Source organism: Amblyomma americanum, chromosome 10, assembly GCF_052857255.1.
Source record: "Amblyomma americanum isolate KBUSLIRL-KWMA chromosome 10, ASM5285725v1, whole genome shotgun sequence".
Taxonomy (NCBI): domain Eukaryota; kingdom Metazoa; phylum Arthropoda; class Arachnida; order Ixodida; family Ixodidae; genus Amblyomma; species Amblyomma americanum.
The window spans coordinates 58,584,682-58,656,770 of record NC_135506.1 but is presented as its reverse complement, the minus strand read 5'-3'; the positions used below and the strand labels follow the sequence as shown (position 1 = coordinate 58,656,770).

General features: G+C 45.1%; 1 protein-coding gene and 1 long non-coding RNA gene across 7 annotated transcripts; both read left to right on the top strand.

Annotated features, from left to right (window-relative positions):
• Positions 1-23,293: 23,293 nt before the first annotated feature.
• Positions 23,294-24,355, top strand: LOC144108337 (kelch domain-containing protein 3-like). The gene has a single exon (XM_077641595.1). The coding sequence runs from the start codon at positions 23,294-23,296 to the stop codon at positions 24,353-24,355; it is 1,062 nt and encodes a 353-aa protein (XP_077497721.1).
• Positions 24,356-28,935: 4,580 nt separating this feature from the next.
• Positions 28,936-71,497, top strand: LOC144106622 (uncharacterized). Of its 6 annotated transcripts, none has more exons than XR_013309070.1 (9): positions 28,936-29,094; positions 29,498-29,568; positions 35,095-35,198; positions 37,896-38,012; positions 41,874-41,981; positions 46,373-46,417; positions 57,309-57,379; positions 67,658-67,765; positions 71,400-71,497. It is a non-coding gene; the product is annotated as an uncharacterized LOC144106622 (long non-coding RNA). The 6 variants fall into 6 exon arrangements; XR_013309069.1 differs by adding an exon at positions 38,254-38,409 and having other exon boundaries at positions 28,936-29,568; XR_013309068.1 differs by having other exon boundaries at positions 28,936-29,568; positions 35,169-35,198.
• Positions 71,498-72,089: the final 592 nt, after the last annotated feature.

Sequence of the window (72,089 nt, the reverse complement as noted above, 5' to 3'; positions counted from 1 at the left end):
GGCCACAGTCCACGTGAGAATATTCGTGGGGGCGACTCAGCGCTTCCTTCAAGATACTCAATGAGAGGCTGTAGTTCACTGCCGTCTCTTTGGTGTTGAGCGAGGACGGACGTGCAGATGGCGCCGAGAAAGACAGAATTGGCGTCGAGATCAGCTCGGTTGTCCTCGATAGGAGCACGAGACAGACAGTCGGCATCACTGTGCTACCTACCGGACTTATAAACAGTTGTGACATCGAACTCTTGAAGGCACAGGCTCCAGCGTGCAAGCCGTCCCGAGGGATCTTTGAGGTTCGCCAGCCAACACGAGTGGTGATCACTGACGACTCTACAATGGGCGGCCATATAAATAGAGCGAAATTTGGTCACTGCCGACACAATTGCCAGGCATTCTTTTTCAGTGGTAGAATAGTTCGCCTCCGAGCGTGACAATGTGCTGCTTGCGTATGCGATGACGCGTTCGAGACCATCCTGCCACTGCACAAGCACCGAACCGAGGCCGATGTTGCTGGCGTCTGCAGCTCAGTGTCGGGTGACTCGTCGAAGTGGCCAAGAATGGGCGTACTTTGGAGACGAGTGCGGTGGTCTTCGAAGGCCTGTTGTTGCTCCTGGCCCCAGGACGGTTCGGCATCTTTCGTGAGGCGGGTGGGGCTCAGCGACTTGGGAGAAGTTTGGCACAAAACGACGATAATAGGCGCAGAGACCCAAAAAGCAGCGCACACTTCACTTATCGTTTGGCACGGGAAAAGCAGCGACGGCGGCTGTCTTATCTGTGTCAGGGCTGACTCAGCGCTCACAATGTGTCCGAGAAGCTTCAACATCTTGGAAAGCGAAGTGACACTTTTCGGACTTGACGGAAAGACCGGCAGTAAATGTTTGCCGGTGGTGTTGGTCCGGTGATTTCCAGAAACTGGACGCACCGCTTGAAGGCTTCTCGATGATATGACTTGCAGGCGAAGCGATTTAGTGAGCAACGAACTTTTATACAGGCTATTTACAGATGGGTACAAACAAAAGTCCGTATACGGCCACAACTATCCGCGACCGGCCTAGCCGACCGCCTGCACAGAGGCGAGGGACACCGCGTCCCAACAGTCAAACTGGCGCGCCTCGCACCAGCTCTCAACGGTCACTCCCTCCGCACTCGGCCAGACCGAGCGCCTGCCAGCTAGGAGTCGCTAGAGACAAAAGCACACGGGCGCGGCTCCTTTCTCGGGTACACCCCGAAGATGCCCTTGCCCCTTTCCACACGTAAAAATAAACTGCTAACTGCGGCTTATCAGTTTTGACGAATAGGAAAGCTCAGAACTGATGTCAGCGTTTTTCCTTACCCACGAGTTGCTCCCTAGGTGGTCTCGCAATCTTTCGCCAAGGGGACAGGGGTCCAAGGTCGAGGCCGGCAGATAGCCCCGCCGTCCGGAGCGGCGAAGGAAACCGCAAGGACGAATGGGTAGACTAACCAAAAAGGCATGAGTCCCCTTCTAACGGCGTGCACCAAAGCAAAACAAAACCGGACGCGCAGCCTAGGTCACTGCCCTCTCGCGGAATATTCGCAACACATGTACAAAAAGATGCGACAGCGCGCCGAACCCTACACCGGCCGAACAAATTGCTGCGAACACAAAGCGCAGGCGCCTTCGGTGCTCTTGGAACGCGGCGGAGGAGATGACTACGCCATCCAGATACACGAGGGAGGACTACCATTTTACATCGGCAAGCACGGTGTCTATCATCCGCTGGGAGGCGGCAGGATCCAAGCACAGGCCGAAATGGAGCACCCAGAATTCGTACGGACCATCCGGTGTAATAAAGGCGGTCTTTTTTCGGTCGTGTTCGGCTACCTCGATTTGCCAATAGCCACTGCGTAAATCTAGCGACGAGAAGTACGTGGCGTAGCCGGTCCAGGAAGTCATCAATGCGTGGCAGAGGATAAACCTCCTTATTGGTGACTGTTTAACATCTGCAATCAACACGGAACCGTAGGGTTCCATCTTTCATCGCCACTAGAACATCAGGCGATGCCCACGGGCTCGTCGGCGGCTGTATCACGTCGTCTTGAACTTGTCGGCGAATGGCATCATGTTCCTTCGAAATAATCCGATTAGGCGGATAGCATAACTGTCGCTGATTTGCATCAACTATAATGCGGTGCTTTGTAAGCGGAGTGTGCCTAACCTTGGAGGTCAAGGCAAAACAGTCACGGAAAGATCTGATAATGCTCTCTAGATAGCGATTCTAATTAAACGGGAGGTTCGGGTTCACATCGGTTTTTATGGGAGTGGTCGGTGCCTCCACTGATGCCGAGAATTCGTAAAATGCGTGCGTTCCCGCGAATTTGCTAAGTTCTTCGAAATACGCAATAGCTGTTTTGCCAGGCAAACACTGAGTTTCAGAACCAAAATTGGTCACCAGAAGTGCGGTTCGCCCCCTGTTCAATTCGATAATTCCGCAAGCTACACAGACTTATTGGTTTTTTGGGGAAAGGAAATGGCGCAGTATCTGTCTCATATATCGTTGGACACCTGAACCGCGCCATAAGGGAAGGATAAAGGAGGGAGTGAAAGAAGAAAGGAAGAGAGAGGTGCCGTAGTGGAGGGCTCCGGAATAATTTCGACCACCTGGATCGATCTTTAACGTGCGCTGACATCGCACAGCACACGGGCGCCTTAGCGTTTTTCCTCCATAAAAACGCAGCCGCCGCGGTCGGGTTCGAACCCGGGAACTCCGGATCAGTAGTCGAGCGCCCTAACCACTGAGCCACCGCGGCGGGGTCATTACACAGACTTGCCGACCCAGGTGCAGCGAGATATTAGTTTCAGCGATGCCATGAGTGCTGGGGCTGTTATCGCACTCTACAGTAACATGCTGGCTCTTGACGGGATCAATACGTGGTCGTCACAGACGCATAACTTAGCCCTCGCGTGGCTCGGTGTCGTCGACAGATCCTTGGATGTAAAACGACACGAATAGCTCCTGAAGGTTGATAACGACACCGTTCTCCTGAAGGAAATCAAAACCGAGTATGAGGTCTTTAGAGCACTCGTGTAAGGCCCGTTTCACATGCATGCGATTTTCGCCTGCGACACTGCGAATTCTGTCGGTATGCGACTGGGGAGGGCCGTCGGTCTAGTCGCAGACGGCTTGCGATCGAGTTCCACCCGGTTGGAATTCAGTCGCAGCGTCGGTTTGTTCGCTCTGCGACTGACCAATGGGGAACATCTTAACGTGTGGTCACGTGCCACCGCCGCCGGAAGTTCAGTACCGGAAGTTTCAAGCAGCGCAGCAACGTAATTGTTGATTAATACAAAATCATTTATTCCATTGAAAACATGTGAAAGGTTTTGTCATAACTAAAAACACGCATAAGAATAACAACGTCGACACACACCCTGCTGTTTTAATATTGCAATTAATCAACGGTTGCCTATGCATGCATCAAGCAACTCTGTGTGTCGCTCCAACCGAATTCGGTGTGTCGGTGTTGCATGTGAAAGCAGTGACCGAAAATCGCACTGCGGCTACACCGACTCACCGAATATTTTCGGTCCAGTCGCATGCATGTGAAACGGGCCTAACACAGCAAAGAAACCAGGGAAAGTAACACCGTGGGTCTGGATTCGCGAAGTGGAGACCGATCGGAGTTACCGCATGGCGACCAGCTGTGCGGAACTGCGGCCCAGACCAAGGGTTCAGAATCTTCCTCAAGGCCGTGGCTAACCGTCTGCTTATTACAGAAAACTCTGCGCCGGTATCCACGAGTGCGGTAACGTCAAGGTTGTCGGCGCATACCGGAATTTCGGCGGAAACCAGTCGGCCGCAGCGCATCGTCGAGGTCGTCGTCGGTCGGAGCGTCGCGGCGAATCGTCGGGTGGAGGCTCTTGACTCGGTCCACTAGCGGCGACCTTACCCCCTGAGAACGCCGTCTTCAGTTTTCCCGACGTGGGGACGTACCTCTGAACTGGCCAGAGGACAACGGCCGGCCGGGCGAAGGGAACCGCCTTGGGGATGGCGATCGGGACTGGCGTCGCTGCGAGGACGAGGGCTGCACGATATAAGCCAGGTACTCCTCAATTTCCCGTGGTCGTTCACAGTAGCGCGGTCGAGGTGCGTCAGGTGAGAACCCTCTTAAACCCATTCTGCGGTAGGGGCAGTGGCGGAGGGTGTGGCCGGGCTCCCGCAGTGGTAACAGAGCGGTCGATTGCTTGGCATACGCCACACGTGCGCTTTGCTCATGGTGGGCCTGGACTCCTGTGGCACGGAGAGTACTGTTGCAATCCGGTACTGCAGAGCTGGCACAAGAGCGACGGGGGAAAAGGCTCGCATCGCTGGCAAGGGACTTCGTAGCGCGTCGCTGTACGTCATAACGGAGTGCGCCGGGTGTGGAGCTGGGGGTGACTTCACAGCTCGTTAGATTTCTTCACCGACCACGTCCGTTACGGCAGCGACGCTGACCTGTGGAGCTTCAAAGCGAAGCTTCGCCAGTTCCTCGAGCACGAGGCCTCTTACAAGCTCCCGGAGCTCCTCGGCGGGCATCGACGTATGCGTGTACTGGGAAGCAGCAAACAGCTGCTCTTTTACGCCGTGCATTAAGTGGTGTACCTTCTTGGCTTCGGGCATAGCAGGGTCAGCCCGACTGAACAGTCCCGTCATGTCCTCTGTGAACATCGCGGCACTCTCGTTCGGCTGATGTGATCTCGAATGCAGGGAGAGTTCAGCTTTCTCTTTTATTTCGCTGCTGGTAAATGTGCTAGCAGCTCTCTACGAAAAGCCTCACAGGTGGTAATGGAAGCTTCGTGGTTCTGAAACCACGTTTTTGCCGAGTCCTGCAGCGCAAAGTAGTCGTTGCGCAATTCGCGATCGTCGTCCCACTCATTGAAACCCGCCACTCGCTCAAAGCTGGCCAACCAGTCTTCGACGTCCTCGAACCTGTCTCCGTGGAACGGTGGCGGTGACCAAGGTATGTGAAGGACGAAAGGCGGGACATTCCCGGAATGCTGAGTCGTCTGGCTAGCCGTTGTGGATGTCACGGCGCAGTTTAGTCTGCACCGTTTTACACCTTAATGCTAATAACTAATACCAGCTCAAATCACCTGTTTGGTGAATTAAGGCCCGAGTTGCCACTGCTCTTTCTGTTATCAGCTAATTCCACATCTATTAAACAACGTTTAGTCACGGGTCGTTTCTATTCGCTTCCAGGTCTTCCGTTACGGTGCTCCGGCTCGACGTCTGGAAGGCGAGCAGACATCGCGGCGGCCTGTCTCGGCCGTCTGGAATCAGTTTGCCACCACTTACCCGTGCAAACACGAAGACCACTCGCTTCAGAATAGCAGTGTCCATTGGGAAGCGAAAAAAGCTTACGCGCTCGTGGCAACAGCTGCCTCCTCAACCCCGGTGCTAGCCGGAAGCACCGGGCTAGTGGATGGCACCCACTGGAAGCAGCAGTCATGGTCGGGGAGGTGTTATTTTATTTGCTCAGCGACCTACCAGCATTGCTGCTGAACTGGCCGGAACGTAGCGACACAGCAAATTACGTCGTCAACGTCACGTACCGCGATGACGATGACAGTGCAAATTTTCCCGTGTCTGGCAACGAGGCTGGGGTTGACCCATAGACTTTCTTACTATTAACTAGAGGGAAGATAGCGGCGCCGCACCTCAGCCACCATAGGCGCTCAAAGCATCATGGGGCGATGAGCTACTTGGCTCGGGACAGTAGGTTTTTTCAAGGACACAGAGTGGCGTTAATGAGATGTCCCGTTCCGTCCACGGCGCAGACGATTTTGGCGCAAACGTAGTGCGTAAAAGCCATAGAAGCGAAAAGGCAACATCACACGACATCAATAAAATGAAGCGTTTAAACAACATTTTGTTTGAAAACATGTTTCTTTTTAAAAGTGCGCCTGTTAAGCACGAAGTATTGGTTTTTGTGGTGTGCAATACTTGGCCAATAGCAGAGCAAGCCACCGCTTATTTTGGGCAGATTTTACATTTACATGCTTTTCTGCTCCTTTGTTGCAATTTATAGACAGGATATTGAATGTTAGGGCATTCTTGATTATCGAACAACGTTTCTTTTTTCATTATTTGTTGGCCAAAAGTTGTGGTTCTGCAGTCGGTAGCTCTCCGCCCCATGATGCTTAGTGCTCCCATAGTGGCTCAGGTGGTCTCGAAGAAGATCGATGCAAACTCCCATACGCGGGGCGCCAGCTTTCCCTCTTGTTAATTGTAAGAAACTCTATGGGTTGAACTGTTCGTCGCAGGTAAGCATATTTTATTTATTATAAAAACCACCCTGGCCCGCTACAAACCATATCTCACTTGGCCATTACTTCACGTTCTTAATGAAACATGTATTAGTGTGATGATTTGCGCTGTTCGAATTAGAATGAACAAGTGATTTACTCTTCGAGAGGTCGTGTACAAAAACATTTGCGGTGCCGACAGCCAACGCAGCCGAATAATTGCGAGTGAACGAGTTTGCCTTACACGCCTTGCCACAGACCGCATTCAGCTGTAGATCTTTCTTTATCAGAGCAAGCCGGTATGATTTCTTAGCTGCTATGGCTTTCGGCGGCATATTTCAACGTCGTGGTTCCGCAACTTGGCATTGGCGACCGCCTTTCGGTGGAGGTCAAATGTAAAACCTCCTGTGTGCTGTTCGATATCAGTGCGCGTTCAAGGACCCCGGGTGGTAGAAATTAATGAGGAGCTCTCCACTACGGAGTCCCTCAGAGCGTAAGCGTAACTTTGCGGTGACGATTATCCCCAAGTACCGTAGCATCTCTTCATTACAAAAATAAAGCCTGATGTCCTCCGTGGCGGCAAGTGTCGTGGTGGCATGTGCATATTTTTACCGCGTACCTTTGCGCAGTGCGTTCGTTGCTCGAACGAAGCCGCAGCCAGTTGAAGCAGGTTGCATAAACTACAAGTCAAGATGACCAATTTGCCTTTCATGTTTCTATGAGTATTCAGCAGAAAGAAAAACATATAAACAGTCATTTCTTCCTCTGGTTCGTCTCAGAGTTGCCTTGCGAGCCGAATTTTCTTTCGTTAAAGATGTGCGTGCTATCCATGTAGCAAAATATCTTGAAGGTTTGCTAGGAGCGCACTGTGAACAGTTGTATGGCACAGTAAAAAGGAAACCTTTTTTCTTGTTGCAAAAGTGCGAATTTTCTTTTGTAAAAAAATATGCTTTCAATTGAACACTACTTCTTCACAATGTGGAACCCATTCATCTGAACTAAGTTTTGGAGAAAAATGGTCTTTTTTTCAGATGAGAATTTTCGTTCTTTGTTTTGCGTAACTTTTCTTTGCATTCCCCTTATATTTGGCGGCTGTCGGGAAGATGAAAGGGCTCTTGTATACAGAGTGCTAGAAAGACGAAGACGACACAACAACAAGAACTTCGAACAAACTGGCCCAAACTGCTGCTGCATGAAAGGGTCATGTTTGAAATTCAGAGCATGATGCCTGCTTACTTCCTACGAATAAAAGTGACGTCAATTTTTTAGAACCTCTCAGGAAGATAAAATTTTTTTGCTGCTATTCAAGTGAAGATTACGTTCTCAATTTCTTCCATTCCTGGCGGTATTTTTTTTGAGGGTCTTCTTTTTCAGAGGCACATGTTGAGCTGGTTATCGTTTTGTTCTTATGGGATTTAACGCCCCATAGTGACTCGGGCTACGAGGAACGCCGTAGTGGAGTTCTCCGGATTTATTTCGACCAGCTGCGGTTCTTTAGCGTGCACTGACACTGAATAGTACAAGGGCCTGTAACATTTCACCTCCATCGAGATGCGGTGACCGCGGCTGAGATCGAACCTGCCTCTTTCGGGTCAGCTGCCCAGCACCATAACCACTGAACCACAGCCGCGACTATTGAGGCGGTTACTGGGGAGGTTTTTGCTTCTAGCCTTCTCTACGTTTTACACTTTGTAGCAGATTTGGTGAAATGTTTAGAGAAAACTCCCAAGGTGGATTGTATTTGTAATAAGCGAGTAATTACTCATTGGCATCCAGCCGAGCGCAGCCATACGGCTACAAAGAAAGCTATATAGTTTTCTCAGAAACTTCGTAGTTAAAGAAATTCGTCTTGGTCCGGGGTCTTAGAAACTAAGAAGTTTCTGAGAAAGCTGTATAGCTTTCCTTTGTAGCCGTATGGCTGTGCTCGGGTGGATGCCAATGAGTAATTACTCTCTTATTACTTTGTAGCAGAGAGAAAAGTTGTGCTCTTCAAAGCGAAGAGTCGCTCCCTCTTCGAGGTGCTTAATGTGTTCGCTGTCTCGGTTCTGATATAATAAAATGCATTGTGCGTTAGGCTTTTGCTCTTTATCCGCTTTTCTGCACTCTGAAGTTTTCAGAAAAGGTATGCCGGAAACGTCCCAATTTCATCTGTATCTTTAAAGCATAAATATTTGGAATAATGTCCTCAAGAATTAAGGCTTCGGCTGGCTGCTTCGATTGGTTGCTCTGCCCGCCCTTCTGCGGCTGATATTTATGATAGCATAGACGCCAACTGACGAGCAGCTACTGCAGCCTACCGGCAGGGCACAGTTCTCGTAGTATATTGAAAGTATATTTAGAAGCGTATCCTGCGAATATGGGAACTTCATTTTATTCAAAGGCATGAAATAGGCAGTAGCCTGTGTGGTGAGAATCTTTGCTGGAGTGAAAGCAAAATTATTAAATCAATCAATAAATTCCATGCAGTATTAAAGCTTGCGCTATAGTCCCGTAAAACTAAAGATATTTCACTCAGGATCGCTATCACAAAAGCATTGTCATCAACACGTAAGCTTTTCAAGGGTGCCGCAGATCTTTAAAGCGACACAAAAATAGGGCCACAAAATGAAAGAAAAGCAAGCTCTTTCCAATTGCATACCCGCCGTGGTGCCTCAGTGGTTAGGGCGCTCGGCCACTGATCCGGAGTTCCCGGGTTCAAACCCGACCACGGCGGCTGCGTTTTTATGGAGGCAAAACGCTAAGGCGCCCGTGTGCTGTGCGATGTCAGTGCACGATAAAGATCCCCGGGTGGTCGAAATTATTCCGGAGCCCTCCACTACGGCACCTCTTACTTCCTTTCTTCTTTCACTCCCTACTTTATCCCTTCCCTTACGGCGCGGTTCGGGGGCCAACGATATATGAGGCAGATACTGCGCCATTTGCTTTCCCCAAAAACCAATTATTATTATTATTATTCTTACTAATTGCAATCTCGAAAATTCTGAACTGTCCTTGGGATATATCTAACATCCTAGTGTGTTTAATTCACTGAGACAGTGAAGCTGCGGGAATAAAAAAAAACGAATATGACGTTAGATACGTCCCCAGGACTGATGAGTTTTCAGGCATGACCTATGAAAAAAAGACTCAATCAAAGGAAGTGTCAACTTTTCCTGAATAAAAATTTCGATTACAGTAGTGACCTAATACGACAAGCGAAACATATTCCATTTCTTACCTCGATCCCCGCTAATGAGCGTGTTCATGCGCTGACCCGAGAACTCTCCTCCCGGACCCCTGACGATCAGGCACTAAACCCTGCGCAAGAGGCCCCATCGGTCCTTTATACATATCATCAAATCACCACGTTCTACAAACTCAGCCGCATGATATTACCGCCAGGCCAACAGTACCTTGTCGCCCTTATATCCAGCGCCACATGGCGACAATTACAGACGGGCTGCTTTATTTCACCTTACCGGCTCTCACGCTTTCACCCCTTCTTTCCTCCTCATTGTAACACCTGTGGCGTGCCCAGATCCACACTTTTCCACTACCTTTTGGAATGTCCTTCCCCACAGGCAGTCCCCACCACCCCTAATCCCACTCATTTTTCCGGGGAGGCTGCTTTAATGGACCGCTCAGCCTCTCGTTGCGTCCCACCTCTGCTGCCTCCTCGAGAGCCTGTTCTTCCTCGCGCCGGCTTCGGTGACCGGTCACCGCGTGTCCGGCCTGGTTGACCACCTTCTGGCCGCAGGCTTCGGCAACCATCGTGTTGTAGTCGTCCACTTCTTTGTTGCTGAAGAAGAGACGCACGGCCGTCGGGCACTTCATGGCGGCCGTTTCTAGGGTGACGAAGCGAGCGGGGCGCATGCGGAGTTCCTCGTCGACAAATATGCCATGAACATGAAAGCGACGTTGAGGTGTGCCCTGACCGAGGGAGCCAGCTGTGTACCTTTACTTTCGTGAAAATGAACGGCACTGCAACCCAATGAATGTCCGCGGTTTGCTTGTTTTGTTTGGTATTTTAGGAAAAGAAGTGGCTCATTAAGTGTCACAACTTGGTAGGCACCCGAACAGCGCCGTAAGAGACGGGATAAAAGAGGGAGGGAAAGAAGAAAGCTAGACAGAAGAAATTTAGATATAAAAATAGGTTTTTGAGAAAATGCGCGGCGCACCGGCGGAAAACCTGTGTAAGTGAGCAGCTGGTTGTCAACGTTACGGTGCATGCGCAACTGTGGCCTCGGACAGAGGAAACTAAAAGCAAAAGGTTTTTTTAAAGCTAAATCTTTACTGGCCGCGTACTTGCGATTTCGCTGTGGCGGTGCTCCGAGGAGGCACATGACGGCACAACGCGCGCCTTGCCGCGGAGCCGAACCGGTCTGGACGGGCCGGCAGCGGCTGGCGCACTCGGCGCGAAATATAGACATGCTCCAAGTCTCCGTCAGTGCGGTCAGAGTGCGCCGAAGCCGCCGAACGCGTCGGCGGTCAAGCGCAGTTGGAGTATAGAGGGTCCTGCTTTAGCCGACGTGACGTCGCCGTGCAGCGCGCGCGCACGCGTTCCGATGGAGTATAAACGCGCCTTAACAGAGCCTGCGCTTAACCGCTAACCAACGTATTCTGTGGCGGCATCTACTAGAGCCACTGAAAGCCCCCGCTCACACACTGAATAAAAAAAAACCTGTGCCGAGGCTCGGAACCAAACCAGGGCCTTTGGCGCTTGAGGCGGAGACGCTACCACTCCGCCATGACGCATCAAGCTTTAGCCACGAATAAAGGCGCATCTAGTAAAAGCACTCCTCCGATTCATAAGTCGCCGCGCTTTCGCTACGTATATCCTGGCCTAACAGAGCTGGGCCAACAGCAATTTTTTCTTCATAAAACATCAGGCGCAGGATGTCAGCATTGCACTGGTATGCCGCCTAAGCTTCGCGACGCGGCGCTTCACTGCGCAAGAGGGGGAAGAGGAGGAGGTAGGAGCGCGAGGACTCGGGCTGTGACTAGCCATCGTTTTTGACTGTGGCTGTGGAAGTGTGGCTGTGTGCACGTGAGGACGTGAAGGATCGTCAAACTTACCTTCAGCAGTTTTCCGAGGGTCGACCGACGTGGACTGCTGCCTTCCTTCTTCGGTGAAACCGTTACATGTGTGGGGTTTTGGCCAGGTTTTTTATTTTTGGTGCTGTACCGATAGTTAAGGGCAATGTCCCCTTAGGCCTAACGGCATGTCAGCTTCCCTGCGTGGGGGTCCGGCACCCTGGTTCGCCAGCCTGCCGGCCCAAAGTTTGCCCTTGAACGCTTTTGGTAGAAATGGTGTCACGGACATCCCAGTGGCGCTTGTACCCTTTGGAGACGGGGCAATTATACTGAAAAATTCAAAATTGATCCAGGAGCAGCTGAAGGCTGTAACCAACCGCCACTTATAAATCTCCGAAGTGCGTCCTTTCGGCCGTAGAGGCATATTGTGCCGATCCTCGGATGTCAGAGTTGCTGCAATGCACATCGTTCGCGTCATTGCCAGTCAAACCTTTCATACCAGAACAACTTGCACGTTCGAAAGGAATCATCCGCGAAGTGGACCCATCGGCGTCTCCTCAGGGACTACTTGATGACCTTCAGGACGCCGTTGTAATATCAGTTTACCGCTGCACCAGGGATGCTAATGGCTCACGTGTACCTACGGAATCTGTGATCGCTACATTTGCAGGATCTTTGTGCCCTTCTGAGCTAAAGGTGTGGCCTATAGTGTACCGCGTCGACCCGTTACATCCTCGTCCGTTGCAATGCAAGAATTGCTGGCGCTTTGGTCACAGCGGTAAAGCTTGCAAATCTGCGACGCGTTGCCGACTGTGCGGGGAGAACCATTCCGCAGACCACTGGGCATCTGAAAGTCCTATTTGTGCTCTATGCGGCGGCAGTCATTCGGCTGATGATGCTGGCTGTCCAAAGCGTTCAGAAGAACAGAATGTTCTGGACATCATTCAACAGAGAAGGTGTTCTAGAGCGGATGCTTATGCACAACTAGACAGAAAGAAGCATTCTTATGCGGGCATGACAAAATCAGCTGGTTCTGAGGCAGAAGCGTTGCTGACAAAGTCCGTGGTGTCAGTGGTCGAGAAGGCGCTTGCAGGTGTTGTGGACCGTATGCTGACTACATTCACTGAAGCTCTGTCCCAGGTTATTGCAACTCAGGTTGCTCATCCAACTGTTGACATTACTGTTCCATCAACCAGTTCTTCTGATTGCTTCCCTGATGTCTCCCCCATGGCTCCTATGCCTGCTGAATCCTCGTCTGTGTCTGTACGTGGTACCGGGGATACCAGCATTTCTACGGCTTGCACTACGGACGTAAAGATGGGGAATCCTTCCCAGAAGCGTCGTGCTGCGTCTTCTCCTTCGAAGTCTGCCCTCCCAAGCAAGGAAGGTTCCCCTAGAATTCCACATAAAGCTGATTTGTTACAGGAGGCTGTCACGGCCTCTCTGCTTTTACAGTAAAAATGGCGGGGTTAAAAGTACTACAGTGGAATTGCCGTTCAGTGGTATCTTCTTTTCACGATTTACACCATCTTGCCTCACAATTAGATCCCGACATAATTTTACTTCAGGAAACTTGGCTTACTTCTATTAGGTCATTCTCTCTCAAAAAATTCCGGGTATTCCGAGCCGATCGCAATTACGGTCGGGGTGGTGGCTTGTTAACACTAATTTCTTCTAAATTTGTTCATAGGGTGCAGGTAGCACACCAAATTCAAACACCTAACGGCGAATTGTTGGCTGTTGATATCGCAATTCCACAGTGTGCTCCCCTTACCGTTGCTAATGTTTTTTTTTCCTTCAGGTGTACACAACACTTATCATTTAAATGTTCTTTTGCGGTCCAACAATAGAGTGGTGATTGCTGAAGATTTCAATTCACACCACGTAATTTGAGGTTTTCGTACTGATGCATGTGGCCAGCCTCTATGGTCATGGATGTCGGCAAGGAACGTGCGTTGCTGTAACAGTCCAGGAGTAACTTTCTTGCGTTCCGACTCTCGGTCTGTCATTGACCTAACACTGTCTGTGAACGGGGCGCAGGTTTCTTCGTGATCTACAGTGGACTGCGGTACTTCCACTGACCACTTTCCGATATCTTTCACAATAGCAGCTTCTCCCCCAAGGACGACTGCGTCTCCACAAAAATTCGTAAACCACACACTTTTCAAAAAACTTGTGCAATCCTCTTTCTCCTCCATTGCATCATCGGATAACTTGGATCGCGCTAACCGAGTTCTCGGTTCTGTGTTAGGGCCTCTGAGCGTTCCGTGTTCACGGTGCAGTCTACGGTCAAGAACAGTCCTCCCTGTGGTGTAATGATGACGTGAGAGAGCATATCGCCTTGGAAAAGCTGCTTGGAAAACCCTCTCTCATAACCACTGCTCGCGGAATTGGATAAATTACAAATTTCTAGCGGCTTCATTTAAGAGGACCATTCGTAAAGCGACGGAGGAGTTCAATGAGAAATTTAGCAGTTATCTTTCCAGCCCTAATGACCGCAAAGCTCTGTACCGATTCATGGAACGTACCGATAAAACACCGACCTCTCATGTTACACAGTCCGTGGTGCGCGAGCACTTCAGTCCCTGGGCGGGCACCGACCTGGCACCTTGCAGGAATGGGTCGATCCACCATTACACATCGGATCATCGGACGCACTCCGGCTCTATCGGGCTTTTCTCCTATACTTCAAGGAAGAAGAAGGGCCTGGCCGTTTCTTCGCAGAGCCGACCACAGGACCACCCCACTTCGAAGAAGAAGTGGAGACTGGCCCTCCTCCCCCTCCCCCACCTCCACCCCCATGAAGCCCCTCATTTCTGCCGCAAGACTAGGCCTATTTTATGCAGAAATAAAGACGTGTAAAAAAAAAACACCAGAGGATGCAAAAAATTAACTTGACCAGATAGCACAAGGCCTTGCTTTGCTCTTTCAGGCGCGGTTGGTGCACGGTTCCATTCGTACTACCCCCTCCGCGCGCAGTCTTCACTGCGGTTACACCCTATGAAATATTTGCCTTTGTGAATGGCCTCAAACCTGCAGCTCCCGGATGCGATGGGATCTCTATCGGTATGTTGAAGTCGCTTGTAGAAGAATTTACCTCGGATGTATTGCATATGGTTAATGTGTCCCTGGAGAAAGCATGGCTCCCTCCTGAATGGAAAATTGCGAAAATAATCTTACTTTTCCAGGATCCAAAAAAGGGTTTAGAAATTGACAACATTCGGCCCATTTCCTTCTTGTCTAATTTAGTTAAAGTTATTGAACGAATTGTGCACAGCCGTCTTACAGATCATGTTCTAGCGGTACAAGCCTTCAGTGCTTCTCAGATAGGGTTTCGTCGGGGGTGCTCGATTTGGTCCGCACACTTGGATTTCGAAAGTAGAATTATGATGGCAATGGAGAAGAAAGAGGTCGCGGCGTTAGTCACCTTGGATATCGCTAAAGCGTATGACAGCGTAGAGCATTCGATTTTATTGCACAAGCTGGACGAAATTCGGGCGCCTTTTTATATTCTTGCATGGGTTCAGGAATTCCTGAAAGAAAGGCGGTTCTTTTGTTCGGACGGTTCCTTTACCTCCGAGTCCTTTTCACAGATAAGAGGTGTGCCGCATGGTTCCGTACTGTCTCCGTTACTTTTTAACATACTTGTGCGAGATATACCTATTCAGGGTGACGTCAAGGTGTATGTCTATGCGGACGACATCGCCTTTTTCGCTTCTTCTAGAGACATACATTCACTTTACCAGCTTTTGCAGGCCTACCTCAATGCACTGGAAGTATGGCTGGGCAAGTTGCACGTAACTCTAAACGTGAAAAAATCTTCAGTTCTCATTTTTCCTCCAGCGTCTCCTATTTATATAAGTCTACAGTATTGTGGCGCCCAAATCCCGTAAGTGGAGTCCCTAAAGTATCTAGGTGTCATTTACGACCCTCACCTCGACTGGCGACCTCATATCAAAAGGATAGTCTTAAATGGTGAGCGAGCTCTCGGTCGCCTTATGCGAATCAGCAATAAGAAGTTTGGTATGCGCAGAGACACTCTCTTATTTCTCTACAAAACTTACGTAAGACCAATTTTGGAGTTCGGTTGCGTTCTATTCTCCGGTTGCCCTAGATATAAAATTCAACCGCTGATTCTTTTGGAGAGGAGTGCTCTACGGCTATGCCTGGGTTCACCAAAATCAGTGGCGAATTGTGTCCTCTTTCTGGAAGCTCGCATACGGGACTTAAACTCTCGCTTCCAACTTCTCACAGTGCACACCTTCTTACGGGGACTTGAGGCAATGCCTGGAGTGGCTCCTCCAATCTTTTTGACAGCCCCAGAATTCTTTCTAGATAAACACTGGCCCATTTACAAACTGCCTCAATTTGTGTTTACCAAGCACCTTCTGTCTAGAATTGCAGTCTCGCTTAGGTCTGTGCAATGCGTCAGCAATTTGCAGGCTGCACCAGCTGTTTGTTTCGACCATGTGCTGCCACATTACGCAAAGCAACTACCTGCCAATGTGCTAAATGGTCTCCTGGAGGAATATCTATTGCAGTATCCGAGCCATGCTGCAATTTTCACAGATGCCTCTCAACAAGCCGAAAAGGCAGGAGCAGGTGTTTATTCACAAACACTAGATTGGCGTTATTCTCTCCGGATCCCTGATTATACACCAAATTTCACTGCTGAATTTCTCGCTATTGGTTTGGCCTTTCAAAATATTCTCAGCAATATTTATCACGTCATCATTCTCTCGGACAGCCGCTCACTCTTGGCTGCACTAAAAAGCTCGCAAACTACTCTCCTGTACCGATCCCTTCTGTACTTTGTGCCTCGTCATGTCCTAGAGGTACGTTTTCAGTTGATCCCAGGACACTGTGGCATTTCTTCAAATTCTATGGCGGATTTGTTAGCGAAATCTGCTATCAATGGCCCTGTTGCCCAGGGCGTTCCAAACTTCACACTTCTGACCACGTCCCGTTATGAACGTTTCCAAATTCACCATTACCTGAGCCATGAGCCCATCCTTGGTACAGCGGATTTCGAACATTTGAAATTCGCATGGAATATACGTTACTGCGCATGAAGACAATGTGAGGTTTCTAGGACGCTGCTGCGTTGTAGGATTCCTCGCCTTAATCTATATTTATGCCGTATGGTGTTCACGCTGTCGACTCTGTGTGCGTCATGCGGGGACGTTGAATCAATAGATCATTTCATCCTCTACTGCCGCCGGTTTGCACAGCAGAGAATTCAGTTTGTGGTAAATCCTCTCGCTCAATTAGGTCTGCCGTTTACTCTTCCCGTCCTCCTCTCATTCGGTGCAACCGTCAAAGGGCATGCCATTTGGCAGGTGTGTCAGATACTCAACAAGTATATTATTGTAACCGGGAGATTTTTGTGCTAACCTCTCGTTACCTTTTCTTCTCTCAAAATTTTTTGCTTTCTTATTAAACCTCAAAATTCAGTAATTCTACTCGCACCGCTTGTTTCCTTGATTTTCAATTCGATTTCTTCATGCTCAATCTGATTAAGGATTTCCTTTTCATTCATAATCTTCTTAATTGATAAGCCGTTTGAGATTCGCTTGGATTAGAACTTCCGTGTTTGGATCTGCACACAACCCTGGCCAATCCCCCACCGTGGGCATGTGCCATCATCTTTCAGGCAACAACAACGACTAGCCTGACGCTGGCAGTATTCTGTTCTGGAAAAGGCCCTAATGATGAAATCCTGGGGAACGCGGAACTACCAGTGTGCGGCTAGTGTCATCCAGAGTCCTCGCGCACCGTAAAAATGTAATTCACATGCTTTTTAAAGGAAAAGCATCACTGGCCTAGTCAAGCCAACGTAATCGGCGCCGCAGTTTGGCCTTGAAGTGGAGGAGCGATGGTGGTATGGCAGCCTCGTGACATTCACGTCATTCCATGCCCAGCCGGGAAAGAGAGAGAGAGAGAGAGAGAGAAAACTTTATTGTCAAGAATAAGATTGTTGCGGCGAACAAACGGCTGCCCAGCCGGGAGCTTTGGCTCTGGCCGACCGGGCGTCGAGTGAGTGAGTGAAAACTTTATTGGATCTTCCAAGGGTTTCGCGGTTATGAAGTCTCCGTCGTCCTCTCTGGCGCTGGCGACTTGAGGATTCTCGTCAGCAAGGGTGGGCCCCTATTCCAAGGCTCCACTGAGTCGTGCTGCATCATTCGCGTGCTGCACTAAGGCCCTTTGGGTCGTGAGCTCGCCGCTGGTGAGCCGACTCTCCCATTGCTCCGCACTCGGGTGTTCGTGTTGGTGGAATGCTTTGTTGCGTTCGCGCTCCCACGTGATATGGTAAAGTGTAGGTGTGTCATCGCACCAAGGGCGTCGAATCGAATTCAACCAGCGTCCCGCCGAACGCGTCAAAGTGCACCGGCGTCCTACGCAGAACCCACATTCATGCTCTGCGCATGCGACACCGCCAGACGCTTTCCCGCTCCACTCGGTCAACGTATGTGACGTCACGTCACGGAGGGAGTAGGCAGCACACCTGGGATGACTCCTTTCCTCTCTCAACGCGGCGACGGAGCACAGATCAGCCAGAGCTCTCCACGGCGGGCGTTGCATCGAACACAACCAGCGTTCCGTCGAACGCATCAAAGTGCACCTGCGTGGAATGCCGCGTCTGTAAGTCTAAACAGTCAGGAACAATCAGGTCTTGCTGCTTCAGAAAGACGCCGCGCGACGCCGCCACCATCGCTAGAACGACCGATCCTCGTTTCTGATAGTGTTGTCTGCCTGCAGGGTCCCTAGAAATACTTGCTAGTATGGCGCACGCCGGCTGCGGCGGGGTCTGCTGCAGAATGACCGCCGCGGCGGCGCTGCGAGCAATCGGTGTGCCTTGACAGCCACGGCGTCTGTGGTAGGCGCGCGCGTTTCGCCCCGCGAAACGAATTCCCTGCGTGTTTTCAGATGACTTGTGCATGCGATTGCACTGATTTTTTATTTCAGCTTAGCCGTGGTTTTTCAATGCGCAGTTCAGTCATCGGCGTAGCGACGCAAACGATTGTTTTTGCGAACAAATTTTGTGCGCGTACTCCAGAGTCGAAGGCGAAACGAACCCACTTATTTTTACACCCTATTCCCCTTTCTGAATACTGCTTCCATGCCGTATTATATACTGTCTTCTGAGGAATTTAAATAAAAATATTATTGCATCAAGAACGTTACCCACGATTCTAAATCACATGATCGTGTGTTCGCGCAACAGAGTGCTATTGACAGCGGCATTTTCATTCATACTATTGATCCGAACTCAACTTCTACGGACTCTGAAGCTGAAAAAGACTGAACACTGGAAACTTCTAGATGCACGCACAATTAAAACATGTGAGATGAGAACCTGAGTCCTGTAAATCATGTGCTTTAGGCAAACTGCAGGAACGCATTCCTTAGTGCTTAGGCAACCGAGTTACAGAAGTAATGAACACAAGCATGCATTTTAGTAATAATAATAATTGGTTTTGGGGTGAAAGGAAATGGCGCAGTATCTGTCTCATATATCGTTGGACACCTGAACCGCGCCGTAAGGCAAGGGATAAAGGAGGGAGTGAAAGAAGGAAGGAAGAAGAGGTGCCGTAGTGGAGGGCTCCGGAATAATTTCGACCACCTGGGGATCTTTAACGTGCACTGACATCGCACAGCACAGGTGCGCCTTGGCGTTTTTCTTCCATAAAAACGCAGCCGCCGCGGTCGGGTTCGAACCCGGGAACTCCGGATCAGCAGTCGAGCGCCCTAACCACTGAAGCATTTTAAGCAGTTCTTAGAATCCCGTGCTTCGTAAAATAGCATTATTAGCCCATGCTGTGTAGGTCACATGACCTGTCAGGGAAAAAGATACCAAAGTATCTGTAATGTATAGCACAAAATAAAAATAATTGTTAAACACATTTATTTCCATCACTTTGCACTCAGGCTGCCCACATTTTTGTTTGCACCACCCCCTGGCATCTTCTCATCTTTAACTGCTTCGGCTGCTCTTTTTTGGCAGCCCTCTCAACATTTATTGACTTCATGTAGAAGCGCAGGCGAAGCAGAATATAAAATTTGATTATGGCGTTAACAATTCCACGTCCATGTTTCACACAGCCCAGAGGTGGAAAATGTACATGTGTTAAAAAATCAGCGAATTCAACTATATGCTTTTCTCGTGCAACTTGTTCAGACTAAAATAAGTGGTGAAGCTGTCTTCAAGGACGGTGATAATTATGTTATTCAAGGGGTCAGACGGATACAGTAAGCCACCATTATCAAATTTTGCAGTGAAAGCTTCAACCTGATCATTTTCTGTATAGCCACTGCTTTTAAGTCATCAAGGTGGAAGCATAGTCTATGCACTGGCTTTTTTTCAGTGCTTTTATAGCCCGAGATACCATAAATTATCTCGTGGCTTTTTCCTGTCACACAGGCACTGTCGTCAGAGGTAATACTTGTACATGGCGCACAAGAAACCAATGCAGTTTTTACATCATGAGCGCTCCTTTATCAATTAGTCTGTCGAGTATAGGCAGCATATTCTCGCTGCACGGCTTTCTTCGCCACCGAAACTAAGGGAGTGACCACTTCTGGAGCACAGTTTCCCGATGGTGGTAGTTTCGCAAGATTGTAGAATGTGATTACATTAACAGTAACCAAATACTGAGCGGCATTCAGATAGTCAAAGATCCTGATTATTGCCGAACAATGCTAAATACGCTTTCAAGTCTGTCTTGGCTCAAGTTTGCAGTCATCATTTACTTAAAATGATGCGTGCTGAGATCTGCATCTGCGACTAAGTGTGCTCTGAATTGAAACACGAAGTCTTTCACTCCCTCCTTTATCCCTTTCCTTACGGCGCCGTTCAGGTGTCCAACGATATATGAGACAGATACTGCGCCATTTCCTTTCCCCAAAAAACCAATTATTAATATTATTATTAAGTCCCTCTGCTATGCTGTTGCTCAAAAACCTGCCGATTGTGGCCTTTGCATGAATTTCCGACTTTGTGAGGTGTTTAAGGAACTCCATTAAAATAAAAAGTTTATTGACTGCGGGTATATAACGCTGCTTTTGGCACACGCGCAGTCATTATCCTGATAAGCTTATTTATTCTTTTGTAAAAGATTCAGTGCCTTCTATGAAATCATAAGAGCGTCCAAACGGGGTGCAATAAATAAAAAGACCTTTAATTATATGATCACCAAATAGCTGGAATGCTCGAGCAACTCTCGTTTTCTCAAAATAATTATAATAATTGGTTTTTTTGGGGGAAAGGAAATGGCGCAGTGTCTGTCTCATATATCGTTGGACACCTGAACCGCGCCGTAAGGGAAGGGATAAAGGAGGGAGTGAAAGAAGAAAGGAAGAAGAGATGCTGTAGTGGACGGCTCCGGAATAATTTCGACCACTTTGGGATCTTTAACGTGCACAGACATCGCACAGCACATGGGCGCCTTAGCGTTTTCCTCCATAAAAACGCAGCCGCCGCGGTCGGGTTCGAACCCGGGAACTCCGGATCAGTAGTCGAGCGCCGTTTTCTCAAAAGAATTGGGATTCAGGTGCATGCTGGTGATCTTCGGCATGGCTTTAAGCGAAACACTCTGGCTGTCCATTTTCCAAGCTTATCGGATCGGTTTCAACGTGCACCCGACCCTTAGGTGCGTTAAACCATTTGCCTGCAAATGCATTTCGCACGTTTTTAACTAGATGGTGGAAATCAGAAGGAAAGTCAGATGGCGAATTGAGCTGGCAAGATGTGGCACTTGTCACGTTGTCTAGACATGACGCGATCACACATATATAAGAACACACACACCAACACACAAGAGAGTCAGCGTTCATGGATTTCGCAAAAAAAACACCAGTATTATGGGCTCGCGACCAAGAAGCAGCGCGCAACACTACCGCAGCCACGGCACGACCGCTCCAGCAGGTACGACGTGGATGGATGGATGGAAGGTAGGAGCATCCCCTTTGAAACGAGGCAGTGGTTGTTGCCACTAGGCCCAATTTTTTCCTTTATTTTTGTTTACTCTGCTGTAAGTTGTTAATACAATTCGCCATTTCCTTTAAAAAACCGTCTTCCTACACTTTAAAACTTATGTCACCTCACTGCTTTTGTACCATCAATCCTCCAATCGCTTTTTGCTAATTTCCACCACAGATTTATCTACATGACTATTGTTATATCTAAACCCTAAGACCTCAGGAAGAGTGACTGTGCCTGCATCGACATCGGGATGGATACCATCGCATTTTAGGATGAGGTGTTCTATTGTTTCTACAGATTTACCACACACAGCAGATGTGTCATCTTCTTCGTTAAATTTTTTTTTCTGTAGCTGCGCGTTCTAAGACACCCTGACCTAGCTTCAAAGAGGAGGGCGCTGCCTCTTGAGTTATCATAACACGTTTCCTTCCTGATCTGCCTTTTCCAGTATCGATATAGTTCTACACTATGCTTCTTTTCCATTGAACCTATCCAATTTTTACCTTCGACGTTTTTAAACTGTCGTTTAATGCTCTTTCTTTATCCTTCTTCGTCTCTGGCAAACTTACTGGTCAGCTTTCTTGTTCGTTTCCGCCACTGCGTGTCAACGCTCTTTCTGTACAGGTATTTAAATACCTTAGCTGCCCACCGGTTATCATCCAATTTCCTCAGGCGTTCTTCGTATAGTACTTTACTCTGAGCTTCTCGTGCTTCGAACGTTGCCCAGCCCATGTCCCCCTGTACTGCCTCGTTTGTGGTTTTCCCGTGGGCACCTAGGCTGCGTTCAAATAGTCCCAAGTAGACGGCTACTTAGACGTCTAGCCGGACAGCCGCCATCTTGGGACGCGTTCCATTTCTCGGCGAGCAGTCTCATAAGACTGCTTCGCCGAAGTCCACATCGATGCAGGCTAACTTGCTGTCTAAAGATGGCGGAGCTGATGTACGCGGATGAGCGAGTCGTGCTCTAGCAGGCGTCGGACTGTACACGAAGTATAGGAAAGGAAAAATGTGAGTAATTCCATTATGTTATTTGGTACGCAAACTAGAGGCTAATTAATCTTCGTGGACGTGCGATTCCTAGCAGTGAATCACGCAGGAAAAAATCGTGCAGTTGAGAGCTTTGCTACAGCAGCGGACGCTGTAGGTCTGTTTACGTGAGCCGGCATCGTTAGCACCTTGATTTTAGAGAATACTCGTCGCTGTCGTTGGTTTCCTCGACGGGCGTTAAGACGGCTGGCGTGACGGTTAACAAATGTGTTCTTTTGTTGTTGTATTAGTTGCATCAACTCTTTCGCGTGCATTCCATTTTATCTCTACACTCTCAGAACAAATACACCGGCATGTTGCGAATTGATTTTAGTCTTTGCAGGATTAAAGATCGCTGCTGTATTTAGGTCTCTCGCTGTCTCCGAGGCCACGTACGGCAGACAGCAGGTTTAATGTCACGTATGTGTTTTCCTGTTGAAGTGTATATTAGCCGTATCACATTTCACGCATATTGATTACAGTCTTTCGGATTCTTTCTTATGTTTACAGGACCGTCTGGACGAGCACGTTCGAAGAGCATGTACAGTTTAGCATCAATAATAAAAGAAAAATCGCATATCTCTTAAGCGTCGTCTTCGGAAAGCGGCCCCGTCTGCTACAAGTAGACTGACCGATAGGCACATCCACCAGTCCGGTTTACGCGCAAAGTCATTGCAGAAGAAATGTGTAAACTTGTTGAAAACACGTTTTTAATTATCGTTATTGCTCAGTTTGTGAAAAATAGTAGTACAACTGTTCATAAGCTTTAGTTCCATTATTATGCCGCGAGGCGGCGTGAGCAGTAGACAAGTTCCACTACATGGACATGTAGACTGCTTCCTAGACGTCACACTAGACGCCTTGTCTAGAGCATTGGAACGCAGCCCTAGTGCTAATCTTCCGACGTTCCGAATGTGTGCAGCGCCCCCTGCGCATTCATCCGAGGCGCGGCCAACCGGTTCTGTAGAGAGCTCCACGCGAACGGCAGACTAGCAAATAATTTAGGGACCCTACTGCCTGTGTTGGATAAGATGTGGACTGTGCGGCTTCACGGCGTTCCAGAGCGCGTTACCCAAAGGGTTGTCGCCATCAACGGCAAGCTCTACTCGTTCCGTAGCTCCCTCGCGACCAGGAATCACAACTTACAGAACCGCGTCGACGTGTTCATATTCGACACCGCATCATACCGGTGGCATACAGTGCAGACGCAACTCCCCGACGGCGAGCCGACTGACATTTCCAGCCACACCGTTGCAGCTTACGGCCACTGCGCGTACCTGTGGGGCGGCCGATGCATCTCGGCGCGGAGCCACGTCTACCGCTTCGACACCAACACCTTGACATGGAGCCGTCCGCAGGTGTTCGGTGAGCAGCCTCCATCGCTTTTCGGCAAAGCAGCATGCGCAGTAGGTAACCGCATGCATATCGTTGGGACCTGGAACCGCAGGTTAGACATGTGGTTCCTTGACTTAGACACAATGGAATGGCATCGTGTCCCAACCAGTGGACAGGCTCCGGCTCGTTTCTTTTTCACTGCATCTGCCATTGGAACCCGCATATATGTTTGGGGTGGTGTCCAGATTCAAGAAAACCATTCTCTCGGTGGTCGTGTCTGCGACAACTCGTTGTACTACCTGGAAACGACCACCTCGACCTGGGTGCGCCCACGCGTACAAGGCACTCCTCCCGTCGGACGGATAGGGCATGCAGCCTTCGTGTACAAAGAAGAGCTGTATATTTTCGGAGGGAGCACGTTACAGCAGGGCCCTTTTTTTGCAGACATGCACAAGTACGAACCCGAGACTTCGTGCTGGACCGAAGTGAGGCCATTTGGCTCAGGCCCGTCGGCGAGGTGCTTCCCCGGCTGCGCTACTACTGGTGAAAGAGTGTTTGTCTTTGGTGGGTGTGGTCTGATACTCAACCAGGAAAATGGAGAGGAGACCGGATGGCTGACGAATCTGCACGTATTGCACTTGGCCCCGACACTGGAGAACTTGTGCCTACTTGCAGCCATCGATGCACGGCTTGATGTCAGCAACTTACCAACAATCATAAGAAAGAAGATTAGCGACATCACTTCACACCAACCGTAGTCGATGCGAAGATGCTGCAACTCAAGCCAATGAAGTGCTTTTGACGAAGCCAGTGAGGTGAGGCGATGATAAGATTTCGACGCCGCTGCTTAGCACGAGAATAAACATTTGTCCTACTCCGATACATTTTGCTTCCCGATCAATTTTCACATGAACAACACAGTCAATAGCGTTTTCTTCACGTTCCTGTCGCAAAGGTGCTTTACTTGTTTCTTGAATAACTCGAACTAATGTGCCTAATATGTAGTCCCTCATAGACGTTTGAAGGTTCAACAACGTGATGGTTTCTTCAAACGACTCACATTGATATCACTTAAGCTTCCAGCAACTGATCTGTTGTAGGTCGTCACGTAGCACTTTCACGTGACCTTTTCACTGCAGAATGCAGATACGCTTGCTCGAGGTGGCTGTAGACATAGACTTGAGGGCGCAGCCAGGAAAATGTGCATCTGCAATAGCTTCAGAAAGCCGCATGGTTTGCACTCGTTTCTGCCTTCCTGCTCTTAGGTTGACGCTGTTTGTAAATTTTCGTACATTTATTAGACAATATTTTCTCTACTTTTTCTATATATATATATTGCAACATCAGGTGTATTTCGTACTGAAGGCAGCCGAAAGCATGCTTGCCATAACAAGAGTCACTTTATTTCTGGACATCGCATTTGCATGCACCTTATACCGCCCCAGGTGCCCTGCCCATGCCAGATACATTCTCGAGAATGCATCACACGATCGTGATAAAAGTCGGCCGTGCACTTGATGGGCAATGCGATCCGATGTAAGAAAACAGACATACGGGGCTATTTGTGTTTGGTTTAGATGCTACGGTGTGAACGTAAATAGAATGTGCGTGTATCGTGGAAACCACTTCTTCATTGTTGCTTGTCTTTACTTTATTCCTAAGGTTCGGGACTAAAACAAATTTTATTTCTGATCAAGACTAGTGTAAGAAGAGATAAATGGATCCCCTCTTTATAATCAAGGCAGTTATCACGTCACTGATTAGGTATGTCCGAGACCAATTAATATTAATCACGCATTGTAAAATGTAGCCCAGTGGTGTGAAGGAATGAGGCGGTGGCTCGTTAAAACGCCTACGCTGGAATTACTTCGAGTAGCACCTACTGCTTTCTTCTAAATTTGACAACCACCCCCACTCTGAGGGTTCACTCTGTTTGTCTAAAGCTATTTGTCCTAAAAATCATATTCGAACTAAAAAAACACGGGTATAATTATCGACGTTAGCCAGTGGTTGGGTAGCGACAGCGACTGCATCGCTCCGACGTTTGTTCCTTCTCCTCCTCATCAGTCTGACAGCCCCCACTCTACTGCAAAGGCCTCTTCCATGTTCCTCCAATTAACCCAGACCTTTGCAAGCTGCACCCACCCTATGCCTGCAAACTTCCTGATCTCATCCACCCACCTGACCTTCTGCTGCCCCATGCTACGCTTGCCTTGTCTTGGAATCTATGAGCATGTCTAATGAGATTAACACCATGTGCAAAGGTGAAGATCCGAGTAAGGGTGATAACGCATTATGTTGCTTCAAGGTTGAGTGATTGGTAAAAATTGTGAGCAACGTTAAATAACAAAGGCCTTAATTTGTTATAATGTTAAAAGTTGACATGATAAATGTTTTTGCTATGTTGCTAGCCACATGACAGAGTTATGTTTATAAAAATTTTATGGCAACATTTGCTTTCTGTGAGAAATGCTGCATAATGAGGTCAACTGTTACAAAACATTTAGACACAGACAATGGTTACACAACTTCTCCAAAGTGAAATTGAACACCAGCTGAAAGTACATTGCAAACATGATGAAAGTACACAATTTGAAGGCCGAATTTCCATCTGCCATTTGGTAAGGAAACGAACCACTGAGAAGACAAAAAACACGGGCAAACAAATCTGTGAATGCAGTGCAATGTAGCAGTTGCATCTTTGCTACACAACCACTAATCAATACCGCTAACTCCTTCATGGAAAATAAAAGCACAGACACAAAATATTGTTCACTGCAATGTTTAATTTAGTAGGTACATATTGCCACGAATTCATGCCTGCTCTTCCTGCAGATAAATGAAACACTGCCAAAAAGCAGCGAGCAGCCATAATTGCTGCAGTGACAACGAGGATGTGCACCATCAATGCTGTTCTTCCATCCTGAGTAGGAAATAAAAGCTGTTTTTTCTGGAAATACTCTGAAAGTATGAATTTTCTATCCATCTTTTACTTAGCTTGCACTGACACGACCCATTGTGTACTTGGCAGCTTTGACAAACAAGTGGGCCAGCCAATAGGCATAGAAGACTGTAGAACCTTGCTAACTTGCAAAAGATCAATGCTCAAAAAGAAAAAGCTGACAAAAAAATGAGGAATTCCTTATTTTCGCTACATTGTATAAGGTACTAAGAATATGGCTCAGATATAGCATGAACATTTTTTTTTGTTCACTTACAAACTTTCTAGCCAGTGCTAGCATATTACTGCGATGTAAATAATGAAACATGCCAGCACTGTACAATATGCTGTAACATTTATGAAATACTCCCCCTACAAGTGTACCACATGCCTCTTGCATGTGGTAAAGTTTATATCTGCCAAACTAGATAGTCTGTAGGATGAGGCACCAAGCCTCTGACATCTGGAGAAGTGTACCTCCCATGCAATTAGTGACTGGAGATGCTCCTTTTTGATGGCATTTTAGTTGCTGGGTGTGGAAGGACCAGATAAGAAGGGGAACCACTAGACATCAACTTTTTAGGCAACATCACAATAAGCAATGTGCCAGAGCTTTCCTTCTGTCCAAAAAGGTGTTTCTTTTTCCATGTTCTTTGTTCACATAACTGCTTGCATGTGCTCATTTCCGCTTGCAGGGAAGTTTTAACTCTGGCCTCAGTCCTCTGCGCCTTCTTAACTTTTTGCTAGTGTTCACATTAAGTCGTGTACAAACTCATGCAGATCTCTACTTTTCTACGTTTCCAACTGTGACATCTCTGCTTTCATCGTGTCCATCTCTGCATCCGATGCCTTCAAGTCAGCTGCGTATAATCATCTTAATTAATCAGCGTACACATGTATTTATTTTAGTAACCCACTCCTCAGTTAGATGCCGATCGGCCCTGAGAGTAAATAAGTGAAATGTAGTCTTAAGCCAGCTCTGAGCAAGCACGCATTATGTTCAGTTTATTTTACCATGTTGACCAGAAGAGAGTGGAGGGAAAAAAGCTGCTAAGTGGAGCTTGACATGCCTCTCGCCCCTACACTGGAAAGCAGCACGTGCCCCCCCCCCCCCCCCCCCCAAAGGCATACGTAACCACAACAGAACAGGCCAAGTGTGAAGTAATTCAGTAACATTCCTCACATTTACCACAGTGCATATTTGCTGCTCAGTAATTTATTACCCCATTAGACATTCTGCAAGGAAGTGTACAATCATGTGTTTTATTTGAACATGGCACCACAGTACGACAATCAATAACCTTGTGCCAACACAACAGCAAATAAACTTCTGCCCAATAAATGCATTGCTTACAGTGCAACCAAGAGGTGAGAATGTGCCACCACGGCAGAAATTTAGAAAATAAGCTCAAAATAATAGTGACATTAAATTTGAGCAGACGGTAATTCCACCCCACCCCTCCCTAAAAAAAAAACGAAAAAGGGTGCTCTTCAGACGGTACGTTTAAACGATGCGGCTGTAATATTTGCGATAGTTCAACTACGTGTGACATTCAGATATAATTAACGCCACAGCATGCGGTTGAATGCGAGGCGCCAGGGCGCGCACAATCAGTAATCGTTGTCAGGTATCCACTGGTGCCACGCCCTGTGGGCCGCTGCTCGACGAATACCACTCATGGCAACGTTCACACCCAACAAGCTTGTAACAAACATCGCACAGGTGCTTATCATGATGCAGCAGCAGCTCATCAGTGCTGAATTCTTTGGCGTGATAAACGGAATCATCCACCGAAACGCGCGTCGACTGTTACTCGTCAGATTCTTGCAGTCCTACGAGGGAGAGCAGCTTTTCCGTCGGCTTCAAGTCTCCTCTTTCGTGCAGGGCCACTGGCATTGTAACGCACATTCTGCATGATCGTTTTACTACGCACCGATGCTGTATGGGACAGCAAGCGGTTGTACACTCCAATGCAGCGTTCGGGCCACACAAACACACACACTAACGACATACAACACGCAAGACGCACGCAGCGAACACAGAAGAACAAAAACCATTCCAGAGCACCTGTTCGTTCATTTCCACACTGCGCTAACTACGCACATGGTTCCGACTTCGGGCTTGGCTAGCGCTTCGACTTCGCCAGGCTAGTCATGGCCAAGCTGCGCTGCAGCTGGTGGTAATAACGTTCATGCAACGAAAAGAAAAAAAAAACTTAATATATCAAATCATTCAGGGTGTCAGCTAAAAAAGCTACCGTAACATTAAATACATCTTATATGTTTTTGCCGTTGTGCGCCTTTTCGACGTGGGTGACGTGAGCATAAACGCGAATACGCGAATGGCACTATGAATTTCCCGTGCCACTCTGTAAAATGCAAATAGCGTAGATGCGCGCTTAACTTGTTGACATGCTTGCAGAGGCGAATAATTGTAAGTTTAATCGACTGAATTTTGCTCAACGAAAGTCAGCGGCACTGCATTTTTATTGTTTCTGTGCATTGCGAGTGACATTGGCGGCAGCCACTCGGCAACGTCTCCGGTTTGGCGAACTTGTGAGAATGTCAGCCTTTCTCAAATTTTGAAAGCGGTTTTTTGTTTGTTTTGTAACTCGGCGTCTCGTCGGATGTAATGTGCACGATAACATCAGTACAACGTGCATGCGCTTTCTTTCTCTATTTGAAGTAACATTGGTCGATCAGCGTAAACTTTTGGATTCAATTAAGCACAAACTGGCCATGTTGGTACTGCGTGTCGAATGTGTTTTGAGATGATTCTGCGCACGAGATGGTCCTTTGATAATTTGTTTACTACCAGATATTGTCTACAGATTTGAAACCATCTCACTGAAACAACGTTGGCAAACTGTTGTGTTCATGCATCTGCTGCCTAAACTTAGCTTTTCGGCAATCATTTGCATGGTTCCTTTGGATCTGGACAATGGGCTACTGTTGCTAGGGGCGCCTGGAAGCAGAGCCCCTGGGGACGCCCAGTGGGTCTGCTGTTTGTCCAAGTGCCGAGTACCAAAGGTACCATTCCTTACTTTTTTTCACAGTCCATTAACCTCATATTCCTTGCAAAGATTACAGTATGTAATCAGGTAGTAAAAAAAATTTGTAACTTCCGCATATTTCAGAACAGTTCAGAGAAATGTACATGCAGCATCAGTATTCTCTCGGTAGATTTTCTGAGACCTGGATTCATTTCTTCTAGGACAGTGGCAAGCAGTAGGTCAACTGTACACAAATATTTTCTCCTCTGGTGCAAAGAAAAGAGTGCAAACATAAGACAAGTCTCTAGTCTTGTTTCATTCTCACTGCATTTGGCCAAAGCGTAATATGAAATGCTGTATTTTTTATACCCTAGTTTCCTTTACCTTGAGCAGTAGATATTGACAATGAACAGCAAGGCAACTCCACTCGCTGACGTTTTTGCCTTCGGCAGCAAAACAGGGAATACCTTACCCTATGTGTTATCTCGCAGACTCAAAACTGCGATGGACATGTGTCCACAGCTGCTATCACCTCTCAAGTACATGCACTCGTAAGACACATAATAGTCATTCAGTCTATAAATTCCTATTCTTTGTCCAGTGAATCCTCTTACCTCGTTTTCAAGCCACTGAGTCATGGCTCCTTTCCCTCGGCCGCCCCAGACCAAGACTACAGTGTTTGTCATCATCAGCAACAGCGGCCTGGCTACTTTCACTGCAGGACAAAGGCCTCTCCCATACCTCTCCAGTTAATCATGTCCTGTGCCAGCTGTGGCCACCTTATCCGGACAAACATCTTCATCTTATCCACTTAGTTATCATGCTTTCTTTCATGATGTAGATATTGATTGATATTTAATGTGTTCAGGTACCGCGAAGTGTCAGGGGATAGATTAATGGCAAACAAGTGCCACATCGTCCTGGATGCTGTGAGTTACTTCTTAGTACTTTGACATGGAAGTGCTTTGAGGGCTGATCACAGTTTAGAGTGAAGCCACCAGTCATTCTAATGCCAGGGACAAGGGAGCTAGAATAACTTCCTCCCTTTCAGTTACTCATAAAACTTTAAGCTATAGCTAGTTTAAGCAGCATTGACTATAACTGCCTGTTCTTTTGATAGAAAAAATGAAAAATAGTGATTTTTTTTCTGTGGCCGCACATGATACTCTTCATGATGATATTTCGAGCATTCATCTCAGCATGAAGGAATTCTGTAGAGCTTCTGCGATGGCTTAGAGGTTATGGCACTTGGCTGCTGACCCAAAAGACTTGGGCTCAATCCCAGCTGCAGTGGTCGAATTTCAATAGAGGCGAAATTCTAGAGGCCCTTGTACTGTGAGATGTCAGTGCAAGTTAAAGAGCCCCAGGTGGTCGAAATTTCTGGAGCCCTTCCCTACGGCGTCCCTCATATTCTTAGTCGCTTTGTGATGTTAAATACCCATAAACCATAAACGAATTCTGTAGCCTTCTGAGAACAAAAAAACCTAGTGGTTTTTAAAATTTTCGTTATGTTCTCAATCAGTCTTTAACACCCATCTTTGTTCGTTACTGATGCCTTGATGTTTGTGCACAGGCAGTGGCCAGAAAAGGTCACTGTACAAATAATATCGGGTGAATGGAATGAGCAAGAAGCATGAACTCTCAGGAATATTGAAAATCACTGAAGTGACCCAGTATCACAGCATGGCAAATAAAATTTGATTGATAACCTGATGCCTTATCATAGGGTGCTGAAAGGACTATAGACACTTAATTTTATTGAGCATTTTTTTCTGTCAAATGATTTGTTGGACATAATACATGGATTACTGTGTGGTAGTTTCATACAATTGCTAAATAATTTATAATTGAATTTCTTCGCTTATGCTGTTTTGATTTCGTCAAGTGAAGGACGACTGTGACATCAGGTTGATATTTTGGTCGCGTGATGCACTAGAAAACTAATATAAGTGCCAATATGTTGTTTTAATTCACTACGACATTTAAACCATCCTCTTCCAGTACCTGGAATGGCGAAAACTGAGGTGTCAGCAATTATATAGCCCGTTTTTTATGCCCCATGTGACCTAAACACCAACTACGTGTCACAGTAATTGTTCGACTGATTAAACCGAAACAGCGTTCAGAAGAAATTCAATTATAAATGATTTAGTGGTCATACACGAATACCACAGGGTACTCCATGTATACGAATTCCTAACGCATCGTTTGTAAGAAGAAAACGCGCAAGGAAAAATTTGGTGTCTATAGCCCCTTAAGAAGTGAAACAATGTAACCATCAAATTTGTCCTCTTTTACTTCACGTGCTTACTGTTGGTTGAAAGATTCAGGCTACTTTTAGCACTACCTTGGTACTGGGCATAGTGCTGGACTTGCAAGGGGTAAAGCTATTCTGCTTCAGGTATGATTGGTACAGTATCATTTTGTTGCTAAAGTAATGACGGCCATTCCACTCAGATCCCAGACTAGGTCTCAATTGAATTGCGCTTCTGATTTTCTGCAACTCTGGATTGCAATTTACATAGCGTTGCTCATTGCAGTTACCGATAAACACCTCATGAGTGGTACTGTCAGGCACTCTTTTCTTTGGCACTATGTATGAGCTTCTGTTCTCGCGCTTTCTAGAAATAATGCATGCAATTTTTAAGTGCGAAAAGGGAATTTACGTTTAACTAGATTGTCATGTTAGGGCTTGTATGTTGCAGCTTGTATGTTGCAGCCAAATTGTACATTGATGTCAATGCTGGTGGTTTCTTTTCATTATTTTACGAGAATGTTATAATTTTTCCTTTAGCAAATAATAGGCCTCACTAACTAGCTGTTTTTGTCATGTCCAGTATTTTGATATACTAAGCCACCAAAGCATGATTCAGAATGTGGTCAGTACTAAAGGCAATGAGTCTTTCGTGTCACATAGAAATGTGCTTTATACCCCTGGCGCACGGCATTCCTTGAAGGCTTTTCCAGCATAGGCACCATTTTTCACCAAAGGAGTGAAAGCTTAAAGGAGCAGTGACGCAGCTGCACGGTACAGCCTAAGGGGGAAACAGTCGTTCAGGCTTCGTACCTGCTGCTGTGCTCGAGGTGGCTGAAGTGAGTGTTTTAAAATTAAAGTGCCGTATTCTGTTCATTCATTGAGGTTAGACAATTTTTTAATTCTGATTGCTTCTTTAAATCTACTGCAACAGCTACTCTCATCAGCAGCAGCAGGTTTTGTACGTGTATTGCATGGGCCACTAAGGTTGCTCGATTTTGCTGCACTTTCACTGTCTTGAAATCTGAACATATAACATAAACACCCATACAAAAACCAAAGCCAGACACACCTTTCATATTTAAAAAAATTATTTTCAAACATTATTAGCTGTATCTATTTTTTTATTGCTTTTACATTTCGACGTTGGATGGCACTGCAATCACAGGTTCTCGAAGGCGCCTTTCCGCTCGAAAGGTCTTTGACGAGCGCCTTCGCCTCCAAAGCCCTTAGGGGCAAAGGCGCAACATTTGTGCCATGTAGCTGCACTCCTTAATCCTTTGGATATAAGGACCTGTTTCTCAAAGGCCTTTGCAGTGCCCGTGTGACGGGTATTAGTGTGGTATGGCTGCTTGAACACCTATTCCTGGTATCTCACAAACTGAATAAGGGAGGGAAAAGCCTCGGTGCTTGCTGACGTTTCGACAAGAGGACTTGTCTTTGTCTGGAAAAGCGTTCATCATTGGTGGAGTTCAAATAAGGTTTTCACTTCAAGGAGAAAGGCCTGGTGTGTGTGACGAGGGTGCGATATGGGAAGGGCGTTAGGATGGGGAGTGTGAACCTAGTCCAGGCATGATGGCTGCTAAAGAAGATTAACCGGCTGACCTGCAAAACTGTGAAAAGAAAAGGCCAGCTCAGTAGAAAGGAATTCCGGGGTGTTGAGCGTGGAGATAGTGGGCTTGAAAGGATTTGTGTCCAGCCGCTACAGGTGGCTTGGTATGGCTGGCTGCCTTTACCTGAAAAACTAGGATAAAGGAATTAAGCAGCATGGCAGAATAAAATACCATGGGGGGGGGGGGCAAAATAATTTCAAGGAAACAGAGAAAATGAGGGCAGGTTCGCAGAAAAGGCAAAAAAAAGGGGGGGGGGGGGGGAGTGGGGAAGCCAAGTTTTGGAGAAGTGGCATCAGGAGGTGCAGGGCGTAAGGTTAAAGTATAACAATAAATTAAAAAAAGCAGGATTGTAGGGGGAAATTATGGGTTGGGAAACCTGTGACCATGTGCAAGGCCTTTTTAAATAATTACGCCAATTCCGGAATGTGCAGCGCTGGCCACATTTAGTGCAAACATGCGAGCACATGGCTGCACTCTTTAGAGGTCCACTGCGTGCGACACAGCCACTCGTCGCTGCAGAATGGCGCAGGAGGAGATGCACCTGGATGTGGTGCTTCGTGTCATCTGTTACTTCACTTCGATGTGCGGCAATGTCAGACGCAGTTGCCCTGCAAAGAGTTCAGCCATGTGCTCGCATGTTTGCACTAAGAGTGGGCAACCCTGTACTTGAGGGATTCTAAGTTTTCTCTGGATATGTTGATCCCAGACAAAAATAATTCGGCTTGTCAAAACGTCGGCAAGCAAGCACCCTGAGATTTTTCCTTCCCTTGTTCACTTTGTGAGTGTCAAGAAACCATGAGCCTACTGTCTACCATGCACTCCACATCTTGTACGGTTATCTTTGTATGTATACACCAGTGATAAATCATGAAGGAAATCAAAGGAATTGTATTTGTATTGCTTAACACTTACTTTAAAGGTACATCATTAGCGTATAGTTGAAAAAGTGCTATGGGGGCTTGGTTGTGCGTCGTGACTGGTTTCTGTTTATCAGGGCTCCTTGACAGCAGCCATGAAACGCAGGCTTTTGAAAAGTCGTTCCTCAAATAAGAGATCGTTTCCGTTGTTACAATGGAAATGTTATTTCCTGAAACTTCAATCATTGCAGGTTGGGGATTGATATTTTTCAAATAACTAGCCTGAAGTTCAAAACCTCAGAACATACTTTGTAAATTCTTTCCCACCTTAAAAACCCAGTATTTATTTGTTGGTTTCTGCAAGCAGAGGTGTGTTTTATGGCAGATACTTTTCACTACCTTTCGTAAAAATTGTGCAATACAGACCTACCACAAAACTTGGGGTATAGTATACAAATTGCTTGTATGCAACTACTTTTGTGTTAGAGCATGCATAGCGTGGTCTTAAAGTCAGATTCTTTACATTTGCAACTGGTTCATAAAAGGCCTATTCTGGCAAATGGCATTTAACACAGTTGTCTTCCTCTGAATGCTCCTAAGGATAACTTTAGTTCATTCAGGAGAATGTGTATTGAAAATATCTCTTAAAGGCATGATTGTTCATATTAGCTCTTGTTACGTCACAATATTTAGTTTTGTGCCTGCAGCATCACTGACCTCCATGATATGTTAGAGTAGTAAAATGCTCGCTATTAGTTTAAACCACAACTCATCATGGGGCTGTGCACTTTTTGTTGTGTTGCATGAAATATACTTATGTATGAAACAATTTCTTTCAGCTGCACTTCACATGATTCAAATTCCTCCAGAAAAAAGGCTGCAATACATTGCTCACCAACTGTTTCTTTCACAGCACATAACAGTCCATGACAGCACATAGCAGGTAAGGTATGAACAAAAACAGGGCATGCATCTGTTCTGCACATGCATTTCGTGTACTACCAACACTATGATACGATTGACTGATGTCATGTAAGAGAGAGCACAAAAATAATTTTGTGTATATATTGGAGCATGTTTATTTCAAGTTTTAAACTGGCCATTTAAACGACCCATTTCTCAAGCATTTCACCCTAAATAAGCCGAGCACCAGATAAGGGGAAAGCTTGTACCCACTCTATCACCGCTGGTTACCCGGTGGCACTGGGGATCGAACCCCACACCTCCCGCTTGCGAGGCGGATGCTGATACCACTAGGCCACTGCTGCGGTCCCACTACTGATGTTGCTTACACCAGGTGCTGTTAAAGCCCCTGTATGTATGTTAAATGCATTTTAGAAAGCCATTCACTTCCCAAGTATCATTTCATCTTTATTGCAAAACCACAATTCACCTACCTAGACAAACCTGCTGCATACAAGCCAGCAGAAGGGTTGCAGGTATATGCTACATTTGGAAAACAAAAATCAAGCAGAGCCTACCCTTCATGGTGCATTATACTCTGATTTCGAGCAATGATCAAGATGGGCAGATGGTCATTTCATTGAACACTTGCGTGTTACATTCGTAGAGTCGAAAAGACAAGTATTATTTCAAAACCCTCTAGCAGTGTTTATTCTTAGAGAAAACACGAAAAAAGTGTTGGATTAGTTATGGTGTACCTTGTATGGTGAAAGGGGCTCCCACTTTTTGAAAGGCTTAATTTTGGAATAACGGCAGTGTTTACGCTAGTTGGGTAACCATGTTTAGATCGTGGACGAGCTCAAAAAGACACTGGAAATAAGCGCACTGTGTGGCCATCTCTTTCTGTATGCTTGTCTTTTTGAGCGCTTTCACGATCTAAACATAATTTTGCAAGGGAGCAAGGAAAACAAACATATTTAAATTCTGATAAGGATAAAAGGTCATGTTTTACTGTGTTGCTTAAAGTACATTCTGTTGCTGTTGCTGTATTGCAGCACTTTTGTCGTGACATTGCATTGCAGCCTCTTGACTGTTGTTTATAAAATAGGCAGCCGTTTTTTTGCATTCGATTGCAACACTTTAGGAGTTATCTCAGAGTTGCGTGCTAGCAAACTCTCAGGTTAACGGTTTGCATTATTAAGCCAGCATAATTGCTAAGTGCTTCCCTGCAGTCTTGTTACTAGAAGAGCCTCTTGAAAGCATTCAGCATCGTGGTCATTGAGGGTTACTGTTCACATATCAAAATGCCGGATCAACTGTATACTCTTTACAGCTACCAGAAATAAGGTACATTTCATGACATGCTGGCTGACAAGTGCTGGAGCACCAGACTGGGGATTTGGGTGAAACAATTTTGAAATGTGTGCTCGGTATCACCTCGTTTGCTTCCAGTTGTGGAAAGGTTTTCTTTTCATTTTTGTTCTGTCAAACATTCAAGTTTTTGGCAATATGTGATTACATTTTTCTTGTGTTCTCTTTGTTGTTGAGGATTAGTTTTAGTGACACAAACACTCCACTCTATTACTTTTCAGTATAATTAAAAACTTGTAGGGCACACCATGAACAATAAAACTTCTACTTGAGTAGCCTGCATTTGTGATTAAGTTCTTCATGGTTGCTATAGAAACTAAGTTGAGGCAGCTTGTAGTTTAGCTCTGGCTAGAATGTTTAGGAGAGCCTCACTAACGTAATCACATGACCAACACAAACTGGGTATAATTGTTTGTGCAATGAAAAATAGTTTTAAAATATTTAAGAGCTGTCAGTGTAGGATTGGCCTAAAATGCTTTGTGCTCTATGTAGCTCTCCTCTGAGGCAGGGTTAATTCATCTGCACCTGCAGCCTGATACCGCAAGATACCAGTTCTTCGGTGAACTTATATTTTTTTTTCTCACACTAAGCAAACTTGCCTCTTTTTGAAGCACGAAACATGAGCTGATTCTGAACAGCTCGAGCAGGAGTGTAGCGAATTTCATTATCCTCATCCCTTAGTTTACATTCACCTCATGACAATGGCCTCTTCCAGCTTAGTGTCTGTGTCTTGCACCAGCTGCATGCCACACTATCCTAAGAAATCTCCTAATCTTATCTAGGGAGCGTATAATCAGCTAGATCCTGCTATACTTTTTTCGGGTGAAATTCATTTTGTTGCGATAAAATGTGTGCAAGCTGTTTCCAGGCCTGGTGCTCGGCTTACCTGGATTGAAATGCTTGGGAAATGGGTCTCTGATCTCACATTGAGTTGACGAAATTAACTTGTGCTGGGGCACTCCTTGGCCACAGATGCCCTTTTGCCATTAAAATCCATTGAAGTCATTCTGTTGCCCTATGATACCATTGGTGATTGATTCTCTGCATCGTATGCCCTGGAAAGTTCATTTTCTTCTTTTAATTTCTATATTGACTTCCCTGTTCATCCCTATTTTGGTTTCGCTCGGTCAGTTATGCTATTAATAATTATAATCACTTTATCGCACAACTATATTGAAAACATATTTTGGGCTAAATGACGTCAAGTTTTCTACTCTGCACAATGATATATATGGTTTGTCCTGTGTGTCTTTACTTGTGTGGTAATGTTTATTTTGTGCTTACTGTCTAAACAACCTTATTTGCCTCTCATATCTTAAGTCCTTCTATACCTATCTTCCTTCCCCCTGGCTCTTTCTCTTTTCAGTCATTCGTCCTCTTTCCTTTACACTGGCCATTGGTCACAAGCCTGCTGTGGGAATGACACGGAGCAATGGGGCCCCTTTTTGTCATGGAACCTGCACTGCTACTATTAACACTAATAGTACTGTATCAGTATTTTTGTGATACTGAATTTTTGTTATTTATGAAGTAGTTGGCTAAGGCAATGGTAGCAGTGTTAAATATCACAATATATCATGCATATATCTTGCATGCAATATATCAGTGTGTTCACAATTACACTACCCTCTATTTCTTTCAGTTCAGTTATTTTGCTATATATATTTTGTGCTTCTTTCCTAGTTTAGTTCACTCAGACTGAAACATTGCTTTCTGTGTCGGAGGTAGAATCTACAATGAATGCTGCTCTGTGTCTTGTAAGCAGGATGCAGTGTTAAATGGAGCCATGAACTTTTCTTGGAATTGGCAAGCCTTTGCTGTATTATGCGCTGAACCTCGACTGTGAAGAGGAAAATGTCATGTCTTGGATTTCTGCAGATGTGAGTCATCGCGGTGAATCTACCAGTGCGAAAGACAGGGACGAGAAAGGAGACAAGACAGGCATTGACCCACGACTAAAGTTTATTGATGTGAACACAGAATATATATAAAGCCAAGCAACACCACAAAACCACACAGTTACAGATAAGCATACAGGACTACATGAGTCAAAAATCGCCCTCAACATTTTCCTGATTGAGATAGTCCAACTCATTGCATGTTTACACGATAGACAACACACTCACACATTCGTCATGGAGTCATAAGATGTGTCTAGCCTTGATAATCTCCCATTTTATCTCTCCAAATTTACTTCCAAAATGTGTGTTGCCAAAAGGAAAGGGTAGCAGCCTTCACATCCCTTACAATGTACAGGCAAGTTAGAACCCCTACCCTCTTGTGCTCCTGTAGTCTTACATTCATACACCTTCCAGTTTCACCTACGTAAACCTGACCACAAGATGATAGTATGATACCACATTCATTTTACAAGGTACATATACATTTCACTCTACACGTGTACTTTTATTTAGCCACATTGACTGAATTATTCTTAAAATTTTACATATTTTAGACAACATAATCGGGGCGGTGAAAGCCACTTTTACATTGTACGTCCTCGCCACATTTTTCAAATTGTGCGACAATCTATGTACACAGGTAACACAACCGGTCTTTTGGCATCTCGCTGGCTGGGCCCAGCCTGATTGTGCCGGTCATTGCAAAATTGTTTCAGCTTTTTAACAATTTATCATATGCTCTTGCAGTAACATGGTTGGGAAATCCTGCGTTCGTTAACTTTAAATTCTGCTCTTGGAAACTTGTTGTCATGCTGTGAAAGGATAACTTAATCAATTCTGAGCCCAGGCTAGAAAGTGCAATGCTATCTTTCACTAGCTTGGAATGCTCGACCTGTAGCCAAGTAGCAACTTAACACTCCTAGGTGAATATGCAAGTTCTTGACGATTATTCTATCCACCTTGCTTAAGAACATATCGCTTAGCACAAGGCCAACATTCCAACCACTACATATAGCAGATTTTAGAACACGTGCCGCACTGCGATACTCTACAGATATGCTCTTCAAATAAATGCTATTCAATAACATGCTCTTCAGAAAAATTTCAGAAAAGGGTTCATGCAAAGTTGTTTCCGCTTATTAGCAAAAGCATCTCTCTATTTCGCGTCTTGAAGATCCATTTCATGTACTTAATTCGCAGTGTGGTTGAGTATCTTAAGAATGAGAATCCAGCGGATTGTCTTGCGATTAGTGTCGGTGTAGAACTGTTTTACTCTATCCCGTATGAAGACCTTGTGAAAGCTTATGAATGTGTATATCGGAGGACAACAATAAGCTTGTCTTTAGGAACGGGTGTCTAATATTTTTTATTTGAAGTTAAGAGCATGTTTGTGGAGTATGGCTGTGCGGCATATGTTCAAAAGTCTGCTAAATGTATCGATTCGAAGGTTGCCCCTGTGCTAAGCAATATTCTCTTAAGCAGGGTGGATGGAATGATTGCCAAGAAAATCTTTCGCTACACCTATGATTTTCTGGTCTTTTACAAAGGTTGCGATAGTGTGGGACCTGTACATATTGTGAAGTTGTTTAAGGAGCAAGGCCTTTGTCTTAGGTTTACCTTGGAGAAAATGTCCCAACAAAAAAAGCTGCGGTTTCTGAACCTTAACTTGATGTTCTGCACATGCCATTTGTGCTGGCGATATTCACCCAGGAGTGTTTATTAGCTACTTGACTTGGTCGAACCATTCTAAGCTAGTGAAAGATAGCATTGTGTTGTCAAGTCTAGGCTCGGTATTGGTGAAGCCATGCTTTCACAGCATGACAACTGATTTTCAAGTTAAAATTTTAAGCTTAACGAAAGCATGATTTCCCAACCATGCTGTTGCAGGAGCATTCAATAAATTGTAAAAGCTGAGCTTATAAGATTGGGCAAGTTGGTCAGACATGCTAAAGGTAAGAATGGCACTGCATCAAGTAACGAGGGCAACAGGAGAGCACACCCATGCACAAGTGCCAACCTTGGAGCGGATACAGAATCCAAGAGCGCGTGCTTGACATCCAGCGTTGGCAGCCAAGGATCAGGCTCGTTCAATCTTGAGTGTTCAAATCCGTGTTTCCTCGTTTCCTTGACTATCAACGCTGAATGTCAAGCACGTACTCTTGGATTCTGTATCTGCTTCATGGTTGGCACTTGTGTGTGTGCGTGCTGTCCTTGTTACTTGATGCTGCGCCATTATTTCCTTTAGCATGTTAAAACTGAAAAACCCCTTCGCAGAGACTGGCAGAATCAGGCTGGGGCCAGCCAGTGAGATGCCAAAAGACTGACTGTGTTACTGTACCTATATAGACTGTCGCAAAATTTGAAAAATGTGGCCAGAAGCTATGACAAAAAAAAATGGTGTTCTCGGCGCCTAATAAGTTGTCTAGAATGTGTAAAATTGTTAATAACGTTTTTAATTTAATTCGGGAAAAGCACGTGTAGAGTGAAACATGGCAACATATATGTGCCTTGCTAAATGTATGTGGTGTGTTGGATACCATTATCATGTGGTTGGGTTTATGTTGTTGGAACTTGAAGGTGTATCAATGTGAGACTACAGGAGTACAAGAGGTATTTGGATATTAGTAGCTTTTCTACCTTATCTGTATATTGCAAAGGGGATGTGAAAGCTGCTAGCCATTCCTTTCGTCAACATGCATATTGGCGATACGTTCAGAGCAAATTAACCGGAAATTCATTGAGGCTAGACACGTCTTATGACTCGGTTTAAAATGTGTGAGTGTGCTGTCATCCATAGCGTTAACACGTAGCGAGTTGGACTATCTAAGTGAGAGGAATATTCAGTGCAATCTTTTACTTACGTTGTGATGTAGCTTATGAGTGATTGTGTGGTTTGTGGTGTTGTTTGGCTTTTCTGTATACTCCCTGTTCACTTCAATAAACTTCAGTTGCGAGTCAGTGCCTGTTCTGTTTCTTTTCTCGTCCCTGTCTCGTGCTGATAGATTCACGTACTTGTAGAGTAGATTCACTGAGCTGTGCACTTGCAGAAGCTTGTGAAAAAAACCAGAGGAATTTTATTTCCTTTATACATGATTGAAGGTTGAAATTTTTTTCACCTAGATGTTTGCAGCATGAAATTCCGTTCGTAAAAGTGAAACCCGCTAGATTGTACATTTTGTGCAACTGAAAGTATTTGTCCAGGTTATCTGGCTAGGGTCTTTCGTTATGCCAGATTTTCTGAAATAATATTTTGTCACGTTTATGTCAATCAGAATTTCTAAGAACATAATAATTACACCAAATTTTCTGATCATATAAGAATATTATCAAAGCGTGATGATCATTGGTATTGTTTTGTCTGTGGCAGTACAATGATAAGTACGTAGTGTATAGTAAAATTAAATATGACCAGTCTAACGTAAACAAAACTACTCTTTTTTTAGAGGAAAATTGCTACCAAAGTGCTGGAGTGGCATGGCATGATGAAGACGTGGGTAGTGTGCTCTATTCATGATGGCACGAGAACTTGTGCACAGTTCTTCAGGCAATTGGTGAGTACCTTGATGCTGTGCTTCTGCTTATGTAGGCAAATTATGTTTTAATCTAAGGGTGTATCTTAAAAATTTAAGCAAAATGTGAGTAGCATTTAGATATTGCACGAGATACCGCTGTGAGAATTGGTTATTAATGACGTGTCTCACATGTACACTTATCTACTGAATATAGTAAGCAATGCTTTCGAGCTGAGTGCCTCCGATGAATGAAAAAAATGGCCAGGTTACTGCACGACGCGTGGAGCTGCCCAGTGTAGCACATTCAGGCTTCATGAAGTGGAGAATGACGGTAATAAATATTTTAATAGTAGAAAACACAGCAGGAATTACGGGAGCAGGAAGCTAACAGAACATACTGACCCTGATGACACTCTGTGCCTGAAGGGTATTATAAATTTGCCTGTCATGTAATGCAAGACGGTCGTACAGGTTGGGTGTTTAACATGAGTTGATGCAGACACCTTCTGTCATTACGTAGTACTCACTGTAGAACTCGAGCTAGAAGCAAAGGCAACGGCTAAGCATGGCCAGACTTGTTCTTTTCTTTGCAAGAAATCTGGAAGTGCACTTAGATAACCTTTGAAAGCGCTGCGACAGGGGACACTAAGAGAAAGACACGAAGGACAAGCGCCTTCGTGTCTTCCTCTTTGTGTCCCCTGTTGCAGCGCTTTTGAAAGTTTGCAAAGAAGTACCGACTAGCTCAATTGTCCGTGTTGCATTTATTAGAAGTTTTTTATGCTTTCGCTTGACATATACATCATTACTGCATGTAGCGAGGAAAAGTACATACCCTTGATGTCAAATGACAGTGCACTCACAGGGCCCGGCAACAGCTCACTGAGGTGTTGTGATATATCTACAGGGCACCTAATCAGAAATTGTTAGGCTTCAACTTCATAGCACGGAGCCCTTGCAGAAATTCTCTCAAAGTTTGTTGCCTCATGGACCTCTTCGTAATCGATGACCATAAAAGGCGAGCCTTCCTTTAGTGTCACAAAAAAAGGCGTAGGATATGGGTCTTTTTTGCTTCTCCATTACTGTCAAAATGTTTGCTAGCGAGATATTTCTCCAATATAACAATTTTTTACAATATGTTTGTAGGAGGATACTGAAACTGCGGCAAGCAGTACCCGTAAAAAACGTATCACAGCTGTTCAAGAAGCAGAAAGACTCATGCCTCCATCCTTCTTTTGTGTCAGACACATGAGGAAACTTCGTCTTTCTGGGTAATCATTTTGAAAAGGTTCACATGGCAACAGCCTTCGGTTAAATTTCTGCAAAGAGCCCTTTCTGGAAACAGCATCCATTCCTCGTGAGGCACACTGCAGAGATATTGGAATGCCTTAGTGAGCTGCAACTGGTACGAGCGACTGCATTTTCACTGACATCAGATATTAGTACATTTCCTTGGACGTTCTGAGATAATAGAAGCTATGAGTGAAAACAAGGTTGAGGGAAGTGCACTTCCTGGGGCCGTATTCCAAGTTTGTGTCATAATAAAAAGCCTCATAATCTGCCCCAGCAGTCACACCTGATTGGTCAGAAAACCAGAAGCGAATGTTGGTGCAGTTGTGACTGAGCAGTGGAAGGATGTCACTGCGTTGCGGTTGCCGCAGCGAAACGTCCAGTGGCGGTTTTGCTCTTTTCCGAGAAAAAGAATGCGACAGAAGAAACATTCAGCCACAAGCTTGGTTGCACATCGGATTCCACTGTAAAGGAGTAATATCAAAGCTGCTTTATTTGCCTAATTGAATTCAGCAAATACAAACATTATTGTTCAGGCACTCTTTTCGGCACCGTAAAGGCCGGAGGTGCACGTAAAGAAGAAAATATTGTACGCAACCACGCATGGCTTTTCAGTGACAGAAGTTGGCATCTACAACCATCGATCGCCGATGGTTAATAAAAGGCAGCTAGGTTGTTCGCACAGCACGGCGTTTTACATTTATCTTGAGGAAAAGGAAACGGAGAGGAAAATGTTGTAGCATGCACTTACTCGCTGCATAACGTGCGCTTCGTGCTGGGCTGAAACAAGACTCCCTGACGACTTGCCGTCTGCAACACTGCTGAATGTAAATTGGTGCTGTGATCGGACGATTGTACAGACAGTAATGTTTTCTCATTAGTTTTATGCAGTCCCTGCAAATAAAAAGGATGAGCTGAAAAACTTACTGTGTTTCTATTGATATATGCATTGGGAGACTTCGGAGATTAACTTTTCAGGGGTCTCATAGTTTTCATGGTACGAAGCGCACGCATGCCCATTGACGCCTTAAATCTAACTTGCAATCTAACTCGCGAGCTCAGTGATGCAGAGCCACACCATCGCAGCTATCGAGAACCGTAAGGGACACCAAAAAACCACCTCTGGCATGTCAAACGCTTCGGTGTAGCAGCGCATCTTTGACGACTGAACATCCGTGCACGTTAGTGGTTTCACACTGGTAGACATTATACACGAACATTATGCAGGGCGCTTCAACAACTAATAGAGAGCTCTAGAATAGCAAATGCATATTTGTGCACAGTAAACACAAGTATAGAGGGTCATTCTGCTTTATGTTACATCATTCAACATGCTGTTGTGATCGGAGGCCCCGACAGTGGGAACAGACGAGCCCGGCAGGCGCCATCGAACTATGTTTGACCAAAGGTGCTGTCGTCCTGAGAAGAGGATTAGGAACGGCTCCTGGCGATGGTGAGCTGTGACGAAAGGCCTCTCATCCCTTCGTCAGGAGTATGGAATGCGGCGTTTCTCCCGAACTGCGCCCTCACATGGACCGGCAGAAAGACCCGAACAAAGACGCCGGACCCGCCTCGCTCGCTTGCACCTGCGCGGCCAGACAAAGCGAGGGCGGACACGGCTGATTTATCTTACCCTCCGGAATTCCCGGAGCCGTCAGGACGCCTTTCCCACGGAGGGGATCACCGCCTGCAAAGCCAACGACCTTATGCACCTGGTCAACCTGTCGGAAACAGCATTCCAGGACCTCAAGGCACCAGGATTCCTTATCGCATGTGCACGTGTTTGTGAGGGCGGAGCGGTCATGGGGTTAGGGAAGAGACTATGAAGAGTGTGTCTGCCCATTGGACGCTTGATCAGCCACTGGTTTCCCTAGCTAGGTACCTAGGAAATATCCACTGTATATAAGCCGTGATTTGGCTGGTTTCATGGCACTTCATCTCTGACTTTTGGTCTCGCAGCTTCTGTTGTAAATATGTAAATAAACCTTCAAGTTTACCAACCCTCCTGAAGGCTTCCCTCCGTCGTCTGCAGAGTTCGTCATGCGGTGAAGACCTCGGTCCCAATACCCAAGCATATCAACGCGCAGACGAGATAACTGAGGCATAACTAGTGGGGCTATCGAGTTTAAATGAAGAGAACAATTTCTGCGACAAACCGGTGCTCGTTATGCCTAGGAGCTACTGAATCGTCCAACGAAATAAGAAACAGGCTGAATTTTTTGTCCATCCAATTTGTTATAGGCAAGACAAGACGATGCGAAAGTCCCGTATACAGTTTATATCCAGTTCACGGGCCGAAAAGCACAGTAACATCGACGAGTTCACTTCGAAGTGAAAGGCTCCACTTCAGAGTGCGCCTCCATGTTGGCTGACGAGCATCTGCTGCGTACGCTGTGTTTGACGTCACTGTTCAGTTTCTTCGACCCTTTTCGATGCATCCGAACCACCACTTGCACTTCCAGCATTACCAACCAATCGGGTGTGCCCGTTGCGGCAGATTATGACGCTTTTATTATGACACAAACTCAGAACACGGACCTTGATTGCTTGTGGACAAGTGCCGGGTACCCACCGCTGATACAATGGGTACCAGCTTTCCCCTGGCCTGGTTCTCAGCTTCTTTAGGGCGAGATGCTTGGGGAATGGGTGTTTGTCCCCACCTTGAGATGAAGAAAATACCTTGTGCCATGGTGCTCTTTGGCCTCAGATGCCCTTGCGCCATAATATATCACAATCATCATCATGCTTGTGGGCACGAGTCTGACCTTTTTCAGATGTTACCAATGTTCCTTGCTCGCTAAGTTGTGCATTGAGTGCTATGTACTGAAAGGCATCTGCATTGAAATGGTATTTGGCACCCATTCTCAGCTACTTTCTATTTGCTCAAAATGATAGATAACCGTAAAGACTTTTATGCACACAGTGCCGCCTGGGTAAGCGCATTTTGTCTGCTTCTTTCTGGACCTGTGGTTTTTAGTGTTTACTGCTATGAGAAATTAATTTCGGGCAATGAATCATAACGGTTTGGTTCTCAGTGAATGGCTTTTGCAAGCTTCTACGAAAGCCGATGGTTCAAATGTATTTGTGAAATTTATAACTGGTGTTGTGTGACTACTGAATCAGGATTTTTTTATGCTTTTCAGATGGATCTGACAGCAATGTGCAGAGCTATGTCATAAAAATAAAACGTATGTACTTGTACTCACCCAAACACTTACCGCTCTCATTCTAAGCTGCATTCTTTGTACGTATGCAATACATAATATGCGTAAAGTCTTGTACATAATACTTATTTCTTTGGCACCTGGACAGTCATATCTGCAGTGAACATTGTGGGCAGAAGCTATACGAAGACTCATGATCATGTACTACAGAAAGTACATAATTACAGTACAGATAATTTCCGCTCTAGATGCAATGGCTGCCGAGTGAATGGAGAAAGTATGTATACACGTTGCAGAACCTTTAATAAGAACAAAGCAGCAGCATTCATAGTGAAAAAATCATTTCGTTCTAGTGCATAGCATGGCGTAACTTTCTGTTACCAAGAATGTGATAATCGTCATACGGAGTCTGTTTCTGACATTTAGTCCGTACCTCATGTTGCGGAAAACCCTCCGGCAATGCATTACCAGCGAGTTTGTACAGCGGAGCATTTTTGTTAGTGATACAGCTCGAGGTGTGCTCCTTATAGAAGCTTATACCATATAACTTATTCATTACGTAACACAGGTCCGTACTCTAAAATGAGTATTTCAAAACACCAACCCTCTCGCCGATACCCAGAAAGCCGAAACGGCGGAAACTGCAACGGCTGCGAAAAGCGCCGGAAAAACTTAGCTGTGAAGCGCGCAGTTCACCTGCGCTCCAGTAGCAGATGCTCAAAGAAGTATTGCAGCAAGCATGTTAATGCATTTCGCAGTCCTCGCTTTTGCAGTGACCCTGGCGGTTTCACTGCTTTTTTTCAGTCAGTCAGCTGGTGATGATGACGTCCAATGCCTTCTCTTTGTCTTAACTGGCCTTATAAAACATTGATGGGCTGTAAATTGGTGCTACTCATCGTATTTTGCTAGATTTGGAATGCCTAGGTACAACAGGAGGCACCAGTATGTTGAAAATATTGGTTCACTTTATAAAAATCACTCTTAATGGCAGTGTAGTGCCCGCGAGTTCGGACTCAAGTAATATTCAGTGTGTAATACTCAGAGAAGTGCCCCTTGTTGTGCGGCCCCCGGATGCCCGTTGCTAACGGTAAGCTTCCACTAAAGAGTGAAAAAGTGTTACCATTCTGATAGCCTCGGGATAGGTTCAAGAGAGAGTGATTTGTGTTTTTACCGGCGACAAGGATCGCAGCTTAGGTGAAAATTTCCCTGTTTTGTTTCAGTATGTCTTACGCATAAGAACCCCGGTTTAGGGAGAGCATAATTTGTGTAAAGATTGACGCTTCTGGAGTGTTAGGAACTGAAGTCACTTTATATTTGTAATTAATGAGTTTCATTTTCGTTTCTGCATTTATTTTGCTTTACACTATATTTATGTAAAGAGCAACAGTATGAAGAACGTAACCAAATGTGCGTTTTTTATGCCATTTTGCATTATAAGCCCCCAAATGAACATTGTTATGTGGAAATATTTTGTGCAAATACAGTAACTTAATACACGGAAAGTTTCGGAATATTTACGGCAGAAAAGACCTTTTACTGGGAAGAAAAATGGTTACAACACGCTGCAGCGAAAAGCTAGGTTAATTTTCAGAATTATTACGTGTCCATTAGCAAAATCAGCTGCGGCCACCGCACACTAGGCGCTGTGTCAGAACAGTCTGTAGTGCAGGGTTTTGCAATATGCAATGATCCGCAATTCATTCTTGGAATGGTGATGTGCTCAGCACTGTGCGCAGTTGCAGTGAGAGGTACTTTGCAGTGCTTGCAGTTCATCCCAACTAGCCTTGCGACGAACGTCAAGATTTTTAACAATCTTAATAGTGTTATTCTAAAGCAGAAGTGAATTCGAAGTTTGTTTGAACGGAGAAACATCGTGCAATCATTATCACGATTCTTAAAGGGAGCTGTAACTACAGTAATGAGTACTTTATTATTACTCTCGTCGTGTATTCTTTTTCATTCGTTTGTTTGTAGCTGAAAGACCACCCGTTATTCGCACTGAATGTTCAGTCTGTTCGTCGTTTTATCGAATCAATAAAAAAAATTACTCGGGAGGTGATAGCGTAAAGAAGCACTTAATATTTCTTGACACCGTGCTACTATTGAAGAATGCTTTGCAGTCTGTCGTGCAAAACTAGCGGGAAGAGGAAAAAGAAATGTCTGAAAATCACCCCCGCATCAAAACTATGTCAAACGGTCACGATTGTATGTCCACCTCCTAATGTACGACACAAATGAGGGGGAAATAAAAAAATTATCGCAGTGGGTATTTACTCTTGGGTCTGTTTTTCGCAATTAGTTCAACCCTAGAGTCAATTTAAAGTTTGAATGAAACGCGGAGAGAGTTTCGTGCTTATTCCTACCCTTCTCTACGTTGTGCATTTTGTAGCAGACAAGAAAGTGGTGCTCTTCAATGCAAAGAGTCGCTCCCTCCCCAAAATGTAAAATTTTTCGCTCGCTCGGTATTGAAATAAGAAAGATGCATTGTGGGTTAGGCATTCGCTTTTTATCAGCTTTTCGTCACTAAAGTTTTCAGAGAAGGTATTCCAGAAAATTAAGCTCCCGCCTGTGATAAAGATGAAGTGTGGCAAGTGCGCTGCACGCACTCGCGCGCATGGGGGGAGGGAAGACGACGAAGTATGAGAATACAGATCGGCTCGATCGTATGCTACGTGTACTGTTTCATTGCTAATTATCATTACTACGATACAACATATTTTGGCGACGAGGATGCTGTTTTGATTCGGGACCTTCACGTGGCCTGCTCACCATCCGTCATGAGCTTTTCTGGGCTTCAGCCACCACCACCCTTACTGCCGACTCCTGGTCGTCCTGCCCTTCCATGGGAGCAATGGGAGCTGGCGTTCCGGAATTACATGCTGGCCTCTGGTGCCTCTACTCTGGGCGCAGACAGGCGGAAGGCCATCCTGCTGAATTGCCTCGGACTGGAAGGTCAGCGCATTTTTTATACATTGGCGCCGCCGTTGTCCACTCCAGCGCCTACAGCTGCGGCTTCGCACTCCGGTGACGAGGCGCCCCGCCTTGACGAATTTGATGCGGCGATATCCATCCTGTCGGAGCATTACAAATCGTCCGTGAATGTAATCGCCGCACGTCATCGCTTTCGCCGTAGAGTTCAGGCTCCAGGAGAGACAACCGATGAGTACGTCGCTGTCCTTCACAGCCTTGTCGGCGACTGCGGGTTTGGGACCATGGCGGACGATATGATCAGGGACCAGCTGGTGGAGAAGACCTCGAGTTGCCATCTGCGTGAGCGCCTACTCATGGAAGGCTCCTCCTTGACTCTGTCGCGCGCCATGCTCCTTGCTCGACAGTGTGAGCAAGCTTCCCGGGAACCCAGGGAATTGGCTGAGGAGGACGCTCCAGTACATCGTGTGAGATGCGAGCGCGGATCGAGACAAACACCACCTCAGGCCCATTGCTGCAAGTGCCAAAGTCAACCATCACAACCTGCTGCTGCAATACCAGAGCGCATGTGCTACCGCTGCGGTTCTACAACTCACCTAGCGAACATTCCTGCATGCCGAGCCCGCAACCGCAAGTGTCGTCGGTGCGGCAAGGTGGGCCATTTCGACTCTCTCTGCAAGTCGTCCGACCGTCCTACTCAAGTTCAGCAAGTTGCAGATACTGCTGACACATTGTCGATGCCGGATGGCTCCAGCAGTGCGTCTATTCTCAATGTTGAAAGTAAAAAAAAAACGGAATTTTCGCCTCAGTCCTGATTGAAGGCAAGTTCATCCGCTTCCTGATTGACACCAACTCATCTGTGTCAATTATTTCTGAAGATCTATACCACCGATTCTTCGCTAAATGTTTCCCGCTTAAATCAACTGCAGTTCAACTATTGGACTATTCTAAGTCTCGGATTATAGTCCAAGGGTGTTTTGTTGCCACAGTGTTGTTACAGCAAAGTTCCACGACCGTACCGCCTGCATCCTGTTGTACGTTGTCTCGGGAGGCACAACGCTGCTGGGCCTGGATTCCATTGCCGCTCTACAAATGAAGATCAAAGGTGCATCGTTGGAATGTCTTTCCATGACACCTGATACGCCTCTGTTACCTCTTGAGCTACGTCCACACTTCGAACATTTCTTCTCCAAGGAACTCGGAGTTGCTCGTGGCTACGTGCACAAAGTCAGAGTGCAGGATTCCGTTTCTCCTGTTGCTTGCAAGCTCCGACGGCTGCCGTTTGCCATTCGTCAGCAGGTGTCCGAGGAACTCCAGAAGCTTGAAGCTCAAGACATCATTGAACGGGTCGACGCTTCCAAGTGGATTTCACCCATAGTCGTGGCTCGGAAAAAAGATGGCTCCATCCGAATGTGCGTCGATTTGCGTGAGCCGAACAAGGCTATTGTGGTCGACAGTTTTTCTTTGCCTCAAACGGAAGAACTTCTACATAGCTTGGCCGGGTCACAGCATTTTTCGAAGTTGGACCTTGCCTCGGCTTACCATCAAGTACCACTTAGCCCTGAGAGTCGGGAATTGACCACATTCATTACCCATGATGGCCTCTTCCACTTCAAACGAGTGTGTTTCGGCCTTGCTTCGGCGCCTTCGGCTTTTCAGAAGATGATGCACTTAATTTTAAAAGGGTGCAAAGGTGTCCTCTTCTACATCGACGACATCATAGTCCATGGCACCTCCCGACAGAAGCACCTGACCAACCTTCGTGCTGTTCTCGAGCGCCTGTCCCTAGCCGGACTCAAGCTCAACCACAAATGTGTCTTCGATGTTCTGAAGCTCACTTTCTTGGGGCATGTTGTCAGCGGTGAAGGACTGTTTCCGCTTTCTTCTGCCATCGAGGCGATTACGAAGGCTCCGACTCCATCTAACATCAGCGAGCTTCGCTCCCTCCTTGGACTTGCGGGTTTCTACTTCAAGTTTATCCCGCATTACTCCGACGTCGTTGAGCCTATGCGCGCCCTACTTCGAGGCAGCGACTCCGCCTTCACTTGGACTGCTGCTGCGGATTCAAGCTTCAAACTACTGAAGTCCATGTTGACGTCATGTGACGTGTTGCATTTTTTTGATCCTGCCCTTCCCGTGGTCGTAACGACTGACGCTTCCGGATATGGCCTTGGGGCAGTGCTTCAGCAATACAACGGCCATTCCCTGCAAACTGTTGCATTTGCCTCCCGTACCTTGACACCCCAAGAAAGAATACTCTGTTGGTGAATGTGAGGCCCTAGCTTGCGTTTGGGCGTGCGAACGGTGGCACGTGTATTTGTGGGGCCGGCCTTTTGTTCTACGCACCGACCACAATGCACTTGTCATTTTGCTGTCGACGAAAGGAACGGGCCATCGGCCGTTGCGAATTTCACGTTGGTCGGCTCGCCTGTTGTGCTACAACTACACTGTAGAGTACCGCAAAGGCAATGACAACTCTGTTGCGGATGCTCTGTCTCGCCTTTTCTTACCGACCACATCGTGCAGTGAGCCCAGTGAGTTCGACGCCAGTGACGACGACTTCGTCTGCCTGCTATCGCCAGCCGTGACTCTACAAGAGCTTCAAGAGGCAACCATCAGCGACGCGGCAGTTGCTGAAGCCATTCAGTTTACATCGGCGACATGGCCGGACAAGAAATCCCTACCGGAGAACCTTAGGCCATACTATCTCCTGCGCTCGGAGCTGTCCGTCGTGCAAGGCGTCTTGTACCGAGGTGACAGGCTCGTCGTTCCCGAAAGTTTGCGACGACGCCTCATGGACATCGCGCACGAGTCACACCCCGGGATCAGCCGCACGAAAAGTCGACTGCGAGAGCTCTACTGGTGGTTGCGAATGGACGAGAACGTCGAAGAAATGGTACGGACATGCGTCGTGTGCCAGTCCTGTGACAAATCGGCTCGTCCGGTGGCAGCTCCTCTGCAACCTGTCGCCTCCCCAGAGAAACCTTGGGATAAGGTTGCCATTGATATCGTGGGGCCTTTCGACCAAGCTCCTAGTGGCTGCCGCTTCGCGATTACTCTCATGGATTATTACAGTAAGTGGCCAGAAGTTGTCTTCGCTGATGCCATCACAACTCAAACCGTTCAAGAATTCCTGCTTGGCCTCTTCGCTCGTGAGGGCTACCCTCAAGAGATTGTCTCTGACCACGGACCTCAATTTTCATCAATGGCCATGCAAACTTTCCTCCGCGAACGGGGGATACGCCATTGCTACTCTTCAGTGTACCATCCCCAAGCTAATGGACTCGTTGAACGATTCAATCGAGTGCTTAAGTCCTACATTCAGCTAGCTCTGTGCGAGCGACGCGACCTATGTACAGCGATTGTGGACTATTTCGGTGTCTACCGCTGTACGCCCCATGCCTCGACAGGAATTGCACCAGCTGTCCTACTTCATGGCCGGTTGCCCCGCACAAGGCTTAACGTCGTAGGACTGCCGGATCAGTCCTTCTCAATGGATCCGACAAAAGCGCTTAAGCTTTTGCGGCAGAGGCTTGACGAGAAGCAAGCGCAATACAAGCTTTATGCGGACCAGCGGAGTGGCGCCCAGTGTCGTGACTTTCAGATTGGCCAGTACGTGCGTGTCCGCAAACCAAATGTGCGAGGCAAACTGTCAGCTCGGTTTTCGGAGCCTCGGAAGGTTGCGGAGCAGCGTGGACCTGCATCTTATCTGCTGGATGATGGGCGAGTGTGGCACTCGTCCAAGTTTTCTGCGGTTCGCCCAGAAGTAGTTCAGCAGCAACTGTCCTCCTCAGCTCCAGCGGCCCTTTTCGCTGATATTTTGCCGCCTATCGACGGCAACCGAATGCCGCCGCCCAGTCCACAGTCCGGAACCGTGGTCCAGGGTCCTTCAGACGCGCCTTCAATCCATATGATGTCAGCCGTTCCGCCCACTCCGGAATCGGCAGCCGCTCCTCAACCCTCGTGTAGTAAATCCACAGCGGCAACTGCGGCTTCACCTCCTGCGCCGCCTCGCCGAAGTACTCGCAAAAAGAAGCGGCCCGCATGGTTCAAAGACTATGACATCCGCTAGACATTTTGTTTTTTTTTAAGTGCGGCGGAAATGTGATAAAGATGAAGTGTGGCAAGTGCGCTGCACGTACTCGCGCGCATGGGGGGAGGGAAGACGACGAAGTAGGAGAATACAGATCGGCTCGACCGTATGCTACGTGTACTGTTTCATTGCTAATTATCATTACTATGATACAACACCGCTTTCATTTGTTTCGAAACCACGCACAGATTTAGTCTACCCCAAGATATTAACTGCAGTGTAATGGGTCCTTGTGCCACAAGAACAAAATGCGAGGCATCAAACCTGTTTTTTTTACATTCGGATGAGTACAAGACCTCAACGAAGCATGCAGACCCTGCACTTGAACATTATAACGCATATTTGTTCCTTAGGAACCTAACCTGGAAAGGTGAAAGGCAGAAACCCTTCCATTTAGATTATACAGGTAACTGGACAGAGCTATTGCACTACAGCACCAATTTTTTTTCAACAGTTCTTGAAAACATTTGGATAATGGCCTCAAGAAGGCTTCGGGTGTCTGTTGGATTGGTTTCTCTGTACTCCCTTTTGCGGCTCACGTTTTTGATACCATAGACGCCAACTGATGAGCATCTACTGCAGCCTTCCCACAGGGTACTGTTCTCGTAATATATTGAAAGAATATTTAGAAGCGTAGTCTGCGAATTTGGGAACTTCGTTTCATTGAAAGGCGCGAAATAGGCAGTAGCCTGTGCGGTGACATTGTCGGAGTAAAAGGAAAAATATCAAACTTATCAATAAACTGCTTCCAGTATTTACAGCTTACCCTTTAATCACGTAAAACCAAAAATATTTTACTCAGAACTTATGTCATAAAAGTAATCCCTATATCATCGACTCTAAGCTTTTAAAGATGCCGCAAAAATTGAAATGACAAAAAATGCCCGCAAGATGAAAGAAAAAAAATCTTGGCTAATAAAAATTGCCAAAAGTCCTTGGGGCATTACTAACGTCATATTCTTTTTTAATTCATGCAGATTTCTTAAAACAATGAAACTGGAAGAATTAAAAACAAATATGACGTTAGATATGTCCCCAGTCCCGGTGAGTTTTCAGACATAACCTACGAAAAAAAAAGAATGCATCATATGAAGTGTCATCTTTTTCTGACTAAAAATTTCGATTACAGTAGTGGCATAACACGACCATCGAAACTTATTCCATTTCTTTGTTCCTGCTGTAGTGTAGGTTCCTCGAACGATTATCACGCAGCCAAACATTTCGTCACCGCAGCTGTTCGCACTGCTTTTCTTTGCCGTGAAATGTCTTCACAACGCGAAAAGTGATCTCCAAGAGAGAAAGAACCTTTTGGGCAATTCTCTATTTTCTTAGATGCATTTGGCAATTAGCAAGAGATCAATTTTTGAAACGAAATTAACAACTAAACAAACATAAATGAAAATTTCTTGCTTCTAGTTTTCTTCACTGCCTCCACAGTCGTTCTCCCTCATTTTTTTTCGCCAGAAACACTATTTAGGTTTCACAGAAGCAATGCTTGAGAATGATAATTGGTTTTTTGGGAAAGGAAATGGCACAGTGTCTGTCTCATATTGTTGGACACCTGAACCACATTGTAAGAGAAGGAATGAAGGAGGGAGTGAGAAGAGGCCGTAGTGGAGGGCTCCGAAGCAATTTCGACCACCTGGGGATCTTTAAAGTGCACTGACATCGCACAGCACACGGGCGGCTTAGCGTTTTGCGTCCATAACGCAGCCGCTGTTGTCGGGTTGGAACCCGGGAACTCTGAATCAGTATCCGAGCGCCGTAACCACTGAGCCACCGCTGCGGGTTGCTTGAGAATGAAACTGCATAAGAAAGGAACTTGACCTTCCCCACTTTCATTTCCGTTCCTACTCTGCATGGGGAAGGAAATGAGGGATATGAAGACAAAAGGAGAGCTTTTAACGGGTATCTTTCTCCGCTGATCTAGGTCAAGCAAAGAGGCGAAGTTGCTGGATACCTCGAGCCCATAGTAATTTTTCCACCCACTAAGCGTCCTAACCGTCGAGGATCAGAGGTCGTTATCATATTTTGGAAAAGGAGAGCGGAAGCAAAGCGAAAAAATCGAAGCATACGCTATGGCTTTTGTGGTGCTCGGACACGTTATGTCTTCTTTTTCTAAAAAAATTGTAAAATGAAAATTGGTTTTTGGGGAAAGGAAATGGTGCAGTATCTGTCTCACATATCGTCGGACCCCCGAACCCGTGCTGTAAAAGAAGGGATAACGGAGGGACTGAGAGAAGAAAGGAAGAGGTACCTTAGTGGAGGCTCCGCAATAATTTCAACCACCTGGGTATCTTTTAACGTGCACTGACATTTTTTCTGCAACTTTTTCTATTGATTAATGAACCCATTAGCTGAAATTAGCACAGAGCAGCTCAGTACTTCCATACGGCTTTTTTAGCTACATCTTCAGCTCATTTTCTGTTTTAATTTGCATGTGCCTTCTTGATTTTTCTTTCAGATAGTCGATGCGAGCTCTTCGCCGCATCGCAGAAACCATGCAGTTGTATTTTTCACTGCTGTTTTCTGTTCTTTTCCTCCTCTTTTTCAGCAGCAAGAAAGTTCGGTTTTTTTGGCGATTGAACCTTGTAGCTGGCGGTTGTAACGTACAACGTGTGTATAAACACGGGCAGGCAGTACGGCGTGCCTGCTTCGTCTCGGACGACGTTCTGGATGGCTCTTTTGCTACTTCTTGGCATGAAACGGTTTCACTTTGCGTAAACCAGGGTTCCACAAATTTGCCACATAGCTGAAGCAATTGAGTGGGCCCCCGCCTCACCTGCCGGAGGTGTGGAGCTCAACCTGTGGTGCCGCTGAGGGCCTACCAAATTTCCTAGTGCTTCGCTTCTCGGGCAGTTTAAAATGCTTCAGAAAATTGGTCATTGGCACTATCTTAGCGTTGGCCTCAAAAATGTTAGTTGTGGCATTTGCTTGCTTTGTGCCATTCCGCTTGAAATCATCTTCGACTTTTTCGCCAATTTGAAACAAACTCGCGATATTTACTCTCAATAGTCTGGCAGCGCCGTCATATGAAACAAAATAGGGTTTTCAAACAGTGTACATTCGAAACAGTATAGAATTGGAAAGCGCAGCTTTCCTAACAGAATAAACATGAAGACTGAAGTTAGGAACAGAATTGAATAAGAATCGACAAGAGGTAAAACCGGATTGAATATGGTCACCGGTAAACGGTCGAAGCACAGAGACCAAGTTTAACTATGTTTAACGTGCTGGGCGAGAAAGACAGCAGGGCACTCGAGCGAAGAAGATGACAATCCTCTAACCCCTGGGATGCGCAAGGCATGACAAGTCCCAGCTAAAATAGTTCGGCCGCGGTTTGACGCCACTGGATGGATTGGTACTGTGGCATTACTCTTCCTCTCTGAAGGGCAACGACTCGGTGCCGCACTGCATTTTTATTGTTTCTGTGCATTGCGAGTGACATTGGCGGCAGCCACTCGGCAACGTCTCCGGTTTGGCCAACTTGTGAGAATGTCGGCCTTTCTCAAATTTTGAAAGCGGTTTTTTTTTTATTGTAACCCTGCGTCTCGTCGCATGTAATGTGCACAATAACATCAGTACAACGTGCATGCGCTTTCTGTCTCTATTTGAAGTAACATTGGTCGATCAGCGTAAACTTTTGGATTCAATTAAGCACAAACTGGCCATGTTGGTACTGCGTGTCGAATGTGTTTTGAGATGATTCTGCGCACGAGATGGTCCTTTGATAATTTGTTTACTACCAGATATTGTCTACAGATTTGAAACCATCTCACTGAAACAACGTTGGCAAACTGTTTTGTGTTCATGCATCTGCTGTCCTTAAACTTAACTTTTCGGCAATCATTTGCATGGTTCCTTTGGATCTGGACAATGGGCTACTGTTGCTAGGGGCGCCTGGTAGCAGAGCCCCTGGGGACGCCCAGTGGGTCAGCTGTTTGTCCAAGTGCCGAGTACCAAAGGTACCATTCCTTACTTTTTTTCCCAGTCCATTAACCTCATATTCCTTGCAAAGATCACAGTATGTAATCAGGTAGTAAAAAAATTTGTAACTTCTGCATATTTCAGAACAGTTCAGAGAAATGTACATGCAGCATCAGTATTCTCTCGGTAGATTTTCTGAGACCTGGATTCATTTCTTCTAGGACAGTGGCAAGCAGTAGGTCAACTGTACACAAATATTTTCTCCTCTGGTGCGAAGAAAAGAATGCAAACATAAGACAGGTCTCTAGTCTTGTTTCATTCTCACTGCATTTGGCCAAAGCGTAATATGAAATGCTGTATTTTTTATACCCTAGGTTCCTTCACCTTGAGCAGTAGATATTGACAATGAACAGCAAGGCAACTCCACTCGTTGACGATTTTGCCTTCGGCAGCAAAACAGGCAATACCTTACCCTATGTGTTATCTCGCAGACTCAAAACTGCGATGGACATGTGTCCACAGCTGCTATCACCTCTCAAGTACATGCACTCGTAAAACACATAATAGTCATTCAGTCTATAAATTCCTATTCTTTGTCCAGTGAATCCTCTTACCTCATTTTCAAGCCACTGAGTCATGGCTCCTTTCACTCGGCCGCCCCAGACCAAGACTACAGTGTTTGTCATCATCAGCAACAGCAGCCTGGCTACTTTCACTGCAGGACAAAGGCATCTCCCATACCTCTCCAGTTAATCATGTCCTGTGCCAGCTGTGGCCACCTTATCCCCACAAACATCTTCATCTTATCCACTTAGTTATCATGCTTTCTTTCAAGATGCAGATATTGATGGATATTTAATGTGTTCAGGTACCGCGAAGTGCCAGGGGATAGATTAATGGCAAACAAGTGCCACATTGTCCTGGATGCTGTGAGTTACTTCTTAGTACTTTGACATGGAAGTGCGTCGAGGGCTGATCACAGTTTAGAGTGAAGCCACCAGTCAGTCTAATGCCAGGGACAAGGAAGCTAGTATAACTTCCTCCCTTTCAGTTACTCATAAAACTTTAAGCTATAGCTAATTTAAGCAGCATTGACTATAATTGCCCGTTCTTTTGATAGAAAAAATGAAAAATAGTGATTTTTTTTCTGTGGCCGCACATGATACTCTTCATGATGATATTTCGAGCATTCATCTCAGCATGAAGGAATTCTGTAGAGCTTCTGCGGTGGCTTAGTGGTTATGGCACTTGGCTGCTGACCCAAAAGACTTGGGCTCAATCCCAGCTGCAGTGGTCGAATTTCAATAGAGGCGAAATTCTAGAGGCCCATGTACTGTGAGATGTCAGTGCAAGTTAAAGAGCCCCAGGTGGTCGAAATTTCTGGAGCCCTTCCCTACGGCGTCCCTCATAGTCTTAGTCGCTTTGTGATGTTAAATACCCATAAACCATAAACGAATTCTGTAGCCTTCTGAGAACAAAAAAACCTAGTGGTTTTTAAACTTTTTCGTTATGTTCTCAATCAGTCTTTAACACCCATCTTTTTTCGTGACTGATGCCTTGATGTTTGTGCACAGGCAGTGGCCAGAAAAGGTCACTGTACAAATAATATCGGGTGAATGGAATGAGCAAGAAGCATGAACTCTCAGGAATATTGAAAATCACTGAGGTGACCCAGTATCACAGCATGGCAAATAAAATTTGAATGATAACCTGATGCCTTATCATAGGGTGTTGAAAGGACTATAGACACTTGATTTTATTGGGCATTTTCTTCTGTCAAATGATTTGTTGGACATAATACATGGATTACTGGGTTGTAGTTTCATACAATCGCTAAATAATTTATAATTGAATTTCTTCGCTTATGCGGTTTCGATTTCGTCAAAAGAAGGACGACTGTGATGTCAGGTTGATATTTTGGTCGCGTGATGCACTAGAAAACTAATATAAGTGCCAATATGTTGTTTTAATTCACTACGACATTTAAACCATCCTCTTCCAGTAATTGGAATGGCGAAAACTGATGTGTCAGCAATTATATAGCCCGTTTTTTATGCCCCATGTGACCTAAACACCAACTACGTGTCACAGTAATTGTTCGACTGATTAAACCGAAACCTCGTTCAGAACAAATTCAATTATAAATGATTTAGTGGTCGTACACGAATACCACAGGGTACTCCATGTATACGAATTCCTAACGCATGGTTTGAAAGAAGAAAACACGCAAGGAAAAATTTGGTGTCTATAGCCCCTTAAGAAGTGAAACAATGTAACCATCCAATATGTCCTCTTTTACTTCACGTGCTTACTGTTGGTTGAAAGATTCAGGCTACTTTTAGCACTATCTTGGTACTGGGCATAGTGCGGGACTTGCAAGAGGTAATGCTATTCTGCTTCAGGTATGATTGGTACAGTATCATTTTGTTGCTAAAGTAATGGCGGCCATTCCACTCAGATCCCAGACTAGGTCTCAATTGAATTGCGCTTCTGATTTTCTGCAACTCTGGATTGTCATTTACATAGCGTTGCTCATTGCAGTTACCGATAAACACCTCATGAGTAGTACTGTGCAGGCAAGTTCAGAACCCCTACCCTCTTGTGCTCCTGTAGTGTTACATTCATACACCTTCCAGTTTCACCTACGTAAACCTGACCACAAGATAATAGTATGATACCACATTCATTTTACAAGGTACATATCCATTTCACTCTACACGTGTACTTTTCTTTAGCCACATTGACTGAATTATTCTTTAAATTTTACATATTTTAGACAACATAATAGGGGCTGTGAATGCCACTTTTACATTGTACGTTCTCGCCACATTTTGCAAATTGTGCGACAATCTATGTACATCGGTAACACAACGGGTCTTTTGGCATCTCGCTGGCTGGGCCCAGCCTGATTGTGCCGGTCATTGCAAAATTGTTTCAGCTTTTTAACAATTTATCATATGCTCTTGGGAAATCCTGCATTCATTAACTTTAAATTCTGCTCTTGGATACTTGTTGTCATGCTGTGAAAGGATAACTTCATCAGTTGTGAGCCCAGGCTAGAAAGTGCAATGCTTACTTTCACTAGCTTGGAATGGTCGACCTGTAGCCAGGTAGCAACTTAACACTCCTAGGTGAATATGCAAGTTCTTGACAATTATTCTATCCACCTTGCTTAAGAACATATCGCTTAGCACAAGGCCAACCTTCCAACCACTACATATAGCAGATGTTAGAACACGTGCCGCACTGCGATACTCTACAGATATGCTCTTCAAATAAATGCTATTCAATAACATGCTCTTCAGAAAAAGGGTTCATGCAAAATTGTCTCCGCTTATTAGCAAAAGCATCTGTCGACTTCGCGTCTTGAAGATCCATTTCTTGTACTTAATTGGCAGTGTGGTTGAGTATCTTAAGAATGAGAATCCAGTGGATTGTCTTGCGATTAGGGTCGGTGTAGAACTATTTTACTCTATCCCATATGAAGACCTTGTGAAAAGCTTATGAATGTGTATATCGGAGGACAACGAGAAGCTTGTCTTTAGGAACGGGTGTCTAATATTTTTATTTGAAGTTAAGAGCATGTTTGTGGAGTATGGCTGTGCGGCATATGTTCAAAAGTCTGCTAAATGTATGGATTCGAAAGTTGCCCTTGTGCTAAGCAATATTCTCTTAAGCAGGGTGGATGGAATGATTTCCAAGAAAATCTTTCGCTACATCTATGATTTTCTGGTCTTTTACAAAGGTTGCGATAGTGTGGGACCTGTACATATTGTGAAGTTGTTTAAGGAGCAAGGCCTTTGTCTTAGGTTTACCTTGGAGAAAATGTCCCAACAAAAAGAGCTGCGGTTTCTGAACCTTAACTTGATGTTCTGCACATGCCATTTGTGCTGGCGATATTCACCCAGGAGTGTTAAGCAGCTATTTGACTTGGTCAAACCATTCTAAGCTAGTGAAAGATAGCATTGTGTCGTCAAGTCTAGGCTCGGTAGTGGTGAAGCCATGCTTTCACAGCATGACAACTGATTTCCAAGATAAAATTTTAAGGTTAACGAAAGCATGATTTCCCAACCATGCTGTTGCAGGAGCGTTCAATAAACCATAAAAGCTGAGCTTATAAGATTGGGCAAGTTGGTCAGACATGCTAAAGGTAAGAATGGCGCTGCATCAAGTAACGAGGACAACGGGAGATCACACCCATGCACAAGTGCCAACCTTGGAGCGGATACAGAATCCAAGAGCGCGTGCTTGACATTCAGCGTTGGCAGCCAAGAATCGGGCTCGTTCAATCTTGAGTGTTCAAATCCGTGTTTCCTCGTTTCCTTGACTGTGAACGCTGAATGTCAAGCACGCACTCTTGGATTCTGTATCTGCTCCAAGGTTGGCACTTGTGTGTGCGCGTGCTGTGCTGCTGTCCTTGTTACTTGATGCTGTGCCATTCTTCCCTTTAGCATGTTAAAACTGAAAAACCCCTTCGCACAGACTGGCAGAATGAGGCCGGGGCCAGCCAGTGGCTCACATCTCAACCCTCACACCTCAAATTGTCTAAGACCTTCAGAAATAAGTTAACTAAAGAGTTAAGAATAGCAAGAGACGCGTATTATATTCAGGAATTTGTATCCTGTGCCGGACAGACGAATAAACTGTGGAACAAGGTAAATGCTCTTACAGGACGGAAACAGAAGGGAGAACAACCACAAGAGATTTCGTTAAATGGACGCTTAGTGAGAGACCGGGAGCTTGCTGATGCATTTAATCAGTACTTTGTAACAAAAGATACTGATCAGAATGCTCGTCCTAGCAATGACCTCACTGCACCTAGAAACAATAATTCCATTTTTTTCGCGCCAACTGACAGTGATGAGGTGGGCTCCATTTATCTCAACCTTAAAAATTCACTCAGCTGCGACATAGACGACCTACAGATACGGCCTGTTAAAGATGCCATACATGAACTCGCCCCTATACTGGTGTACATTTATAACATGTGTATCTCTTGCGGGGTTTTTCCCGACAGAATAAAACCCGCAAGAGTAATTCCTATTTTTAAAAATGGCGACAAACAGAATATAAAAAATTACCGTCCAATATCGATTCTCCCCATTTTTTCTAAAGGTTTTGAGAAAATTATCCTCAATAGGCTGTCTTCATTTTGCAGTAAACACCAGCTTATAACCGAAGTACAGTATGGATTTCAGAAAAAGAAGTCCACAGAACTAGCGCTTTTAGATCAGAAAGAGCACATATTAAGAAACTTTGAAAACAAGCTTTTAACTCTCGGTATATTTGTTGATTACACTCAGGCGTTTGACCATATCAACCACAATATTCTCCTCAATAAACTAGAATGGTACGGTTTAAGGGGCAAACCACTCGCTTTATTATCTTCCTACCTCAAAAACAGGCACCAATGTGTCTCATTAAGCGAATTCAAATCGCAAACCAAGGGCATAATCTCAGGTGTACCACAGGGAAGTATTCTCGGGCCGCTACTTTTTAACATTTATGTTAATGATATAGTATCAATTTATCAAGAAGCAAAATTTATAATGTACGCAGATGACACGAGCATTTTTTCCAGATCCGCTCTGCACATCAGCCGAACTTCTTGTAGACATCGTACTTGATCACGATTTAACTCAATTAGTAAAGCAAGCAACGCGTATACAAAAGGATAAGAAATCCATTCTTGATCTTTTCTTCGTTAGTAACAGTGTCTTTCGTCGCGGTCCTCTACTTCAATATTTCGAAGGCATATCTGACCATGTTATGGTATCTTTAAACATTCCATTGCTTCTTCCGAAAAATAAAAAGAAAGAGGTGTGTGTTGTGCCAAACTTCTCGCATGCTGATGATGTTGCAGTTTTAGACTTGATATTTCATTCTCAGATTTTGTGGTTCTTTACGAATCCTGCGACTGCTCAGTAGAAAATCTCTGGGTTTTCTTTAAGAACCTTGCTCTGAATTGCATTTCGCGTTTTGTGCCTACTCGGGTAATTACCCTACGTGCCAGCAGCCCTTGGATGACGAGGGAACTTGTACACATGGGACGAAAGATTAAGAGAGTTCGCAAAAAACTTCGGCGAAGCCAGTCGGCAGTTGATGCTGCTAAACTGTCTGATATGCGCTTGAACTTAAAACAAAGTATCAAAAAAGCAAAAGAGTATCACTTTAGCATATCTATGAAAAACTTTCTTGTTTCGTCCCCTGCAAAGTTCTGGCGGCAGTTATCAAAGAAAAAGAAACCTGTGTACAGCGTTGTCGTTGACGGCGAACTGATTACTGATGCGACACAGATTGCTTCGTCTTTCAACCGTTTCTTTTGTACTGTGTTTACGCAAGATGATGGTAGAAAGCCTCATTTTAACTCAGCTTGTCCGCCTATTACTGATGTTTCTGTAACTGAAGAAGGTGTTTTCTCTCTGCTTCTCAGTTGTGACGCAAAAAAGACGCCGGGAATTGATGACATACCAAATACGTTTCTTGTGAGATATGCCGAATGGTGTTCCAAGTACTTAACGCTCATATTTAAGAAGTCTCTGTTAAACGCCGAGCTCCCGGAGGACTGGAAGCACGGAAAAATTATTCCTATTCCCAAAACTGAAAATTCATCTCTACTTAGCTCATATAGGCCAATATCTTTACTGTGTACTTCTTCAAAAATACTTGAACATATACTTTTTGGGCATATATCAGCCTTCCTGGAAACCAATCACGTAATTGACGACCGGCAACACGGTTTTCGCAAAGGCTTCTCTACAGTGACCCAACTTCTAGAGACGATGCAGGATTTTGCCGCAGCCATTGATAACCAGTGTCAAATTGATGTCATTTTTTTAGATTTCGAAAAAGCATTTGACCGCGTCTCACACAGAAAGTTCTTGCTAAAGCTAAATACTATTTTTAAAAACGATCTACTGTTGGCGTGGGTACAAGCATATCTATCGTCTCGATATCAGTCCATATCAATCGGCAATGCATGTTCGAGCCCAGCTTTGGTAAGCTCCGGTATCCCACAAGGCTCAGTACTTGGGCCATTGTTCTTTTTAATTTTTATAAATGACATTGTTAAAGAAATTCCTGTCAAAATCAAGCTGTTTGCCGACGATTGTGTATTATATCATGAAATACGAACTCCTGCTGACCAGCTTCTTCTTAATGACGCCTTGGCTAAAATTCATGATTTGTGCTCAACGTGGCAGATGAGTATTAATACTAAAAAAACAGTTTCAATGTCTATTACGCGGAAGAAGCGGCCATTAAGTTTTGCCTATACTATTAATAACCATCCCCTGTCTACCGTGGACAGCTACAAGTACTTGGGATTAACGATTAGCTCTGACCTACGGTGGAACAAACACATTTCTAATATTAAAAATAAAGCTATGAAAAAACTTGGCTTTTTAAGAAGATCTCTCCGGTACTCCTCGCAGGAAATTAGGTTACTAGCTTACAAAACTTTTATCCGACCTGTTTTAGAATACGCCTCTGTTGTGTGGGACCCTTATACTAAAGAAAACATTAAAACACTCGAAAATATTCAAAGAAAGTCAGTGCGATTTATTTATAATTCATACAGCTGGCAGACGTCCCCTACCATGCTACTTGAGAAAGCAAATTTGGATTCTTTGCAGCTCAGGAGATACCGCGAGTGGCTTAAATACATGTTCATGATTGTTCACAACAAATTAGGAATTAACAGCAGCAAGTACATTGAGCTCGTCCCGGGTCGTTCGACACGATCCTACCATTCTTTAAAAGTGAAGGAATACTCATGCCGCACTGAAACATACAAGAATTCTTTCTTCCCCCGTACTGTACGGGAATGGAATGTCCTCAAAGCGAATATTGTAGAGGCTTCTACTGTGGAGTCATTTACGGAGTCGCTTAGGAATTCGTAACAATTTTGCAGCATTCAACATTTCCTTTTTTTTTTTCCAGTGTTCATTTTGACGCCAGGCGTCGTCTAATATTGTATAATGTTGTTTCTTTTCGTCTTTCATTTTTTCGGTATTGTGTGCTGAGTTGCGTGTACCTCAGGGAGGTTTTCTTTTTGTCAAAGTGTATTTTACACCCGCTCCTGCTTAAGGCTTTGCAATAAAGCCAGCAGTCTTCTGTAAATAAATAAAATAAATAAATAAATAAACTTAATAAGAATGGCAAATGAACTCCTCGGGAGACTTTCGATTTGGTCGAAAAAAAGTTGCCTACAGGTTTATTGCAGTAAAACAAAAGCAGTAATTTTCCGAACTCAAGGAAAAGAAATCCCACAATACCATAATATAATGTTCGAGTCTATGCGAATTGAGGTTGTTAACTCAATTAAAATTCTTGGTTTAACCTTCTCGAGCAGCCTACAATGGGACGAGCATGCAGATTCAGTCCTCAAGAAGCTAAGCAGTACGGTTGGTATGCTAAGTCGCAATCGACACATTTTTCCTACTTTTGTTAAAATACTTTTGTATAATGCCTTGTTTGCCTCGCACATTAATTATGGTCATTTAGTATGGGGTACAACGACACAATCAAATCTTAATAATATATTAATCATGCAGAAAAGGGCTCTACGTATTATTGCCAATGTATCCTTTACGGAACACACTGAACCACTCTTCGAGAAGTATAATATAAGAAAGATTCACGACATTTACACATACAGACTTCTGCGGGATTTTTACTATAGCAGCAGGAAACATAATTTTACATTAGTGAAAATCGTGAACCTGCATCAGAATGTACCTGCCTACACTACACGCCGCACAGAAATATGGAATGTTTCGAGATACAGAACTAATTATAGCAAACAGATGCTTGAGAATAATTTACCAAGGTTGTTGAATACCCTAATTGAAATGGGTATCGACATTCTAAGCATGAACCCGTCAAACTTTAAAGCCTTCATGCGTTCCTATACGGCATAAAATGTAATATATTTTTGCCTTTATTATTTCTTTAATACCTCTGTCTCTCCTTCATACATATTTGTGAATGTTTCTATGTTTTGTTTTGGGCTTTCTTTATTCACTTCTTGTGTTCTGATGAGCTGACTGCCACCGCTGCTCTGCCAAGTGTACACCAGGATGCAGGACTGGTCAAGCCTCCAGGAGGCTTTTTGCCTGCCATCCTCGACATTATATCTGTATGGTGTAATGTTGGAATAAATATTTGAAAAAAAGATGCCAAAAGACTTATTGTGTTACTGTACCTACATAGATTGTCGCAAAATTTGAAAAATGTGGCCAGAAGGTATGACGTAAAAATGGTGTTCTCGGCGCCTAATAAGTTGTCTAGAATGTGTAAAATTGTTAATAACGTTTTTTAATTTAATTCGGGAAAAGCACATGTGTAGAGTTAAACATGGCAACACATATGTGACTTGCTAAATGGATGTGGTGTGTTGGATACCATTATCTTGTGGTTGGGTTTATGTTGGTGGAACTTGAAGGTGTATCAATGTGAGACTACAGGAGCACAAGAGGTATTTGGATATCAGTAGCGGTTCTACCTTATCTGTATATTACAAAGGGGATGTGAAGGCTGCTAGCCATTCCTTTCGGCAACATGCATTTTGGCGATACGTTCAGAGCAAATTAACCGGAAATTTATCAAGGCTAGACACATCTTATGACTCGGTGAAAAATGTGTGAGTGTGCTGTCATCCATAGCGTTAACACGTAGCGAGTTGGACTATCTATGTGAGAGGAATGTTAAGTGCGATCTTTTACTTACGTTGTGATGTAGCTTATGTGTAATTGAGTGGTTTGTGGTGTTGTTTGGCTTTTCTGTATATTCCCTGTTCACTTCAATGGACTTAAGTTGCGAGTCAGCGCCTCTTTTGTTTCCTTCCTCATCCCGGTCTCGTGCTGATAGATTCACATACTTGTAGAGTAGATTCACTGAGTTGTGTACTTGCTGAGGCTTGTGAAAAAAACCAGAGGAATTTTATTTCCTTTATACAGGATTGAAGGTTGAAATTTTTTTTCACCTAGATGTTTGCAGCATGAAATTCCATTCGTAAAAGTGAAACCCGATAGATTGTGCATTTTGTACAACTGAAAAACATTCGCCCAGGTTATCTGGCTAGCGTCCTTCTTCCTTGTGCCAGATTTTCTGAAATAATATTTTGTCAGGTTTATTTCAATCCGAATTTCTAAGAACATATTAATTACACCAAATTTGCTGATCATATAAGATAAATTTCAAAGTATGATGATCATTGGTATTGTTTTGTCTGTGGCAGTACAATGATAAGTACATAGTGTATAGTAAAATTAAATATGACCAGTCTAACGTAAACAAAACTTCTTCTTTTTTAGAGGAAAATTGCTACAAAATTGCTGGAGTGGCATGGCATGATGAAGACGTGGATAGTGTGCTCTATTCATGATGGCACGAGAACTTGCGCACAGTTCTTCAGGCAATTGGTGAGTACCTTGATGCTGTGCTTCTGCTTATGTAGGCAAATTATGTTTTAATCTAAGGGTGTATCTTAAAAATTTAAGCAAAATGTGAGTAGCATTTAGATATTGCATGAGATACCGCTGTGAGAATTAGTTATTAATGATGTGTCTCACATGTACACTTATCTACTGAATATAGTAAGCAATGCTTTCGAGCTGAGTGCCTCCGATGAACGATAAAAATGGCCAGGTTACTGCACGACGCGTGGAGCAGCCCAGTGTAGCACATTCAGGCTTCATGAAGTGGCGAATGAAGCTAGTAAATATTTTAATAGTAGAAAACACAGCAGGAGCCATGGGAGCAGGAAGCTAACAGAACATACTGACCCTGATGACACTTTGTGCCTGAAGGGTGTTATAAAGTTGCCTGTTATGTAATGCAAGATGGTCGTACAGGACGGGTGTTTAACATGAGTTGATGCAGACACCTTTTGTCATTACGTAGTACTCACTGTAGAACTCGAGCAAGAAGCAAAGGCAATGGCTGAGCATGGCCAGACTTTTTCTTTTCTCTGCAAGCAATCTGGAAGTGCAATTAGATAACCTTTGAAAGTGCTGCGATAAAAGACACAAAGAGAAAGACACGAAGGACAAGCGCCTTCGTGTCTATCTCTTTGTGTCCCCTGTTGCAGCGCTTTCGAAAGTTTGCAAAGATGTGCCGACTAGCTCAATTTTCCGTGTTGCACTTCTTAGAAATCTTTTAAGCTTTCGCTTGACATATACATCATTACTGCATGTGGCGAGGAAAAGTACATACCCTTGATGTCAAATGACAGTGCACTCACAGGGCCCGGCAACAGCTCACTGAGGTGTTGGGATATATCTACAGGGCACCTAATCAGAAATTCTTAGGCTTCAACTTCATAACACGGAGCCCTTGCAGAAATTCTCTCAAAGTTTGTTGCCACATGGACCTCTTCGTAATCGATGACCCTAAAAGGCGAGCCTTCCTTTAGTGTCACAAAAAAAGGCGTAGGATATGGGTCTTTTTGCTTCTCCATTACTGCCAAAATGTTTGCTAGCGAGATATTTCTCCAATATAAAATTTTTTCACAATATGTATGTAGGAGGATACTGCAACTGCGCCAAGCAGTACCTGTAAAAAACTTATCACAGCTGTTCAAGAAGCAGAAAGACTCATGCCTCCATCCTTCTTTTGCATCAGACACTTGAGGAAACTTCGTCTTTCTTGGTAATCATTTTGAAAAGGTTCACGTGGCAACAGCCTTCGGTTAAATTTCTGCAAAGAGCCCTTTCTGGAAACTTCAGCATCCGTTCCTCGTGAGGCACACTGCAGAAATATTGGAATGCCTTAGTGAGCTGCAACCAGTACGAGTGACTGCATTTTCACTTACATCAGATATTAGTACATTTCCTTGCACATTCTGAGGTAATAGAAACTATGAGTGAAATTATAAGGTTGGGGGAAGTGCGCTTTCTGGGGCCGTATTCCGAGTTTGTGTCTTAATAAGAAGCCTCATAATCTGCCGTAGCGGCCACACCTGATTGGTCAGAAAACCAGAAGCGGATGTTGGTGCGGTTGTGACTGAGCAGTGGCAGTATGTCACTGCGTTGCATTTTCCGCAGCGAAATGTCCAGCGGCGCTTTTGCTCTTTGCCGAGAGAAGGAATGCGACAGAAGAAACATTCAGCCGCAAGCTTGGTTGTGCATCGGATTTCACTGTAAAGGAGTAATATCAAAGCTGCTTTATTTACCTAATTGAATTCAGCAAATACAAACATTATAGTTCAGGCACTCTTTTCTGCAACGTAAAGGTCGGATATGCACGTAAAGAAGAAAATATTGTACGCAACCTACATGGCTTTTCAGTGACAGAAGCTGGCATCTACAGCCATCGATCGCCGATGGTTAATAAAAGGCAGCTAGCTTGTTCGCACAGCACGGCGTTTTACCTTTATCTTGAGGAAAACGAAACGGAGAGGAAAATTTGTAGCATGCACTTACTCGCTGCATAATGTGCGCTTCGTGCTGGGCTGAAACGACGTCGTGACGACTTGCCGTCTGCAACATCACTGAATGTAAATTGGTGCTGTGATCGGACGGTTGTACAGACGGTAATTAATGTTTTGTTATTAGTTTGATGCAGTCCCTGCAAATAAAAGGGATGAGCTAAAAAACCTTACTGTGTTTCTCTTGATATATGCGTTGGGAGACTTCGGAGATGAACATTTCATGGGTCTCATAGTTTTCATGGTATGAAGCGCACACATGCCCATTGATGCCTTAAATCTGACTTGCAAGCTAACTCTCGAGCTCAGTGATGCAGAGCCACACCATCGCAGCTATCGAGAACCATAAGGGACACCAAAAAACCACCTCTGGCATGTCAAACGCTTCGGTGTAGCAGCGCATCTTTGGCGACTGAACATCCGTGCACGTTAGTGGTTTCACGCTGGTAGACATTACACATGAACATTGTGCAGGACGCTTCAACAGCTAATAGAGAGCTCTAAAATAGCAAATGCATATTTGCGCGCAGTAAGCACAAGTATAGAGGGTCATTCTGCTCTGTTACATCATTCAACATGCGCAGACAAGATAACTAGTGGGGCTATCCAATTTGAATGAAGAGAACAATTTCTGCGACAAACAGGTGCTCGTTATGCCTAGGAGCTACTGAATCGTCCAATGAAATATAAACAGGCCGAATTTATTGTCCATCCAATTTGTTATAGGCAAGACAAGACGAAGCGGAAGTCCCGTACCCAGTTTATAACCTGTTCACGGGCCAAAATACAGTAACATCGACGAGTTCGCTTCGAAGCGAAAGGCTTCACTTCAGAGTGCGCTGCCGTGTTGGCTGTCGAGCAGCTGCTGCGTACGCTATGTGTTTGACGTCACCGTCCAGTTTCTTTGACCCTTTTCGATGCATCCAAACCACCACTTCCACTTCCGGCATTACTGACCAATCGGGTGTGCCCGTTGCGGCAGGTTGTGATGCTTTTTATTATGACACAAACTTAGAACACGGACCCTGATTGCTTGTGGGCAAGTGCCGGGTACCCACCACTGATACAATGGGTACCAGCTTTCCCCTGGCCTGGTTCTCAGCTTCTTTAGGGTGAAATGCTTGGGGAATGGGTGTTTGGCCCCACCTTGAGATGAGGAAAATACCTTGTTCCATTACGCTCTTTGGCCTCAGATGCCCTTGCGCCATAATATATCACAATCATCATCATGCTTGTGGGCACGAGTCTGACCTTTTTCAGATGTTACCAATGTTCCTTGCTCGCTGAGTTGTGCATTGAGTGCTATGTACTGAAAGGCATCTGCATTGAATTGGTATTTGCGCCCATTCTCACCTCTTTTCTATTTGCTGAAAATGATATATAACCGTAAAGACTTTTATGCACACAGTGCCGCCTGGGCAAGCGCATTTTGTCTGCTTCTTTATGGACCTCTGGTTTTTACTGTTTACTGCTATGAGAAATGAATTTCGGGCAATGAATCATAACTGTTTGGTTCTCAGTGATTGGCTTTTGCAAGCTTCTACGAAAGCCGATGGTTCAAATGTATTTGTGAAATTTTTAACTGGTGTTGTGTGACCACTAAATCAGGCTTTCTTTATGCTTTTCAGATGGATCTGACAGCAATGTGCAGAGCTACATGTGTGTAGTTTGTCATGAAAATAAAACGTATGTACTTGTACTCACACAAACACTTACCACTCTCATTTCAAGCTGCAATCTTTGTACGTATGCAATACATAATATGCGTAAAGGAAAGTCTTGTACATAATACTTATTTCTGAACTGGAGCCACTTTACATTTGTAATTAATGAGTTTCATTTCTGCATTCAGTTTGCTTTACACTATAGTTAGGTAAAGAGCAACAGTACGAAGAACGTACCAAATGTGCGTTTTTTATGCCATTTTGCATTGTAAGCCCCCGAATGAACATTATTATGTGGAAATATTTTATGCAAATACAGTAATTTAATACACAGAAGAAAAGTTTTGGAATATTTACGGCAGAAAAGACCTTTTACTGGGAAGGAAAAGAATTATTACGCATCCATTCGCAAAATCAGCTCCGGTTACCGCGCACTAGGCGCTCTGTCGGAACGATCTGTAGTGCAGGGTTCTGCAATATGCAGTGCTTCACAATTTATATTCATTTTTGTAAAGGTCTTGTGCTCAGCACTGTGCACAGTTGCAGTGAGAGGTGCTTGCAGTTCATCCCAACTAGCCTTGCGACGAACGTCAAGATTTTTAACAATCCTAATAGTGTTATTCTAGAGCAGAAGTGAATTCGAAGTTTGTTTGA

Coding starts and splice junctions, on each gene's coding strand:
- LOC144108337 (XM_077641595.1), top strand. CDS start 23,294: ATGTGGACTGTGCGGCTTCACGGCGTTCCAGAGCGCGTTACCCAAAGG.